Source organism: Peromyscus eremicus, chromosome 8a, assembly GCF_949786415.1.
Source record: "Peromyscus eremicus chromosome 8a, PerEre_H2_v1, whole genome shotgun sequence".
NCBI classification, from domain to species: domain Eukaryota; kingdom Metazoa; phylum Chordata; class Mammalia; order Rodentia; family Cricetidae; genus Peromyscus; species Peromyscus eremicus.
Window position 1 is genome coordinate 82,554,305 of NC_081423.1, and position 66,203 is coordinate 82,620,507.

Below are 66,203 nucleotides of genomic sequence, written 5' to 3' on the forward strand. Positions count from 1 at the left end.
GTTGGGAGTAAAGGCATGGCCTGTTTTTCTGTAATGCTTTAGCTCCTGGCAGAGTCCTGGACGTTGAACTTGACCTGAGCCCCACCTCCTTCTATAGTGGAGAACGGAGTGGGCTCTCCAAGAGTGGAGAATAGATACTGTCTCTGCCTTAGCTAGCCCAGGCCTGCCTGAGTGACCCCTGTGTGCCTAGGCCACCTGCATGTGGCCTGCAAGTGGGAAGAGTCTAAATTACACCAGGGTGGGGTGGGAAACTGCAGAGGAGAGACAGGAGGGGGGGAAGACCAGAGAAAGGGGACAGGTGGCAAGGGTGCCAGAGACCCTCCAACCCTCCAGTTCTGTGACAAAACCCAAATGTCACCTTGGAGGTAGGTCCCCAGTTCATTCCTTCTTCTCTTCTTTCAACAAATACTAGATAAACCCTCTCCAAGATGAAAAGACACAGCCCTACCTCTAGGGCCATACTGTCAAAGTGAGGACAGGTGGGTACAATCCTGGAAGCCCCAGGGGCATGCCACACCATCTGTCTGTCATGGAGAAGCGTCATCCACCTCAATCTGAATTTTAAGAAAAACCTCATAGTCTTGAATAAAACAAAGATGTGCTCTGGAGAGCAAGAGGAGGAGGGTCAGACTGTAGAGGTCTCCTGCAGAACAAGGGCTCTCCAGGTGTCCAACCACATGGCTGCTTCACCAAGAGCATTTTGAGATAGCAGGACCTTGAGGTTCACCAGGGAGGTTCTTGTAGGAGCCAGGCATGGAAAGAGCCGAGAAGAGGTCAGATCATCTGACCTGTGGGCCTACAAAGGATCCTGGCCTTTCCTTGGTGGCCATGGATATCTCCAGAGGCATCTCTAAGCTGTAACACTTTACATTTCAATCCATCACCCCAGCTTGAGTGAAGGACAGAGTCAAATTGGAGGCAGGGAGGCCAGTGAGGATGTTGTAGTGACATGTTAGAAAGTTAGAACCAAGAAAGATATGAGAGTTAAAACACTGTCCATGAGAAGATTTTAAGGAAGATGAGGAGAGAGAGAGAGAGACAGAGAGACAGAGACAGAGAGAGACAGAGACACAGAGACACAGAGAAAGACAGAAAGAGACAGAGACAGAGAGAGGGAGGGAAGGAGGGAGAGAGAGAGACCAAGATGATGCTGTCTTGGATTTCCAGGTCCCTGAGAGTGGAACAGGGATGAAACAGTCTAAGAGGGTGGCCCTGTAGATCTGTAGCATTTGGAAAGGGATGCCCTATGCACAAAAAGACAGGTGAATCTGAAGCTGAAGAGGCAGATGTAGGGGTCATCAAACATGTGAGTAATTAGGCCCACAGACATGTCCAGGATGGTCCAAGGGGAGAGTAAAGGGCAGAGAGAAAACATGTGTGCAGTCAATTTGTGTAGAATAAGCACGGCCAGAGAAGCCTATGACTTTAGGCAGGGTCTGCAGAGAAGCCGGGGAGAGCAGGGAGATCAGAGACTGGGCAGCCAGAGACCAAGGCAGGCTGAGGTGCTGAGTGAGTCATGGGCTAATCCACTGGGTGATTTAGAGTTGTAAGACCTTGGGGTGTGCCAAGGAAAACAGAAAAAGAAGGATTTCTCAGGCCAAAATGGAGTTATCAGACTGGAAGGCAGCCATTTGGGGCTGGGATACCTGTTCTGGGCCTCCATTTTCCCAAGTCCCATCAGTGTCTAAGTTATCTGCTCAGCCCACCTGTACCCACCTCACCCATAACCCAGATCAGGCCTTAGCAGCGGCCACCCTCAGAAACCAGGCCAGAAACAAAAACATTTGCAGAAAAGCAGGAATCTTTATTGAATTATCTCTTCTTTTTAGTAGAGGTGATGAGAAACCAAAGTAGGAAGAAAGAGCAGGGGAGGGAAGAGAAGGCCTCCAATCAGGAGAAAAGGGGGCGGGTCCATCCTCGGAGGTTGTCAGAGCCGTGGGTCCTTCGGACAAACGGAACTGGCTTCACATTCTGAGTCTTCTCATCCTACACCGTCAACTCTCCTCCTGTGGCTGCTGAAGGCCAGGAAAGGGACTCCAGGCTGAGTTAATACTTGCGGAAATCCAGGCGACCGGAAGTGGAGGGGGAGACAGAGGCGTTGGAGGAAGAAGCAGTGACATTTCCTGAGATGGAGAGAAGACCAAGATGCTCAGGCTGGAGAAAACCCACCTCAGGCTGAGCCAAGACCCCAGGAAGGCTCACAAGCTCCTAAGTAGTCAAGGGTATGTGGGTGGGGATTCTATTATTGTTCTCAATGGTCCAAGACAACCCCATGGCTCTGTGGGGCAGAGGCATTTATGTAATTGTTTCCACCCAATTCCCTCCATCTTTGTACTTGGGAACCAGCACTGCCTCCCTCCCAGCCCACCACCACCCAAGTTCAGCAATTCAAACCATTGAGCTGTCTCCTCACCTCCAGCGTTGCTGAAACCGGTCATCCTGGGGGGGGGGGGGGGGGAGGAAACAGCCATGAGCAGAGGGCAACAGAGGACAGGTGTTTCCTGGTCCTCAGATATAGGGACTCTGTCACCTTCCAAGAACCTTGACTTGGAATCTTTCCCAACATTGTCTCCAGCCCGGGACCTTCTTTCCCCCCCAAGGTATCTACGAGGCATGCTTGCCTGTCTACCTGTCTTGCCAATTTGTCTGTGTGAAAGCCCTCAAAAGTAGATACTATTGGTTCCAAGATTTGGGGTATCTGGTTCACGAGTTCTCTGTCCCCCACCTTTCTCCTAAGCCCACAGGGATGGCTTAGTCTCTGCACATGGAATGAAAACAGTTCAGTCAACGCCTTCTCTCTCCTTGGTGCAAAAGCCAAGCAGGCGCTCTGTCATGGAGCTATGTGGCCATCCCAAACCACTACCTCGATAGCTTTGTTTGGCTGAGCCACATCCCAACTAACAGCTGTCCTGGATTAAATCCCTTCCACATCCCTTTTCCGGTCTATCCACAAACAGAGACCCGAATTGGGATGTTCTAAGGTATTAACCCTGCTAGCCTGCCTCAGTTCCTCAGTCTACCTGGAGAGAGGAGGAGGGGCCCTGACCCCAGCTCTTTTGCCAGACTAAGCTCAAACAGAAGCTCTCCCCTCTCTGACAGGAGGAGGCTGATCTCTAAGACCCTGCCTGCTCTGCCAGCCACTGTTCCTGGGACCACCTTCTCAAGACAGCAGGTGCCAGGGACCTACTTGGCATCCTGGCCCTCGAGCAGGCTGCGGTAGGTGGCAATCTCCTGCTCCAGCCTTGTTTTGATGTCCAGCAGCATCTTGTATTCCTGGTTCTGACACTCCATCTCACTGCGGAGGTCACTCAGCTGGGTCTCGATGCTGCTGATGAGCCCCTGGATCTGCTGCAGTTGCAGGGCGTAGCGGCACTCTGTCTCAGCCAAGGTGCTTTCCAAGCCAGCTTTCTGATGGGGTGACAAGGAAGAAGTTATGGGGGGAGCCGGGCCAGAGGGAGACCTAGTAGTGGGGGACACAGGGCACAGGTAGCAGAGGGTACCATGCTCAGCTGGGACTGCAGCTCGATCTCCAGGCCCTGGAGTGTGCGCCTGAGCTCTGTGATCTCTGTCTTGCTGGTCTGGATCATGGCAGCACTGGAGGACACTTCCTTACTCAACTCTGCACTCTGAATGTCAAAGAGAGAGAAGGGGGTGGTGGGGCTTAGCAAGAAGTCCTGACCAAAAGCCATGCCCCGCCCCCCACTCAGCACCACCCAGCTATGTGGGCTAGGTATTTCAGTACCTGCCTCTGGAACCATTCCTCAGCATCCCTCCGATTCTTCTCAGCCAGGGCTTCGTACTGCTCCCTCATCTCAGCCAGCACGCGGGTCAGATCAATGCCAGGGGTGGCATCCATCTCCACGTTGACCTGGCCTACTACCTGGTTGCTGAACTCCTTCATCTCCTGTGGGGTAGGAAAGGAAGATGTGAGAAGCTCCTCCTTCTCCTTGTCTCTGAGTGACAGCAGAAGGTTGTGGTCCTGAACCCAGTCTTCAGGACCCCACAGTGGGTGACAGTGTCAGCTTGCTGCAGAGTGCTCTCCTTGCTCACCAGAGGTAGCTCAGCATGTCATCCCCTCTCACCTCCTCATGGTTCTTCTTCAGGTAGGCCAGCTCCTCATTCAGGCTCTCAATCTGCATCTCCAGGTCAGTCTTAGACAGAGTCAGCTCATCCAGCACCCTGCGCAGGCCATTGATGTCGGCCTCCACACTCTGGCGCAAGGTCAGCTCATTTTCGTACCTGAAATATTTTTAAGAATTAAAGCAAAGCATAAACAGTATTAGACACATCCCACCCCACACACTGAACTCCTCTACGACTCCAAGGCCTTTGCTCCTCCAAGGCCTTTGTCCTCCACCAGATGCACATTCCTCTAATGGAAGAGTCTGCTGGGATAGACCTGAGGAAAACAGACTCACTTGAGTCTGAAGTCATCTGCAGCCAGCCTGGCGTTGTCGATCTCCAGGATGACCCTGTTGTTGTCTGTGGTGGCTTCCAGAATCTACAAAAAACAGGTGGAACACTCTGGAGCTGTGCGTAGAAAGCAAAACTCAGCGTCTTAACTGTGCTTGAGTGGAGACAAAGAAAGCACTCTGTGAAGCGAGAGAGAGGCAAGGCCAGCACCCTCTTCTTTTTCTTGACAATTCCTCATCAAGTCAGGGTGGGAGAGGCCAATGATAGACATTTCAGAGGAAACACCACTCAGGACATCTTCAGGTAGTCACATCTCAGAGCTGCTACCTGTCTAGGCCACTGTCTCCAGAGCCTTCCCCTTAAAGCCAGAAGGGGTTCAGTGTGACTCCAGATATGTTCTGGCCATGTCCCTGGAGCTGGCCTCCCAGACAAGCAAAGAGGAAACACATTCAATTGAATCTCTTGCCCAGACATTTACAGTCTAAGCATGAAAGCCTGTCCTGCCTAACTGGGGCTTGATCCAGGCTGGCAGATTTCTGCTCTAACAAGTTGGTGTCACAGTGTGACAGATGGGCATCACTGAGGGCTTCCAGGCCCTGTACCAGCCTGAGCCACTGCCTCTACACCCGACTGAGTCATCCTCCACTGAGAATAAGTTTATACATGGTTCTTCCAAAATAAACAGTGAATGAAGATGCCTTTTCTCTGTTGGTTTTAGCCATTCACAGTGACTTTTTAAAAATGTCATGTTTCCAAATAACTCAGTAGGTTAGGTTATAGCAACTGAGTCACAAGTAACAGTTCAGGAAGCCATTAAAAAAAATTGGCAGGAATAACGACACCAATAAACAAGAAGTATGAGAGGAAGCGTCTGGGTCACAGCATAAGAAAACTTCAGTAGTAGGGACTCTTGGTAGTGCGGAGTTAGAATTTTCCCCTGCAGGAATATGAACTCCATCCATGCCTGGTCCTCTGCAATATTGCATGTGCTAGCTCTTGAGGCTCTGCCCTGTACTAAGAAAGCCTTCTTAGCATCAGAGGCCTCACCTTATTCCGGAGCTCCTCTATGGTCTTGTAGTAGGCACTGTAGTCCCGCTCTGGACTAGCTGGGCTCTGCTTCAGGTGCCAGTCACGAATCTTCACCTCCAGATCAGCATTGGCTGCCTCCAGAGCGCGTACCTTTTCCAGGTAGTTGGCTAAGCGGTCGTTGAGATTCTGCATGGTGATTTTCTCATTGCCAGAGATGAGGCCACCATCGCCACCTCCAAAGTCACCAAAGCCACCACCAAAACCCCCACAAAAACCTCCGCCATAGCTACCTCCAAAGCCACCCCCAAAACCACTGCCAGCCCCTCCACCAAAGCCACAGCTCATGCCACCTCCGTAGCCTCCAGCTGACCCTCCGGTAACAAACCGGGAAGAACAGGTAGAGATTTTCCGGCCTCCTCCAAGCTGGCAAGAACCGGCCCCGAAACCCCCGCCATAGCTGGTGGAGGAACTCTGAAAGCGACAGCTCATGGTGGGAGCTAGAGTAAGAGCAGGAGCAGACAGGAGCTGAACTTGACCAAGGCCAAGGAGGACTGTGGTTCTTCCTCGCTGGGCATGCCTTTTATGCACCTTCCATGGGGGTGGGACACCCTCTCTCCTCCCTTCCCCACCCTCTGACTGGATGCCAACTGTACCTCAGTTCCCACAAACCCAGTTACCTCTGCTCTCCAGGGTGGGTTGTGTCTTTGGGGGTGGCTTTTCTTTTCCTTTTAATCCTCAACAAAAGGGATGATTCAGAGGGAGCAGTGTTCTGCTTGAGACTATCGTTTTGACAACCCCGAATTCTACTTCACCTTTCCAGTTAGGAACCTCGGTCCCAGCCCTGCCCAGTATTAGAATGGGGACTGAACTGCAATGGTCTGCCAGAGAGCCTCCTCAGGGGAAGGCCAGGCTGTAAAGTGGCCCCATGCTGGGTGGAATCGCCTTAGCCCTCACAACCCTTCTTTCTGCCTCTAAAACATCTGGCTGAAGTGTTCTGGAAACCCTTAGTACTTCATCTATGCCAATGCACCCAACACTTCTGATGACAAACTTTGTTGGTCTTGAAGAATTAACCACCTTGAACATGTTTAGCCTGAGAAAGAAATGGTTCCAGGGACTGGAGAGTTGGCTCCATGGCTAAGAATACTTGCTGTTTTGGGCAAGGGCCTGAGTTCAGTTCCCAACACCTGCATGAGAGCTCACAAACGTCTGTAACTCCAGTTCCAGGGGAATCTCATTCCTTCTTCTGGACTCTGTAGGCACCAGGAACACTCATGATGCATGACATACATGCAATCAAACACTCATGCCCATGAAATAAAAATAAATAAATCTTGAAAGAAAAAAAAGAAAGGAAGGAAGGAAGAAAGAAGGAAGGAAGGAAGGAAGGAAGGAAGGAAGGAAGGAAGGAAGGAAGGAGGAAATGGTTCAAAAAAGAAACACTAACAAGAGACCCTAGGGGACCCCAGAAAGCAAACACAGTTGAGGAAACTGAGGCATGGGAAGAGGAAGTAACCCCACTAATATGCTCAGAGCCTAAGTACTTTACACTCAGTTTCTTTTTTTTTTCCTTTAATTTTTCAGTTACATTTAATTATTTTGTGCACTGGGGGAACACATGTACTGCAGTATGCTGTGGAGGTCAGAGGACAACTGTCAGGAGTCATCTCTCTCCTTCTACCATGTGTGTCCCAGGAATGAAACTCTGCTGAGCATCTCACCAGCCCTGTGCTCAGTTTCACCCATCTTAGCAGCAGCCCCAGGAGGTAGTATTTATAATATCCCCCACTTTATACCCAAAAAACTGAATCTTAGATAGAATCAGAACTAAATCCCAAGGCTAGTTCTACCCTAAGACTCATTTTAGATCTATTTTTCACACAATAAAGTTTATAAAGCCTAAGTGTCTAATTGCTTGTCGCTTATGCACGCTCCTGTACAACCGCTATCCACAACTGAGTACTTGTAAACTCATGGTACCTTTCCTGAGAATCCACCTGCAGCCCACGCCCCTAATAAAATCATTCTTCCAACATCTGTCACCAGAGATGAGTCCATAGGTTCTCCACCAGAGGCTACTTGACTCCCCAGAGGACACTTAACAATATCTAGAGTTGTTTGAGTTGTCACAAACCATTGGATGATGGTCCTGATGTGCAAAGGGTAGAGATAGGGGATGTCGCTAAATATCTTGCAATGCTCAGGAAAGTCTCCGCAGCAATGAATTACCATACCCCAAAGGTCTACAGGGTTGAGGTTCAAAAACTCTGGGTCAGTCCAACACATTAGGTTAATAAGCCATTATTCTGATTGTCTTAGGGCACCTTCCAAATCTGCAAAGGTTCTTGAGTTCCCGAGCAGGGTCCTCGCTCATGATATCTGCTTCAGTTTGTAAGCATTTGACTGAGAGACGCATAGAAGGTAATGTCTTGGGAGCTAGGGTTAGGTTCTCTTCTGAAGACCCCAGAGTGTGGCTAAGAAGCTCGGGGACTGCACAAAGACACTGGTAGAGGAGGCCTTGCTGGTCCCACTGGAAGAAAAGGTCTTGAAGGGCCCCTCTCAGAACCTGGGATAGGAAAGAAGTTTCCAGGGCTGAAAAGGAAGGACCCCAGCCTGGGCCCCCAACCTTCCCACATCAATGGACCACAGCTACTGTGAATGGCCTCTCAGGATCAGGGTTCTGAGCCACAGGAGTATGAGGGCTTGGTAATACCAGGCAGGGCCTGAAGAGAGGTAGCACAGGTGTGAGACCATCCCAGCACGCCCTGTGCTGATTCAGCAAGACTAGAAAAGAGAGCCCTGAGTCGGGACATTGTCACCTTCGTGTTCAGAGGTAAGGAAGTGGACCCGTGTTCACCCAGAAGGCAGGTGGTCTTACCAGAGCAAGACCCAGGGTGTACTAGGGTGTTCAAACACCACGATGAGTCCAGGATTTGGGCTGACCCCTGACCCTGCCCAGCCCTCCCATCCCAAGCTGATGGCTCAGCTCTCTCACTGGAAAGGCATGATTCAGCCCAAAGCAAGAGCCCTGGCTCTCTCCATGAAGGATCAAAACTAACAAAAAGGTGATTAATGAAACCTGCCTGGCCCGAGGTGATGATGCCCCAATCCTCCTGGGTTGACAAGCAGGTTGGGGCCAACGCCTCTAAAGGTAACAATGTCACAGATCCTCCAAAGCCCTGGCAGAGCAAACATGGATGGCCATGACATGCCTCCCCTCACAGGGTCAGGGCACAGCCTCCCCCTCCCAGAAGGGACTCATGGTATCTTGCTACAAGAATGCCCTCCACCTACACATTGTGACCCCCAGGGCCTATGGCACAAACCAGGCCCTTCGAGGGGAAGCTGAGCACAGACTCATCTGGGTTCCCAGTCCCCATCTCAGCACTCACGAAAACTCATGCTCGCTTGTCTGACAGTTTTCTCATTGGCTCTTTGACAAAACAACATGAAATTCCATCCTAAGGCCTCCATCTGTTTCAAGAGGAGGAGAGAGAAAACCACATGCATTCACCACCAAGCTTAACATTAATACGTTGTCATTTAGCCTCATGTTAGGAGAGGGTGATTGGTGTTTATTGTTTTATTTCTTTCATTTTGAGACAGAGTCTTATGTCTGTAGCCAAGGACCTTGAACTTCCGACGCTATGTGTCTACTTCCTGAGTACCAGGATCACAGGCATGATCCACCATACCAGATTTATTCCATGCTAGCAATCAAAACCAGCAGTTCATACATGCAATCCAAGCTCACCACCTACTCAGCTACATCCCCAGCTCAAGAGAGGATTTTTCAGACGAAGCAGGTGAGGTTCAAGAAAGCAAATCACTTGCCCAAGGACATCTTTGAAGCCAAATTTTGAATCTGTCTTCTGGTTCTGTCTATCCATACCCAGGGGTGAAGTGCTCAGGTCTTTAAATAGTTCATTCCAGGATAGTGTGATTTACAGAAAAATATGAACATTTAGGGAGTTTTGTCTTGGGTTCCTGGCACAGAATTAAAACCCTTAATTTTTGATCCATGGGGACACTGGGGACACCTTTTGTCCTCATACCTGGTCTCCAGTGTTAGCCATAGACAGTCTTCAATCTCTCAGCTTTTTCTGATAACAGGAGCATCATGGTAGATGGTGCTGGGTGGGTTCATGGAGGGGGGCTGGTCACCTGAATGACTTTCAGTCTTACCTGCCCAGCCCTCATCCTCCAGGAAGAGGAATGCAGCTGGAGGCTGTGTTCATTAATCATGCCTGTGTGATGAAATCTCCACTCAAATGCTAAAGTATGCAGTTCAGACAGCTCACAGCCGACGAACGAGACCATGCCTATGTGCCAGAAGGGTGATGTCCGTCAACTTGATGAGGACAATAATTCCTGTACTGGGGGCCCAGCTGAACCCTCATCTATGTGTTTCTTCCCCCGACTGCTCATTTGGGGGCCTTTAGCAACCATCACAATGTTTTCCTGGATTCTATGAGCTCCTCTACCAAAGAAGGGAGTCTTGGGGATCCATGACTTATAACCAGGTGTAACAAATGTTGCAGTTAACCTGGGGAATGTGCTGCCTATAATTGTCATCTGAAACAGGGTTTATTCAGTCTTGTGGGCCTGAGCCAGAGCCTTTGGGGTCTGTACTAACTCCAGGGCTGGAGAGACGGCTCAGCCGTTAAAGGCTGGGTCACAGCCTTTGGGGTCTGTGTTAACTCCAGTTGATGTCAGAACTACACTGACTGGTGTGATTTCCAGAGGGCATCACAGAAACTCTTGTTGGGGGGAAAACCCCACACAGCAGGTCACATGCGTGCTCTGAGTTAGTGAGATTAGCGGGAAGAAGGAAGTGAACTCCATGAACATGCAAGGGCCTGAAGCACTAAAGCTAGTCTGAAGTGACTTGGGAATAGTGCGTGCCAAACAGGTATCTCTGAGGAAGGGAGACTGTCCTCTAGGCCTGGATCAAAGGTCTGGAGGGGTCTGCTTCCCTGGTGGGAGCCTTGGGACCCCTTGGGAGGTGGGTCAGCCATTTTCCACTCAGATTTCACTTGTCAAAGTACACACGAGATGTTGAGGGGCTTGGGAGACGACTCGGCAGGTAAAAGCACTTGCTGCCCAAGGCTAAGGACCTGATTTGGGATCGTCAGGACTCATGTACAAGACAGACACATAAAGTTCTATTACCACAGTCCTCCTACAGGAAAATGGGACGTGGGGACAGAGGACTCCCAGGAGGCTCATGGGCCAGCTGGACTTACAGCAGCGGTCACAATCAAAAGGTCCTGCGTTAAACAAAGTAGATAGTGGAGACCAACACCCAAAACTGCCCTCTTGCCTCCGCACAGCACCTCCATTCACACACGTGAATGCTCTCACACATGCGCACCTGCACACAGTCAATAAAATAGATACTACGTTGAACATTCTATCTGCATGATCTTATTTCAGAACAACTCTGCTCTATATACCATACTCTTATTCCGCTGGGGCAACTGAGTTACAGAGAAGCTAACTGCATTGCCCAAATTCAAAATCTCGGCGGTCAGTTAGGATGTAGCTCTGCTGGTACCACGCTCGCCTAGCATGCATGAAGACCAGGATTTAATGGCCAGCACTGTATAAACCAGGTGGTGCATGCCTGTAATCTCAGTGCCCGGGAATTCAGAGTTCAGGGTTATCCTTGGCTACACAGTATACTTGAGATCAATCTGGGATATGTAAGAACCCATTTTAGTACAAACAGTCTTCTCCAGGGTCTGCATGTAAATCACTTGAAGTCTTCAAAGTATTCTTCACAATCGATTGGCAATAATAAGCACATTATTTTCCTGAATTCTGTGAGACTGGTAAGGAGGGAGTCATGGAACCCCACAATTTGTTACAAGTCGGGTAGAAGTTGTGGGCAGCCTGGAGACATGCTGCTTACAGTTGTTATCTGAATCAGGGTTCTGTCTTGTGGGACTGAACCCTAACCTGTGAGGTCTTTCCTTTTTCTTTTTTTTGTTTTTGTTTTTGTTTTTGTTTTGTTTTTTGTTTTTTCGAGACAAGATTTCTCTGTGTAGTTTTGGTGCCTGTCCTGGATCTCACTCTATAGACCAGGCTGGCCTTGAACTCACAGAGATCCGCCTGGCTCTGCCTCCCAAGCGCTGGGATTAAAGGCATGCGCCACCACCGCCCTGCTGTGAGGTCTTTTCTAACTATGGTTGTGTCAGAATTGAGCTTATGTCAGATTTCCAGTAAACATCACAGAATTTCTTGTCATGTGATCTCAAAGAGAAGAGGGTCATTGTTCGCTGCTTTATTATTTTATTTTTGAGACAGAGTGTTTTCAAAGCTCAAGCTGCCCTCAAAAACATCATGTAGTCCTGAATGACCTAAAATAAATTACATAGCCAAGGCTGACCTTGAACTTCTGATCCTCCTACCTTCACATCCCGAGTGCTAGGATACAAGTGAGTGTAATCACACCAAGTTTACTCTGTGCTGGGGATCAAACCTAGGGCTTCATGCATGCTAAACAAGCTCACTACCCACTGAGCTAAATGTCCAGCCCGGGATGTTTTTTTGTTTTGTTTTGTGTTTTTAAGACCTGCTTTTTCAGACGAAGCAGGTGAATTTCAGATAAGCAATTCATTTGTCCTAGGACACCTTGAATTCAAATTTTGAATCTCAGCTCTTGCTCTGTCTACCATACTTAGTGGTGGGGTACTCAGGTTTCTGAGGGTCAGTTCTTATCTCCCATGCAAGCACATCTGTTGGCCTTTCCATGCTCAGCCATCACTAGTATCTGGACAGTGGATGGTCCTGCTTCCCATGGTGGCCTATGACATGAATAGCTTGCAGTATCAGCCTTTCCAATGGCTTTGACTGATCTGAGTTCCTAAGCCCAGGCGTTTATGGGAGTACTCACTCAGTGAAGGACTGCAATAAGAACTGTCCCACCTAATACCCTCTTTTCACATTTAGGACAACTGAGGCCTGGGACAATAAGAAACAAGAAGACATGCAAGCTTCTCATGAACCTCACAGTGAAACCACCTCTAAGTTGGTTTCAGCACATCGTCTTTCCAAGTCTCTGGCCCTCAGCTATTAGCCTTCACTAAATTGCTAATGTGCAGAGCCTTCCCTGGCTTGCACCCAGTCCCCTGGCTTCTACTGCAGTGTCCTGCTTAGACGGGGTCTGTCTTCTCTCTCTTGAGAAGCAGACCTTCCTCCTGACAGTCAACCCAGACCTTAAGGCAGCTCTCCCTCCTCACAGACACCTGCTTCTTACAGAACTACTCGTAAATCACTTCAAACTAGCCTTGGTGCCTCGGGCCCTGGCACGTCCACAGTGCCTAATTCTAACACAGGCTTTATGTCAACACAGGCTTCCCAGGGACTCAGCAGGGTCAGCAAAGACTTTGGATGAGAGGAACCTGAGTTTCAAGCCTCCATTGGTCACCAGCTAGCTGTGTGACCTTAGGAAAGTTGCTCAACCTTCCAAGGCCTGAATGGCCACAACTGAAAAACAGGTATTAGATGAGTGAGCACATACGGCTTATCAAATGCCTGAGATGCAAAGGGCATGGAGCAAGGAGAGAATTGCAGGTGAGGAAATGCAAGCTCATTGTTAGATGGCCGGTCTGAAAATCCTCCTGGGCCTCCACCCTGCACTGACACACAGCTTCGCCTTCCTCTCTGGTCCCTGCATAGCACACATAGCAACCGAGCAGGTGGCAGGTGGCTCTTTTATCACTTCCTCTACCCTATTTGAGGACACAATCCTTGGCCATCTCTCCGAACATGGCTCCTGGTGCAGAGAAGCCTGAGGAGCTGTTTGGGGGAGCCTTTGTCTGTGGGTGCAGGTGATAAGACAAGGCACACAGAAGCAGCATTCAAGGGGCTACCCCAGCTCCCAGTCTCAGGAGCAAAGCTGTCCTGCTGGACCTCTTCCCTCCCATTGCCCTTGCAGGTGACCACCACAGAGACACACTTCCAAGAGACCAGAGGCCATCCAGAGCCATGTATCAGGCAAGGTCAGTGAAGGAGAACCAGCTCCATGTACAAGGTCAGCAAACGCTGATGTTCGACCCACACAGAGGGTTCTGCAGAAGGTCCAGTGCCAGGTTCTTCTCCAAGGTTCCAGGTCACCATGTCCAGCCATACTCTTCGTTACACAGGTTGGGAAACTGAGGCCCAGAGAAGGAAAAAGACCAGCTTCAGTCCTCTGGGAGATTTGGCAGACGTATCTCATGCCTGCTCTGGGAAGGCCAACCTGAGCTGAAGACACACCCAAGACCATAACCTCTCTCTGTAGGGATGGGAGGGGGATCATCTGCTGCCTGCTTCCTCGGGTTGGCTAGAACCCAAGCCTGACCTCAGCCCAGGACAGACAGAAGGTGTACCTCTTCTGCTCAGAAACTATTTAAGGGCTCATAGAACATGAGCCATTTCAGGGTACAGGCATCCCCAGGGACAAGGCAGGAGACAAGTTCCAAGAACATCTTGACAGCCCCACTGGGGATCCCAGGAAAGCAGAAATAGGTACTCCAGACCAGCATGGTGGCTCACACCTATAAACCCAGTCGTCAGGAAGATCAGGAGTTCTAGGTCATCTCTCTCCTCTTCTCTCCCTCCTCTCTCTCACACATGTGCATACACAATATTTTCACGTTTATCTTATTATTTATTTGTGTGTGTATGTGAGCGAGGTTGTCCTCGGTGCACCAATGGAATTCAGAGGACAACCTATGGAGGTTGGCTCTCTCCTACCATGTCGATCCCGGAACTCAAACTTAGGTCATCGGTCTTGGCCACAAGCCCCTTTTCCTCGCTGAGCCGCATCACCTGTCGGAGAGGCAGCTTCTCCTCCCTAGACTCAAGGTCCAGCTGCAGGAGAAAGCTAGCAGATGGCACCCTCAGTCTGTACCCACTCTTGCCTTAATACTGCAGCTTCTGCAGAGGTGGTTGTTGCTTGTTTGTTTGTTTGTTTTGCAAACTGAAGGCAGAAAGATATGGACTTGGTTCAGAAGGTCTGAGGCCTCTCCTTGGGGACCCGAAGGCCGGTGAGGCAGAGCAGGAACAGGGCTACAAGCTTCTGCCACCTGGGCCAAAGGAGGCTTGGTATGGAACTGGCTGTTCTCAGGATGGGGAAAAGCATGGATTGCAGTGAATGTCTTAAGCGTCCTTCCATGTGAGCGCATGAGACAAAGGCCTTGCACCAGGACAGTCTTCCTGACAGTATTTCTTTATGACATTTGAACAGGCTGCCTGGAGGTGCCAGTGAACACGTTTCTTTAAAAAGATGTGTCTCAGCATCTGCTACCTCCTGTCATTGGGGGAAAAGTGAGGATCTAGGATCAGAGGAACTTATCAGGACCCAGTATTCCCATTTCTGGCTTGTGACCTCATTCAAATTAACCTCACATTCCTGGGCCTCCATTTCCTTTTCTGCAACTGGCCCTGGAGGCTGACAGCCCTTCACAGTGCTCTTGGGACACTTAATGAGAGAGTATCGTGGGAAACCCTGCCCGTGGCCAGCATGGTGTAGACACTCCTTAAATCCCATTTCCTTCCTTCAGCCTAAGGAAGTCTGGCCTCCCTGTGCTGTCTGGAGACACACTGTCCCTTCAGACTCCTCAGAAGAGCAAGCACTATCTCCGTCAAGGGTCTGTGGAGACGGGGCTTTGCCCATGGACACAACGCCAACCCTCTCCAGGGGCATGGTGCTTCCCTTAAAGACCAGATAGTGCTTCCCCCAGCCTTCTCCTCCCAGCAGGACTGAAGGCTTCTCCCTCCCACCCCCAGCCCTCACCCAGACCTGACACAGTCCAGCTGAGCCACCCAGCTCTCTCAACTCCCTCTTCTCATACTCTGTTCAAGGCAATGGGATCTGGGCTCGGAGGATGTAGCCCCAGATCAGAGGCAATCAGCAGGTGTGTGTGTGTGTGTGTGTGTGTGTGTGTGTGTGTGTGTGTGTACACTGCTACTGTAATGGGCCCTGGGGGTGCTGAGAATCGGGGAGCAGGCACAGAAGTCTGGATCAAGAAAGGCAGCGAGGGCTAGAGTTGCTTTTGACCTTGGGAAAAATCAAAGGGGGCTTCCTGGAGCCAGTGTCTTTCCCTCTAGGTGACTTATGTGCCCTTTGGAAGGAGATGTCTTCTTCGAAGGGACAAAGTATAGCTTTACAGAGGTACAGAGATGGACTTGGCCGGTCATCCTGAAGGCTAAACATGTCTCACTAAACAGAAAGGGATGTTCAGTGTGTGAGGTCAGGACAGAAGCCAGGAATGGGGTCTGGCAACGAGCTGTGAAGGGCCATGGCCTAGGATTCCAGAACAAGACCTGGTTAATGAATGAGTCATGTAAGTATGAGATGCAGTCCAGCCCTGATGCTTACTGCGCATCCACCAGGCTACCAAGCAAGCCCTTCACCTCTACAGCAGCAGGGTCCTCACTGCTAAGACGAGAAGGACAAACTCTGACCACCTAGCGTGGTGAGTATTGAATCAGACACGGGAATGAATGTGCCTAGCACAGTGATAACCAAATACTTGTGTGCAGCCGTCACTTGAAAAAAATTATTAAACACGTGTCCTATGCTAGGTGTCCCAAAGTACCCCAGGGAACTGTCCCAGCCCCACTTCCACCCCTCCCTGTTCCCCCATCCCATGTGATGCAGTAAAGTGAGCCACCTTTTGGGGCCACAACACTCTGCACACTCAAGAATGAATGAATACACACTTAAGGCAGTGGTGGCACGCGCCTTTAATCTCAGCACTCAGGAGACAGAGGCGGGTGGATCTCTGTGAGTTCAAGGCCAGCCTGGTCTGCAGATCGAGTTCCAAGACAGCCAGAGCTACACAAAGAAACCCTGTCTTGAAAAAAAAAAAAAAGGATTATGTATGATCGTACAAGGAGAAAAAAACAAAACAGAGAGAGGTAAGTGTCAGAATGGTGACCTCCTCGGAACTGGACACCACCAAGAAATGCTGAACACATGACCAAGGGGCATTTGTGAAAAGAAAAGTGGTTCTTTATTGAGGGAACAGACAACCATACAAAGGTCAGCTGCTTCATGCACCTCTACATTCAAAAGGAAGCCGGGGAAACTACAACAGGGAGAGCATGCAGAGCCCGGAACTGGAAAGCAGAGAGACTCTCTTCATCGGGTCACTCTCTGAAAGCATGGACTGGAGTCTGCTTTTCCAACCTCTCTGGCCTGCACCTCTCTCAGCCCAGGGAGAGCGGGGGACATGGGGGGCGTGGCAAGGGTCTTTTCTCCTGCACCAGATACTTAGATGTCTCTCTTACGGGAAGAAACCACCTTTCCATCGACTGACTCCTCCACACTAATGTGGAAGTTGCTGCTGCTGCCGCCACCGCCGCCTCCACCTCCCAGGGAGGCTGCAGAAACAAAAAGCAAGCTTCAGCATGGGGGACTTCCGGAAGCAGGCTTAGGCTCTGGGAAGATGGACAGCACCCCTGCGGAGAGCCACTGGCCAATCCCTGTGGAGCTGCCAGGAGGCCTGATGAATTACTCATCAGAGGTGAGAGCTGGTAACCTCAGGGATGCCCAGCAGTGAATGATACAGGGGATTTCAAGCTGTGCGTGAACAGGAGTTACAGTGAGTATCACACCAGCATGAAGGTGAGATCAGGAAGGAAAGCCCTGATCAAAGCCTGCTCAGCCTGGAATGTTCTTAGGAAACTTCTAATCTCAGTCCCACCTAGAGTCCATGGGAAAGGGGTATATTCGGGAGCAGGAGTACCCTGACTTATTGGGACATCTGTCTCTTCCTCCTTCCTCCCCACTGTAAGTAGAATGGTGCCTCCAATACTCTGCTCCCCACCCCACCGAAGGGCTTTACCCTCTCTTACCTTCCCTGGCACCAATGCCAGCCATCCTGAAAGAGAAGGGACAGTGGGTGTTAGCCAAGGAAGAAAGCTCCAGTCTCCCTAAGGGAACCCCTGGTGGACACTGAGTGGTCCTCTCCAGCCCCCACACCACACATGACTTTTCTAAGGGCTAGGACATCCTGGTGGTCAGTCCCTCGGGTCTGCCATCCCAAACAGACAGAGCAGGAGCTGTAGTCGTGTCCTGTCCATCATTTACAGGAGAAGCACAGGTCCAGGGAACAGACGTGATACACCCAAAATAACAACCAGACACCAGAACAGACTCCAGACTCCTTAGGTCTCATTCCACTCAGCAAAGCAGCTCTCGGGATACCCTGTTTCCCTCTTCTGATGGTCCCGGACACAAGCCCGTCCGCCCGTCTGTCCCCTTCCTTTCTTTCCCTGCACCTGTACACCTACTTAGCATCCTGGCCCTCGAGCAGGTTGCGGTAAGTGGCGATCTCCTGCTCCAGCCGAGTCTTTATGTCCAGCAGCATGTTGTACTCCTGGTTCTGAGCCTCCATCTCACAGCGGAGCTCGCTCAGCTGGGTCTCCAGGCTGCTGATGAGCCCCTGGATCTGCTGCAGTTGTGTGGCATAGCGGCACTCCACCTCTGCCAGAGAGTTCTCCAGCCCAGCTTTCTGATAGGGCAACAGATCCATAAACCCATCAGGCTAGAAGGCAACCCGCTGAAGATAGAGGGGTAGGGAGGATGAGATGGAGTGCCCGGAATGACCACTGTGTGGGATGGGGGTTGAGGCTTTACCAGCCATGGAAGATGGGTACATGCATCACCCAGGAGGGCCAGAGTGGCCGTACCATGCTGAGCTGGGACTGCAGCTCGATCTCCAGCCCCTGCATGGTGCGTCTCAGGTCTGTGATCTCTGTCTTGCTGGTCTGGATCATTTCTGTGTTGGAGGCCACCTCCTTGTTCAGCTCTTCAGTCTGCAAGTCACACGTGAGAAACATGAGCCTCACAGGCCTCCTCAGAGGCCTGTGGAGGGGGGAGGTGGGGGAGAGCAGAGCTGAGGGAGTCAGACCCACCTTACTGAAGAACCAAGCCTCTGCATCCCGACGGTTTTTCTCTGCAATGGCCTCATATTGTTCCCTCATCTCGGCCAGCACATGGGTCAGGTCCACCCCAGGTGCTGCATCCATCTCCACATTGACCTGGCCAGCCAGCTGACTGCTGAACTCCTTCATCTCCTACAAAGGGGAGGCGGGGAGACACCATTTAAAGACAAGGCTATAAAACAGACCTGACACCTGGAGTCTTGGGGGCTAACTGACTCTCGCTAATTTACAGTGTGACCTTAGCACATCACAACACCCTATCTCTGTTCCTCGTTGGATCACATGGACCCCTCAGCTCTGAGGAGCTCTCTTGCTCCGGGTTCCATGAAACAAGGACCTTGAGATACCCACGAAGCAAACCAATCCTGCAGTTCACACCTGACCTGGCCTTGGGTCCAGATTACCAGAGAGTAGTGTCCCTTCTCATCCACGGGGCCCCTGGGGTGCATTTCTGAACCACTAAGCCCTCAGCGGACTGTGACAAAAGAAAGACAATCCTGCCCTTCTGTCTCCCGCCCTGTCCTGCGGTCACCTCCTCGTGATTCTTCTTCAGGTAGGCCAGCTCCTCGTTCAAGTGCTCAATCTGCATCTCCAGGTCGGTCCTAGCCAGGGTCAGCTCATCCAGCACCCGGCGCAGGCCGTTGATGTCAGCCTCCACACTCTGGCGTAGGGCCAGCTCATTCTCATACCTGAGGAGTGGGAAGGAGCCCAAGTCAGAGAAGGTGAGGGGCCCAGGTTTCAGAGAGGAGGAGGGCTGGGTAGCGGGGGTGCTGTAGACAGGGGGGAAGCAGAGGGAACTCACTTGAGCCTGAAATCATCCGCGGCCAGCCTGGCATTGTCAATCTCCAGGATGACACGCGAGTTGTCAATGGTGGCAGCCAGTATCTGCAGGAGACAGAGAGCTGTACTTAAGGGCTGCTGTTTTTATGTTCTATGCCCAAGTTCCCCTTTGCCGACCACTCCCCCAACTTCACTCCCTGTGTGCTTTCGTTGTGCTAACCCACGCTACCTTCCTGTGACACCTTCAAGGCATAGAAAACTAAGGAGGCAGCGTTGCCTGGAATTGCCTGTCGGACATGGCTAGCCAAGGCTGTGCTGCAATGCATGCAATCGGCTCTGGCAGGTAAGGGCTCTCCAGAGACACTAAACCAGCCTACTTGGGCACAGCTCACAGTGGCAGCCTCCTGCATGCCTTGACAGGGCCCTTTGTCTCCGAAACATTGCAGCCATTGGGAACTTGGACAGCCGCTAAGGAAAGCATTTACAACTAAGGAAAACAGATCTAGTTAGTAAAAGGGAAAGTGAGGGGGTGGCCCAGCCTGTGTTGAGTTCCCTGGTCTCCTAAGATCCAACAACAATTTCGGCAATAAAGACATCCTTAAGGGCTGAAGCAAATGGTCCTGGTATTTAGGACTCAGGAGGCTGTGCCTGAACAGCATGCAGGTCAAAAAGTTAAAGCAATCATTTACAAAAATCCCTGCAGCTTTGGTAGGGCAGGGAAAAGGAGTTGCTCTCGTTCGTTGCCCCCCATCTGCAACCCCATGTATCCAAATCAGATTCCCAAGACCACTCCCTCCCCCGGCACTGCCAAGTGGAACAGATGTGTTCCCACATGTGCCTGGAAAGCAAGTGTATCCCAGCCTTGCTGAGGTTACACAGCAGTAAAGGACTTAGTCTCTTAGTCAGCAGTAATGCTGATGTTACAGATGTGTACGGGGCACCAGCCGCCTGTTTCCCTCTGTCTGACATGTAAAGACTTACTTTGTCCCGGATCTCTTCCATGGTCTTAAAGTAATGGCTATAGTCTCGCTCTGGACTGGCTGGGCTCTGCTTCTGGTACCAATCTCGGATTTTCACCTCCAGCTCCGTGTTAGCCTGCTCCAGGGCACGAACTTTGTCCAGGTAGGATGCCAGGCGGTCATTGAGGTTCTGCATGGTGATCTTCTCATTGCCAGAGAGGAGACCTCCATCGCCACCGCCAAAGTCACCAAAGCCACCGCCAAAACCCCCACTGAAGGCTCCACCAAAACCACCACCAGCACCACCACCAAAACCACAACTCATACCACCGCCATATCCCCCTCCTGCCCCCGAGGAGACAAACCTAGCAGAAGAAGCAGAGATACTTCGGCTCCCGCCTCCCCCGTAGAGACTCCCTCCAGCAAAGCTGCCTCCACCAGCACGGAGGGAACCCCCTCGAGTAGAGCCACCTCCAAAGGTGGAAGAAGTTTGCAAGAATGTGGTGGCCATGGTCAGGCAGCCTGTGCCTTCTTGTCCTTTTCAAGCAGGAGAGACTCCAGCAGGAGCTTCTGAGCTGGGCTGAAACCAGACTACAGTGCTGTCGACCCTAGCCTGGGACTCTTTATATACCCTTGGGAGGGGGTGGGGGCCTCGCCTCCTCCCCCTGAGTGGAGCCAACTCCTCTGCCTTCCAGACAAACACAGCTGCCTGCACACCTCCACGGGGCTCACTTGTGGAGAGTTTTTCTTTTCTTTTTTTTTTTTTTTCCTTAATGCAACAAAAGAGATGATTCAGAGTTAATGGGGTTTTGCTCTAGGCCACAGTTTTAACACTTGGATTACAGGTTCCTTTCTCACTCCAGGAAGAAGCAAACCCTGGCCATAGCACAGCTCCTAAGGGTTCTCTCATGCCCCATCCCGTTAGAGCAGCCAAGGCCAGCTCTGCCCACCCCACCCCACCCCACTGCTAGCATGTGAGTCTCACTGAGGTAGATAGCTCCCTGCTCTAGCTCCCTGCTGTTTCTCCTATCCTTGCTCTGTCCTCCCTACTCAAAGGCCCTATGCATGCATGAGGCTTCGAGACATGGAAGTCCCTAGGAATGAGAACACAGGTGACCACAGGGCAGGCTAAGGATAGGATCTTGAGTCACGTTCCATCTGAGGTGACCAGAAAAGCCAGTACGTGTCCCCCTTTCCCATCCCTGATGCCTGGGAATGTTCTCTCCTCTCACCATGCCCTCCACCACTCCAGAAGTCCCTCCTGCCTCTTCAGTCCCGCCCCCCCCCCCACAGCCCCCCAGCTCATGGTCCTGGCTAGGTCACAAAAGCCCAGAAGGCTCAGGCTGACAGGAGTCTGATTGATAGCCCTGTCACCTGCCAACTGCACATGTCACTGAACCTTCGCTTGCTCCTAAGACGCGTTGGGGCAAACCTCTGCAGATAAGACTCGGGCAAGTTCCAGAAAGCCCCCGCCTTCTCCAGCAAGAGACATGTCCCTGCTTAGCAGGGGCAGATTAACCCCCATTTGCCTTGTCAACTGCTGCCAGCTGGGGAGGGGCTGAATTAGAGGCTCTGCGTGCCTAAGTACTATGGGGGGGGGGGGCCGCTGGCAAGCAGGTGGAAAGCATCGGAGCTCAGCGCCCAAGGGATCAGTCCCATGTAATACTGAGGCCAAAAAGGACAGCCGCACATTCAGGAGGGTCCTCTGGCACCAGCTCAACAGTCGGATTTCTCTGAGCTGGTGGCACTTGGGCAGTGCCACCCACACTGGAGAGAGCCCAGGGAGGCTTGGACCTGTGTTTAAACCCCATTTCTATCCATGACTCCTGTGAAACTCCACACACATCGCTTTCTAAGGCTCAGCTTCTTTGTGGTATAGGACATTCACTTTTTAGGACATGCTGAGACTCAGGGTTTCCATCCTGACTCCCCGTCATCCATCTGAGGTGAGTGATGGCTGCAGGTCCGGCATCTGAACCTCCTGAGAGCCCGCCAGGGAAGACTCTGTCCTTGAACTGGGAGCATTCTCAGGCTCGGCAGCTCCAGCTAGCCGTCGGATGACCGACCCTTCTTTCGGCTGTGACAGGATAATGCCCCATACTTTCACGATGGACAAAGTACCTTTGTATCCACACTCCCCTCTAATCCCATGACACAAAGCACAGCTGTGGCCCAAGGTTCAGAAGGAACGAGATTAAGACTCGAAGGGGTGACGCTGCTGTGAACACAGGTCGGCCCACCTGAAAAGGGGATTACCGGGACTATGTCAGTCTTTGGACCCCGCCACCCCCACCCACCCACCCAAGCAAGATAAAGAGAACTTTCCTGTTATCTGAACCGGGTTGAAAGGAGAGGGCCCCTCACCAGCTTCACCGTAAGCCAGGCATCCTGGGGCTGGTTCCAAACAGTGTAGCATTGTCTTACGGGTGGGAGGATATTGTCTTTTCCTTCCAAAGAAAAATAATCAAACCCAGATCAGTCAGAGCTCATTAAAACCTCTGCAGACATGGCGGCCCCAGCAATTAACACAGAGAACAATTAATCTTCCATCACCCCAGGGTGAGGGAGAACTGGACACCAGCCAGCTCCCCTCTGCACCCTAACTCTCCACTAGCAGCTCTTGGGGAGACTTCCCTTCCACTGGCTGATCCAGGCCAGGAGTGACACCTGCCTTCCTCTCTGTCCTGACTCAAAAGAAAGTTTCGAATCTCGAATCTCGGGGCTGAGGAGATGGTTCAGTCAATAGAGTAGTCCCTGCACAAGCATGAGGACCTGGGTTTGCATCCCCAGTACCCCCAGGCACAGTGCTAGAGGCTTATAGTCCCAGCACAGGGTGGGGGTGGGGTAAGGAGTAGATCACTGGGCTCACTGGCCAGCCGAGCTATTTTAACCCAATCAGTGAGCTCCTGGCTCAGAGAACAACCCTTTCTCAGAAACCAAGATGGAAAGAGACTGAACGTGTTTACATGCATGAAAGAAAGGAAGGAAGGAAGGAAGGAAGGAAGGAAGGAAGGAAGGCAGGCAGGAAGAGGGAGGGAGGGAGGGAGAAAGAAAGGAAGGAAGGAAGGAAGGCAGGAAGAGGGAAGGAGGGAGGGAGTGAGGGAGAAAGAAAGGAAGGAAGGAAGGAAGGAAGACAGGGAGGAAAGAGGAGGAAGGAAGGAAGGAAGGAAGGAAGGAAGGAAGGAAGGAAGGAAGGATGGATGGAAGGCCCTGATCTCAGTCCAAACAGTTACTGTGAGCACATATCTGGGTGAGGTTTGGAACATCTTCATCAACAGGCTGGATAGATATGTGCCTGTTTCTGGCCTTTGCCCACGGTAGCCACACAGGTGTCTCTGGAACAGGCCCTCCCTCCTTGAGATGAGGCCATGCTGCCCATTGGGTCTAGCTCAGGTATGACTTGGCCTCTCTGAGCCTGGATCATGGTTCAAAATGGACTGTCGGGACCCAGCCCCAGCACCACAGTGAGCACTCAGATGCATATGAGGAAGGAAGCTGCCTAAGCCTTAGCTCCCGTTCATGGCTCCCCTGCCCCCGAGATCGTGATGTTCCAGGGATAGAGCACACGACTCTGATCTCACGGTCCCACCTTTCCATTTTTCCCAAGTATATGGCTCTGGGTAATGATTTGGTCTCTTTCCGAACTTTAATCTATGTCAGGAAAATGAAAATAACTCCATACATAGACATAACCGCTGCATAGACAGAGCAAGGTGGCTGATGGGAAATGCGTCATAAACTGGAGTGGCCATGATGAGAGCCATGATGGAAAGACCCAGCTCTATGGGTCTATGGTCAACCCCAGATCTCCCCACAAACAGATCCGAAACTGAAACAGCAAAGCCTTTCCACCCCGCGCACACACAAAGAAAGGCTTCATCCCACACCCCAACCTGTGTCCTCCTGTGCTGGTGACCCAGTCACCTGCCACACCTGCGTGGGCCCACACCCCACCCCATAGTCACATTCCAGGGGCCCCTGGGGCAGAGGGAGGGTTTCTGCTGTGACAAGAGAGGCTTTCATAGGCAGGGACAAGGATCTCCAGGCAATCTGAGGCTGGGGTGCGGCCTGGCCTCTGCCACCAGCTCCAAAACCTGAGAATTTAAGTGATGGAAGGAGATTGAGAGTGTTGTAAGGCAGAGGAGGAGGCCACAGAGGTGGGCAGAAAAGGCGCGAGCGGAGCTCTGGGACCACATTCTTATAATCAGCCTTATGATTTGGAGCAAGCTAAGTAAGGTACAGAGACCCACGGGGGAAGGAAGGAAATAGCGCCTTCTTCAAAAGGCCTCAGATGGGGTACTGAGTAAGACAAGGGTCCTTTACCTGTCCCCTCCCCCACGGGCCCCTGCCAGCTGTCGTGAGAGCCCACAGCCACGGCCTTGTTTTATGGGTTCCCTTGTTTACCTTGAATTGGCCGCAGCTCTTGGCAGCTGAACTGTAAACGACAGGGTCACCATATCTACCCAGGGGCAGAGCTGAACCAGGAAGCTGCAATTTTGTTCCTTTGTGAGCTGAGGGCAGGCTCCAGACAAGCCAGGTTGGGGGCCATGGCTGAGAGGGAGATCTAGGTCCCAGCTGAGACTCATTCCAGGCTCTGGGCCCAGGTAGGAGCTGGTGGGTGTTAAGGGGCTTACGCAGGGCTGCTGCGTAATGAATGTGTTGGTGCCTGCACACCGGCATACATCAGCAAGGACACCCTCTCCAGCCTTGCTTTGAACAGAACGTCAAAACCCCAAAGCCCTAGTATGTGTTCAGTAACGTGTCAGGACAAAACATCTCGGGAGATCCCTGTCCTGAGCAGTCGGTCACGTGGAAGAAGGCTAGGAGAAATGATGTGAACTCTAAGAGACCACCTGGGTCACAGTGGCTTTGATGCTGTGGATAGCTGATTGCGTTGTATAGCTGTGTGCGGCTTCTCTGAACTCATTCCCTGCCGTATAACATGCAGCTCATCCTACCTCTGGGGTTGTTTCTATTAATGGCACATAGTCGGTGTTCAATCTGCGTTCATACACACATCTCAACCCAACGGAGTACAGTGGGCAGAAAGGCAACTCTGCGCCTGTTTCAAAGCCCACTTTGAGGCTGCACAAGCATGAGGACCTGGGTTCGGATGCCCAGCGCCCTCATGAAAAGCTGGTGCGGGGCCACAAGACGATTTTGTAAGTAAAGGCAAGTGCCACCGAGCCTGACGACCTGAGTTAGGACCCTAGAACACGTGTGGGTGGGAGGAGAGAACGGACTCCTAAATGGTGTCTTCTCACCTTCACCCCCACACAGTGGCGTGCTTGTGCATACATACCTAGGCACACTAAGTGAATAAATAAACATAAAAAAGAAAAAAAGCCAGGCGTGGCATTGCACATCTGCAATCTCAACACAAGGGAGTGATGACAGAAGACACCTAATGTTAACCTCTGGCCTACACACACACACACACACACACACACACAAACCTCACTCTTGCCATGTATTACAGCAGTTACATATGCAACCAACCACTGGACCTCTCTAAGCCCCACTTTACCTCCTTTCTTACATGGAGACCAGATTGTTGTAAAGAACAAGGTAGATAAACGACCTGTACAAATGTACAAATGGGAACTGCCATCACCATAGCAGTGTGCTCTCTTGTCCCCACTCTCTATCCTGGGACAGGGTAGATGTGGTTCAAATAAAACAAGGGGCTGAGACATGACCCATCACTCCGTGGGCTGAAAAAAGCAAAGCACCCTTCTTCCCCTGGAGGACAGTTTTATTGGCAAGTCAAGGAAAGAGCTGGAGTAAATGTATCACCCCAGTCACGCCCCTCCCCAGGGGAGTCTCAGGATCTGCTCAGATGGCCTTGGGGGTGGGTAGGTTGTTGTAGTGGGCTTCCTGTCCCTCCAGCAGGCTGCGGTAAGTGGCGATCTCCTGCTCCAGCCTCGACTTGATGTCCATGAGCAGCTGATACTCCTGGTTCTGGCGCTCGGTGTCAGCACGCACATCGCTCAGCTGGGCTTCGATGCTGCTGATCACACCCTGGATCTGTGACAGCTGGGCTCCATAGCGGGCCTCTGTCTCTGCCAGCGTGCCTTCCAGCGCGGCTTTCTGAAGGGGAGGGATAGGGGACGTGACTCAGCAGAGGCAGGTTCCTGAACACCAGCACAACCACCAGCCCAGCTACCCGAGGTTGAAAGGGGACAAGTGTGCAGCCCTTGGGGTGGAGATACATACCATGCTGAGCTGGGACTGCAGCTCAATCTCAAGACCCTGGAGGGTACGCCGAAGGTCAGTGACTTCCGTCTTGCTCATCTGGAGCTGTTCAGTGTGGCCAGCCACCTCCCTGTTCAGCTCCTCGGTCTGTAACAAGACAAGTCAAGGAGAAAATAAGCAACAAGGCATATCTTTGTGTGCGGGATTCAGGGCCTCTCTCCTCGCCACCCCAGAAGATACCATCATCCTCTGCATACCCGAGTCGTGAACCAGGCTTCAGCATCCTTCCGGTTCTTCTCAGCCATGACCTCATATTGACTTCTCATGTCACTCAGGATCTTGGCTAGGTCGATGCCTGGAGCAGAATCCACCTCCACGCTGACCTGGCCACCCACCTGGCTTCTCAGGGCACTAATTTCCTGCAAAGACACCACAGAAGTGGGCATGTCAAGACCTAAACATGCTGGATCTGGACCAGGTCACTCCCCCAGGCCCTGAGCCAAAGAGGGCTTGTTTGGAGGAGCAGATCTAGAAGCCAGCACTGGAGGGCAGACGTGATGGTCACCATGCCCTGTTGGGACTGTGAAAGGTATGGTCACAAGCCAGAGCCACACTGATGATGTAAGAAATGAGGTCGTGGTCAGTGAGTCCAAGATAATAATGTCTCTCAGTTCTGGGACATAGTAGACAGGAGGCCCAGCTTGATCTACCTCCTCATGATTCTTCTTCAGGTAGGCCAGCTCCTCCTTCAGGCTCTCAATCTGCATCTCCAGGTCAGTCCTGCCCAGGGTCAGGTCATCCAGCACCCGGCGCAGGCCATTGATGTCGCCTTCCACACTCTGTCTCAAGGCCTGCTCTGTCTCAAACCTTTCCAAGGAAATAGTTACAGTCAGGCTGGTGCTGGCTCTGTGTCTCTGCCAGCTTCCCTGGGGTTTTAGGAGTCTGTGGGGGTTTGCTTCCATACAGCTCAGGGTAAGGGCAGAGTCTAGGCCTCCACCGCATTGATCACGCTAACGGCCTGGGGTTGCTCCTAACCCACTACCCCGGCTTCTGAAGCCCCTAAAGCAGGGATACTTACTTGGTTCGGAAGTCGTCTGCAGCCAGGCGGGCATTGTCAATCTGTAGGACAATCCTGGCGTTTTCAATGGTGGCACCAAGAATCTGGAAGGGAAGCAGCCAGCAGCTGGCACCAGTTTGGCAAACCGGTATGACCTATCGACTCTCTTCCCAGATAAATGAATGAATAATCCCCACTCCCTAGATACTGCCCACCAGCCCCTTCTCTGGGCGGCTTTGGCATGGGTCCACTGCCCCCAGAGGACACACTGTACAAGAGGTTGGGTGAAAAGAGTCAGGGCAAGAGGCACGTCCAGAAGGACATGTCTAAGACCTGTGCAGCCAAAACTGGGTGGTCTGAAAGGGGCCTATAAACCTGAAGCAGAGAAGCATTAAAAATCACTTATCCTGCCGGGCTGTGGTGGCGCACACCTTTAATCCCAGCACTCGGGAGGCAGAGGCAGGCGGATCTCTGTGAGTTCGAGGCCAGCCTGGTCTACAGAGCTAGTTCCAGAACAGCCAGGGCTACACAGAGAAACCCTGACTCGACAAATCAAAAAGAAGAGGAAGAAAAAGAAGAAAAATCGTTTACCCCTGTCTATATCCCACACTCAAAGCACATTCTGCCTTCCAGGGGGTGGGGTGGGGATATCTTTCAGTGATCATCTACAATGTGCCAGGCACCTCGGGCACCTGACCCTTCACAGTCACTCAGTCTGACTCCCACGTCAGTACCACCCCTGCACAGAGTTACATATCCTGAGTTTACCCCGTCTGAAGACTCTCTGATCCGAGGAGTCCATTCAAATCATTCAGCTCACCACTGATCTAAATACCTGGACCCAGTGTTTTCAAAGACTAGGACAGGACCACTCAGCGGCCTGTCCCCGGGTAGTCGTATAGTTTTGTTGTTGTTGTTGTTGTTGTTGTTGTTGTTGTTTCATGTTTTGGTTTGGTTTGGTTTCCTCCGGTTTGACTTTTGCAGACAGAATCTCACTATGTAGCTCAGCTGGCATTAACTTCATCATCCTCCTGCCTCAGTTTCCTACCTAATGCTGGGATTATAGGTGTCAGCCACCACACACAACTACATAGATATTGGGGGGAGAGGGTTGAAGAAAACAGAGGAGAATATAAAGATCAGAGGAGACCATTCACAGCAGAGTGAGAATTGCTTCTAGACATGTCTGCTGTGGGTGTGTGGGTGGGCAAAGGGATAAGGCAGGAGAAAGAGGGTTCGAGCTGTCTAGGATTCTAGCCATCCATTACAGTGTTAAAAAGCACTACTCTCGAAAAGAATAAATAAAAAAAAGAAAGTTTTTAAAAAAAAAAAAAAACTAAAAAAAAAAATCACTCCCTTCGCTGTTTGATTGGCACCTCTAGCGCCTGTGCCCAACTCCATGCTGGGTTCACACAGCGCTGGAAAAAGCTCTGGAGGAGTACATGTTGGGAGAACTAGTGGGGAGGGAGCTGTTAAATGCCTCCCAGGTCTCTGGTATATTTCTTCAGGACACGACTCTTCACTAGAAGGGAAGACCACACCCCATCCAACAGGCCTGTGGTTCAGACCTTCAGGTTTGCCTTCTCTGTACCTGGTACTCCAGGAGACAGGTCCACATAAGCAGGGGAGTCATCACCTCTCCCTCCCTCTCATCGGCTAAAATAATTTTTTTTTCTTTTCTCTTGTTGTTTCATGTTAGGGTTTTTTGTTTGTTTGGGGCTTTTGCGGGGCGGGTTGTGGAGAGAGACTCATGCAGACACGACTAGCCTCACTTTAATGAGGTAGCTGAGCATGGCATGACCTCAGCCTCTAGCACAGTAGCTCTCAACCTGTGGGTCAAGACCAAGCATCGTCCAAGACAATCGGAAAACACCGATATTTATAATACGACTCATAACAGTAGTAAAATTACAGTTATGAAGTAGCAACAAAAATAATTGGGGGTCACCACAACATGAGGAATTGTATTAAAGGGTCGCAGCATTAGGAAGGTTGAGAACCACTGCTATAGCATCGACTTTCCTGGTGCTTGGATTACAGGCCTGAGCTACCACGCCTGACTAGAATTTTTTTTCTTTTTTGAGAAGGGGTTTGCTATGCAGCCCCCATCTCTTACAGTCTTCCAATAGCTCCTTGTGAGCCTGGGTGGTCCCCCGGACTGGAGAGGAGTGGGAGGAGGACCTATGTGAAGACAACCAGACAAGCACTACCGGAGAAAAGAACACTGAAAACTCCCCAAGAGGGTCGCTGGCTCAGGTAAAACCAAGAGTCCCGCGGACTCATACCCTGCAGGCCACAGTTGAGGCTACAGCTCAGGGTCTCCCTCTCTGGGCAACCCACAGCTGTGTGGCATTGCTCTCCCTTTGGATATTCCTGACCCTCTCTCTCCAAGCAGGTCCCCACCACCTCTAAAGGTCCCACCCACTTACCTGTCCGTCTCGGTTTCTTCCACCCCGCCTCCACTCCCGTTCCAGGGTCCAGCCCAGCCTTTCTGCCCCACCCTGCGGGCTGTCCCACAAAGTTGTAACGGGTTTGGCCGCCTGCGGGCTGCGTTTCCACCGCCTCCCCTCCCTGCCGCCCAGCCCCAGCAAGTGCACCTCCCGGGGCCCCGCCGCTGCCCACCTTGTCGCGCAAGTCCTCGATGGTCTTGTAGTAGTGGCTATAATCGCGGGAGGGCCCGGGCCCTTGCTTCTGATACCAGTCGCGGATCTTCACCTCCAGCTCGCCGTTGGCCTGCTCCAGGGCGCGCACTTTGTCCAAGTAGGAGGCCAGGCGGTCATTGAGGTTCTGCATGGTGATCTTCTCGTTGCCAGCCAGCAGCCCATCGGACACAGCCAGAGTCCCACCAAAACTTCCGCCGTAGCCTCCGCCATAGCTCCCGGAGGACGAGGACACGATGCGGGCGGAGGACACGGACACACCGCGGCCGCCTGAACCCCCGTGGATGCTGGGGGCACGGAAAGCACCCCCTGACCCGAAGCGCACCGAGCCGCCGCCCAGGCCCCCGAAGGACGAGATGGCTGAGGACTGGCGATAGCTGTAGGAAGTCATGGTGAGGAGGAAGACTGGAGCGAAGCGACAAGGGACACGGGCCTGAGAGCAACTGACCGCAGGAGGAGTGGCCAGGCCCTCACCTGGGGCTTTTTATGCCCCAGGCGTGAGGGGGATGGAGATGTTGCAGGGGCGGGAATCAGGAACGTCCAAGCTCCTGAGGACAAACATGGGCACTCTCCCCATTGGTCAATTCCTGGCGACTCTGCTCCTGCCCTCCCCTCCCAGGAGCCAGAGGCCCCAGTCCTCCCTAGAGCTGCCCCACCCCAGCCCACTCCAAAGCTACTGCCAAGACAGCACGTCCCTATTCTGGCTCTTCAGCCCCCACTACACAGGCTTCGACAACACTGACTTCCGGAATGACAGTATCACCTTGGCCCTTTAAGACCTACAAGAATTTGACACCCTCAGGAATCATACCCCTTCGAACCCCCACCTCAGTGACCACTCTGTTCTAGGAGGTTTCTGAGACCTTTGGAATTATGTCAATAAATCCCTCCCCCCCACCTTGTGATCTCACACACACACACACACACACACACACACACACACACACACCAGATTTCTACACACCACTGGAAATAACAGTCTCTTGGAGTCCCCCTGGTGGCAGAGACCACCGCCCCCAATTCCCCATTAGTTCCCTCTCGCAGAACAGAGTCCTGTTCCTTGACTGTCTGAGACAAAGTTGCCCCACCCTGCTGCAGCCACACAATGCCCTAGGTGACAATAACTACAGCTGTGGGAAACAGCAGGCCGCCATAGTGGCTTCTCCACAGTACTGTAGGCGCTTAAACCTAACCTCCAGCATGGTTGACCCAGCTCAGAAACAACACTCACCCCCACTGGGACATCTCCACCCCTCCCTCCCCCAGTCTCAAGATGCACTTAACAAAAAGACCTCTATTGAGTTTCTTTAATATTCCCATGATGAGGACTCTGAGTCTGGCAGAGGCTGATCACTTGCCCATAAGGCATTTGGCACCTGCCACCCAGAGACAGAAATGGAATGGGACCTACCCTCCTTGAGCACTTTCTGAAGTGTGCTAAGAGTGTGTTAAAACGGTGCAGGCTGAAGGCAGTGGACCTCGGAAACCTCCTCGAACAGAGGTGAAGGAGTGAGTAGACTTAAAATCAGCAACACGGAGGGGAGCGTTTCCAGAATGAAAGGAGCCCTTTTCCACACCCAGCCCCCAGTGCAAGAATTCCAGATCTTTCTGAATCTCTTCCTGGGGCCAGGCTCCCTGATACATACTGTGGGGCACTTCAACAGCATCACTCCCCAAGTTCCTGCCCGCTCCAGCTCACTAGTCCTTAGTAGTGTCCCCATGGTACCTTCTAGTTTTGTCAGAGCCGTCTCTGGCTCAGGACAGAAATCCTGTGCCTCCTGAAAGGGAGGTTAGGAAGACCGGAAGATGGGCCAGCCACTCCCTCTCTCCAGCCTCAGTTAACCCCTGTGAAGTGAAATGTTCAAAGTCAGTCTTCTTTTCTTCTTCATAGTATCAACTGATCTTCTAAATGAAGAATTGTTCAGCTAAAACCAAGCAGTCTTCTAGTCATCGTCTTCTCCAGGAAGGAGGCAGCCACAGTACCTACACACACACACACACACACACACACACACACACACACACACACATGCACGCAGAGGACCCTTTCATGACCATGAGTGACTGTAAATTAGGGAATTGGTTGCAGAAGGACTCTATGGAGCCCAAGGCCACTCAGGAAACAGGGTGTGACTGAATCTTCATAAAGGTTTTAGTGGCAGGGTTAGCTGGCCACTGTGAGTCATTCCTTATCTGGCCCTGAGGAGGAGGCCTGATTTCTGGGGGAGGTGAAGGAAGAGATTGGCCAGATAGTTGCTATGCTCTATGCTCCAGCAGCCCCTCTGGTATTCCGGCCTGACCGAGGGGTCTTGGAAAGGGACTTTGTATCCAGAAACAAAGACTAAGATGCACAACAGTGCCAGGACTTGCTGTGTTCTGAGCTCCCTCGGCTTCTTAGGAGGTTTCTGACCACTCCTGCCGGAGTGACATTACCCTGGGCGCAACCTTACAAAGCCTTTTCAGACCTCTTGGGAGCCTACAACAGCCCAAAGAAAACAAGGTTCTCTGCCTATCTTAAAGATAAGAAAACCACTCCAAGAGAGGCAGAAGCTTTGCCAGAGATCCACAGCCAAGATGTCCAGATCCCGACCTCTTGACCCCAGCCCCACACAACCTGGGATTCTGAGTGTGGCAGAGGCTCTGCTCACCCTTCCAAGAATGTGCAGCCCCCAAAGACAGTCAGTCCCAGACTGGCCTAGGATCCTGATCACTGAGGGCCCAGACAGAGAGAAGACACTGCCTCCTCTGTCTAATCTCAGCAAGTGTCTCACCCAGAGCTAAGAGGCTTGTGAAAGGCTTCATCGGAGAGCCTGGAAAATAGTAAACACTCAAATAGCCTCAGTATTATTATTTTATCATACAATGTTATTAGTATTAAATAGCATGTGGTTATCATAATCATAATTACTAGTATTATCGTCCAACTGTTTAATAAGACTTTTTTGTCCAGTGACTCTTAGCAATAGCCCCCAAATGACATGAAAGGCTGATCCAATCCGAGAAAGCTCAGAGAGGTAAGAGAAGGTGTCTTAGGTCACGTGCCTACTGAAGAGAGCTGAGATCAACCCCCCAAGTCCTGACTGTCAGGTAGAGACGTTACATCTCCATACGGACGTATTCTAGAAGTTTCTTCCACTTAGCAAAGACTTCATTGTCTCCCAGGAAAGCCGCTAAAGATAGGGAAATTTCTCAATCCCTGAGAAAATGGGGAAAGATTTGGAGGTTGCTGGGAATGAGAGCACCCAAGTAGAATGGAAGTGTGGGATGATGGAAGTGACAGCCTGGTGACGGTAATAATGGTGACAGCCGGTGATCATTGCCAACCTCTACTGTCCAGGGCCATTCTGCAAGACCCTGCATACATTATCTCACGTAATTTGGGAAATTTTGTATTACTGACCTTATTTTACAGTCAAGAAAACTGGGCCTCAAAAGGCTAGCAACTGCACAAAGTCACATGACTAATCAGTAAACCGAGGCTCCAAGCACAGATCTCTAACCCCTAGAGCCACAGTCCCAGCCATTATGGCTGTTTCTGACTTTGCTGCACAGAGGTCCAGGTGCATTCCTGGAGAAAGACTTGTCCAGTTGAAGAAGTCACAGTATCCCCACCAAGGTCCTTCCTCATCCTTTCTGCTCCTGTACAGTCATTTGCTAAGTCACTGGACCATTGAAGCGCAGCTCCTCCTCAAAGCTCAGCCTGGCGGAAGGGATAGACTCATGCTGGAGAAGAAAAGGGTGGACATGAGGAAAATTTCATGAACTCAGCCGTAGAATAAGTTAGCAGCCCCTTACCTAGGAGACAATCCTCTTCCCCAGAGACACTGAGCACTCAAGGTACCTCTCACCCTGTCACTCACTAGACATGCACCAAGCCCCTCATCCACACAAGGCATGTTGCTAGGTTCTGAGATACAGGTGTAAACACAAGCTTTTCCTGTCACTAAGAGTCTGACGTACATAAGGGGTTATAGATAGAGACAGAGGAGCTTGGATGAAATGGAGGCGGGCACCTGTGATACTAGCACTCGAGAGATTGAGGCAGGAAGGTTGCTGTTTCTGAAGTCAGCCTGGGTTATAATGAGATCTGTCTCAAAAAAAAAAGGAAGGAAGGAAAGAAGGGAGGGAGGGAGGGAAGGAGGGAGGAAGGAAGGAAGGAAGAAAGGAAGGAAGGAGAAAAAAAGAAAAAGGGAAAGAGCAGATTGGATGTACCCATCTAACTTTACCCCTTCCTAAAGGCCTGAAGAGACAAGGGGGATGCCTAAAGAGAGTAAAAGGCTGCAGTAGATGAGAAATCTTCTCAATTCCAGGAAAGGCGCAAATCTACACAGAGAAACCCTGTCTCAAAAAACCAAACAGAGAGAGAGAGAGAGAGAGAGAGAGAGAGAGAGAGAGAGAGAGAGAGAGAATGAGAAATCTTCTCAAAAACAGGACGTATAGTAGTAGGAGAGACTCCAAGACCTAAGGTGTAGGAAGAGAAAAGAGAAGGAAACCCAGAGGAGGTGGGGAATCCAGGGGACCAAATCTCTGGAAGTTTCTATAAGCAGCACCAGGCCCCCCGTTTAAACCCTAGCCCCAATGAAAGAAGCTGAGTGACCCCCACCTCTCTCCATCCCAGGAAAAGGTTCACTTTTCCCCAGTCAGTGATGAATGCAAAGGGGTGGTTGGTTGGTTGGTTGGTTGGTTGGTTGGTTGGTTGTTTTGTTCTGTTTTGAAGACAGGATCTCACGTAGCTCAGGCTGGCCTCTACCTCACTGTGTAGCCCCAGATGTTCTTGAACTTCTGAGCCTGTTGCGCTTTCCAGGTACTGAGATTTCAGGCAGGCTGAAGAGATGGTTCGGCCATTCAAGGCTAGGCTCACAACCAAAAGTGTAGCAGAGTATAGGCATACGCCATTACACTTGGTTTTATCCGGTGCTGGAAATCTAACCCAGGGCCTGGTACACCTTAAGCAATCATTCTAGCTACTGAGCCACATGCCCGGAAATTCCAGAATTGCAGAATTCCATCTCATCAGCGTCGGGAAAGCAAGCTGAGGGAGGTGAGTGGCACCAGCCATTTGACAGGTAACGTCCAGGGCACAAGCCCCCTGGTTGGCTCTTCTTATTTGCCCCCAGAGAATGTCTTGCAATGTCTTCGGGAAGACACACAAAAGGGAGGGTCTTTGAAGCCTTGTGGCAATAATGAAAAAACAGAAACAATTAGAAGTGAGCAGACAGCTAAGTACATAACGTCTAGGGAGGGACAGGGGCGGAAATCAAATTGAATGAGTAATGTCAACACACAGCGACTCAGAAAACCCTAAGAACAAGCGGCTGGGTATAATAAAAGCAGTGGGAGGCCATGACACATAATATGATAAATGCATCTTGGCATATGGTTGAAAGATGACTGTTTTCTGCAGGTGCATATGAATACAGATGTAAGCATGTTGATAAGACAATGCACAGACTGGCTGGAAAGGTTTCTTCGGGGAGACGCTGATTAGAGAGCAGAAGCTGAAATTGATCCATGTGGTTTTCATTTTTGCAAGAATGTGTTTGTGCATTGTTAGTTTATTTAAATTAAATGCTGTCTTAGGAACGCTGTAGAACTGATTTTTAGAGCTGGCTGCATTCAGGGCTGAGGAGATGGTTCTGTTGGTAAAGCGTTTGCCATGCAAGCATGAGAACCTGAGTTAGAGCCTGTGGTGGTTGGAATGAGATGTCTTGTATAGTCTTGGGCATTGGAAGATTGGCCCCCAGTTCATGGTGCTGTTGGGGAGGGGAGCTTAGGAGGTATGGTCTTGTCAGAGGAAGTACTTCACTGGGGGATGGGGGCAGAGCTTTGAGGTCTGGAAGCCTTGTGCTGTTCCCAGTTTGCTCTCTCTGCTTCACACTCACACTCAAGATGTGAGCCCTCGGCTTCTGCTCCAGATGTCACATCTGCAGCTTTCTGCTCTGCTTTCCCATCACAAGTGACACTTATCCCTCTGGAACCACAAGCCAAATAAACCCTCCTTATTTTTTTTTCCAGTCAGGGTTTCTCTGTGTAGTTTTGGTGCCTGTCCTGATCTCACTCTGTAGACCAGGCTGACCTCGAACTCACAGAGATCTGCCTGCCTCTGCCTCCCAAGTGCTGGGATTAAAGGCATGCACCACCACCGCCTGGCCTAAACTCTCCTTATTATAGGTTTCCTTGACTGTGGTGTTTTAGCACAGAAATAAAAAAGGAACTAACAGATCCAAAGAAGTCACCTTAATCAGCAAATAAAGAAAGACATGGTTGTACAGACTTGTAATCTCCATGCTCGAAGGTAGAGCCAGGTGGATCTCTGGGGTTTGCTGACCAGCCAGTCTAGTCTACTCCATTCTAATGAAGGACCCTGTCTCATAAATAGATAGATGATAGATACATACATACATATGAATACATGCATATGTTCTTCAGCTCCTGAAGAACTGGAGAATGAATGATACCACAGTTGGCTCTGGCTTCTGTACCCATAAGCGCATGTGCACTTGCACACACATACACACATACACAGAAACACTAGAATCGGCTTCATTCAATACAGTACCACCCTGTTCCCTCACCATGTGCACCCCTGCATCCCACTGACACGTGCGTCTTGATTTAGAAAGAAAGCAGGGCATTTTAGAAGGGGGAGCAGGGTGTTCTATAAAGGGGAGTAGGCATGGGAAAGAGAGGACCCCTGGCCAGCCCTGGGTTTTTGGAGCTGGTTTTACAGGGCAGGGAACATCTAGATAAAGTCAGGAGGGGTTTGGAAACATCTGATACTAGGTAGGCTCTTCAGCCGCACCCCCCTCCCAGGGACTTTGACCCAGAGGAAGACACTTCCTCCTGCTCTGATTCTCCAAAAGTCAGAAGCAATGGTTGCATTGTCGGGCCCCTCCAGCATTCCCACACTGGGCAGGAAGGCCTCCAGATAGTGCGTCTGAAGCCCACAGGAGTGGAGCTGGCACCGGTCACAGTGTACCCTGCGTGGACCTGCAGCCAACAGCCATGATGTTGGCACCTGAAAGGCGTCCCCCTCAGAGCCTGGACTAAAAAAATGAGGGATCTTGGGAGGCACTGGAGTGGTCAGTCACCACATGGGCCATCCTGTAGAGCTCTTTAGTCAATAGTATTTAGACCCCAAAGCATCAACTCTGTGAGGATGTGAGAGTTAGCTCAGCCCCCTCCAGCGTGGGAGCTTGGAGTGCTGCCCAAGAGGGCACAACCCTTGAGCGACGCAGCAGGAACAAGAAACCCGAGGTGCGTGCGGGGGAAACTTACTGACCAGACCAGAATTGACACAGAAGCCTTCATAACGAAAAACACTGTGAGGGCTGGGGCGAGGGCTTAGCAGTTAGGAGCACCTGTTCTTGTGGAAGACCTGAGCTTGGTTCCCAGCACCCACATGGTGGCTCACAACCATCTGTAACTCCAGCTATGAGGGGATCTGGTGCCCTCCGTCTTCCGACTCCAAGGGCACCAGGCACACATGTGATACACATACATTACAGGCAAACACACATATAAATTAAAAAAAAAAAATTAAAGAATAAAGCACTGTGGACAGAAACGCCTCACCCTGCAGGAGAATGAGGTCCTTCCTCATCAGGAAGAGAAGTTAATCTAACTTGGCCTACTGGGTTGCTTGTGTGGGGTGATATTTTCTGGAATAAGGTTCAAAAGAGCAGCTTTTATCTTGAGGCAGTAAATTTGATAATGCCACTCATCCTCTCCAGAGCAGCCCTTTGAAGGTGAGGCACTGGGTGCCATTAGGGGTTAAATTCTAATTGTTAGCATAAGGCACCAGAAGCCACTGGATCCGACTCTAAAACAGGTCTGGAGAACAGGTAATTTCGTTTCCCAGCTTGTCTGCCAGGCTCAAGGATCTACCCAGACTGGGTGAGTAGTGCCTGGGAACTCAGGTACTTCCTGCAAGAGAGAACTGGAAAAGGGGGTAGGGCAGGCGCTCTGAGTCAGAAGGGCCCTGTGGTGATCCTTTATGAGCCCTGGGGAGAAAAAAGCAGCCTGACCAGAACCAGAGCAAAGGTGGGGGAGGGAGGGAGGGAGAGAGAGACAGGGAGTCCCATGAGTAGCAGTCCCTACCCCAGCAAAAGTGAAGGGAGGGAGGGAGAACCATGGGGTGCCACATTCTACATCCTGGAAAGGCTAAAGATGACTTAGCTGAGTGAATGTGGACCTGAGGAGGCACAGGCTTCTCTCCACACAAGGTGGGGCCCAGCTCTCCTTGGCTAGGGGTAGCTCAGCCTCCCCCTCCCCTGTTCTATGTGGGCCCTATTTGGAGCCCCTGCCCTGGCCCAGGCCAAGGCCTCTGTGATCTGGAAGGAGGCATGGGGTGTGCCAGACTCACTCAGAAAGAAGGGTATCCCAGAGCTGCTCTCTTTGCCTGGAGGTTCTTCTCCCTCCCTGGCCAGCCATCTTCCCTCCCACCAGGGTCTGTCTTGGTGAGGGTGGGGTAGGGGGCTGCAGGGGTAGGTGGCATGCTGCCTTGCTAAGGACAAAGGCTCTAGGTCTCTCATTCAAGAGTTTTTGCATTTCAAGATCCTGTGATGCCCCGGAAGTGGATGCTTGGGGCTCTCACTAAGCTCACCTAAAAGGGTGATAGTCCTAACCAGGAACTTCAGTGGACTCCCTTCTCTACAACAAAAGAAATTCAAGGCCACTGGGTGCCTTAGTGAGCCTCCAGGGAGCTCTATGTGTGTGGAGACCCCGGGCTGAGGGAACCACGTACCCAGCTTTCAGGAGAGACCAGGCCTGCAGCCTGCGGCATTCTCCCTGTCCCCCTGCCTCCTCCATTACCTGGGCCACCAGTTCCCTGCGGTTCTGCTCCACCCAGAGGCGGCACTTCTGCTGAGATCCTTGGGCTGGCTTCCTCCAGTCCCCATGGCCCCCTGAAAACACCCTGGCCTGTCACAGGCCTCTGGCTCAGATAGAGTGTATCCCCAGGCTAACCTCAGTGCTTAGCATAGTCAACGGTCATTTGCTGGGGCAGAGGAAGAAAGAGGCCTTTGGAAATTAATATATCGAGTAGCTGTAGACTACCTTCTAGGTGACAGGCACCTTCTAGACCCAGCCAAAGCTTCCTGTCCTGCTGGAACTCGTTCCCATGGTGGAATGCAGGGGGGGGGGGGTGAGGGCAGAGGTAGAAGAGGTACTGAGGGTGAAGCCATTGAGAGAGGTCAGGGAGAGCTAGGAATAGAGCCTTGTTCTCTCCTCAGGGGAGCCTTGCCTCGAGAGGAACCTTGCAGACTGAGGGTATAGGCAGAGTCCCCATGTGGGAGAGAAGCCAGGTGTGTTAGAGAAACATCTCCCAGACCATGAGTGGGGAGTCTGGGAGGTGAGCCAGGACAGGGTTCAAGAGGTGAAGCCGGAGGAGGTCTGGTCTGAGCCCTGCGGCTCTGCAGTCTAATTTAGGAGCTGAATGTTCTTCTTCAGGGAAAGGAATTTTGAGCAGGGGAGCACCAGGGAGCCCTCAGCTACTCTGTGTGGCATTGACTTTGGAGCAGGGGGCAAAAATGAAACCTGGAAACCATGATGTATATATAAAAAGGACTGGAGCTGGTTGTGGGAGACAGCCAAGACCTGGAGGGGCACTGGCCTGCAGCGGTGATACCATGGGGACATTGACCTGACATTTGCACTGATTGGAGTGTGTGAATTATCCAATTACCACCACCACCCCAAGGAAGACAGTTGTGCCCCTGGGGTTCTCCTGGATCTGCTTTGGCAGGGGCTCAGGCAGAGCTAGGTTCCCTTCTCCAGGGACAATGTGCTCTATCTGCCAGTGCTGATGCCCACCTCGTCTGTCCAACAGGTATTCATGGGAGGAAAACCCAGTCTGGCTGCAAGCTCACAAGTTGGGCCATGAAGGAGGTGGTCAGCTTCCCTGAGTCTTTGGGCCAGAGTGACAGAGGGTGTGGAGGAGAAGAGACACTCCTAAGGACAGCTGGAAGACACTTCAGTGGCTGTAAAGACAGAATGCTGAGCCCCAGGCCTAGCTGCTCCTGGCTGAAGTGAGCTTCAGTATAACTCATCACACAGGAACCTGGCCTGCCAGAGCTAGAAACATCAGACTGCTGGGGGCTGGGACCTGAAGACAAAGGTGTCTCCACCCAGTAAAAGAGCAGCTGGTGCTCTACCCCATGCTGGGCTTGATGCCAGAGAAGCAGTCTGAACAGGGCACACACAGTACCTTGGAAGGAAACACACACATCCGTAGACATAGGCACACAGAAAATGAACAGACATCAAAATCTCATGGATTCCCAGGAGCATCTCCCACCCATCCCAGGCAGAGTCTTCCCATAGCAGCCTCAACCCTCACCAGGACAAGGACTAGCTGGGTCAGCACCAAAGACAACAGGGATCCTTCAAGGACCCACATTTCAGGAAGCGTCATCTGGTCTCTGCTGGTTCGGTCCTGCCTAGATGCCGTATCCTCCAGGGGGATGCCCCGGGGTCAGGTATGGGTGTTCTGCTCCTGGAATTTAGGCAAAGGTTTAGGGGTATGAACCTTCACCAGAGATACTCATCCTGAATCAGTCAGCCACCTCAGTGAATGCACAACCTCCCTGCACTTGGGTCCTGGAATACATAAGCCAAAGACGCTTCCCACAGTCCGACCTGTACCTGCCGGGCTCAGGAGGCTGGATCTGAGCCGGGGTGTGTGTGCGTGAGCGTGTGTATATGTGTGCATACATGTGTGTGTGTGAGAGAGAGAGAGAGACAGAGAGAGAGAGAGAGAGAGAGAGAGAGAGAGAGAGAGAGACAGAGAGACAGAGAGACAGAGAGACAGAGAGACAGAGAGAGAGACAGAGACAGAGACAGAGAGAGAGAGAGAGAGAGAAGTGAGAATACATGAGGAAAGGGAGGAAGGGAAGGGAGAGGATCCTGACGGTACCATGCCTGCCAAGCCAGGCTTCCTTATCCTCATCCTCACCTTGATGTTAAGAAATCATTGTGTTAAGCATAATGATAAGCAAAGTAATCCAGATCCAAAAGGACAAACACAACGTTTTCTCTCATATGTGGATCCTAGATGTTCATTTCATACATGTGAGCATATGTGGGGAGGTGTGGGTCATGAAACTACAAAGTGACCATGAGAGGGAAAAGGAGGTGGCGGGGAGTGGGGAGAGATGGGCCTGGAGTGTGTGTAACACGGAAGCAAAAGTGGAGCTACACACTGACACACACTCACTCATGCTGACACACACATGCACACTGACACACTAGACTTACTCATGCTGACACACATGTACATACTGTCACACACTCACTCATGCTGACACACACTCACTCATGCTGACACACATGTGCACACTGACACACACAGTCATGATACGCTGACACGTGATCACACTGACAGACACACTGACTTGCTCATATCACACAACAACACATTCAGACCTCACTGTGATGTGTTCAGACACACATATGACACCTGTTTGCACACACTGACACACATACTCAGAATATACTAATATTCTGACACTCACATACTCACACATGAGCACATATTCACACTCACTGACACATTCATACACATGCTCAAATGCTGACATGCTCACACACTTGCTGACATACTTGCTAAAATTAACACTTGGACACATACTGTCACACACACTGGAGCACATGTTCACACCCACTCACCCACTGACAAACAGTAAAAAATCACATGCTCACACACTCATACATTGCCTCACTCGTACACCGCCACATGCTCAGAATCAGACACTGAAACTTGTTCTCTTCTCTCTTTCTCTCTCTCTCTCTCTCTCTCTCTCTCTCTCTCTCTCTCTCTCTCTCTCTCTCACACACACACACACACACACACACACATGAAAACTGACATGTGCATGCACATAACACATACAATTACACTCTAACATGATAAAAGACACATATGCACATGTCAGCATACATTCTGACTCACACACACTGACACACATTAGCATGCTCATACTTGCACAATGACACACATATTCACATACACCAAGACACATGCTTACATTACACACTTATATTTACACAAACACACTCATGAACACCAGCACATAGTCACACACACTCATACAAACTGATATTCTCTTCCACACTGACACACACTCACATATATAAACAGAATCACCAACATACACACACACATTGACCAGCATGCTCACACACTGGCATGCTCATACAAACACTGACATGTTCACTCACTACCTTGGGTTCCCACTCACACACTGACTCAAGAACACACCTACACCATCACATCTTCACATGGACACACACTCAAACTCATACACTGATGAGAACATCCTCACATCCCCATGCTGGCACACATATATGGATTTACATTTGCACACATGTCACACTCTTGTACACACTCCCATGTTTATACGCATGCTAACATACACACAAATATATCCATGTACACATACACACAGGCATACACACATACAAGGACACACAAACATGAACATATACATACATAAAGGCACATGTACACACTTATAAATACAAACACATGCACTCATACACATTTACACATGCATGTGAGTGGGCACTTATTTGAACACACATACATACCAATAAACACACATGCATACACAAACACATGTATTCATGCAATATATGCCCACACATGTATTCACACATATATTCACATGCACACATGCTAATATACATAAAAATGCACAAACACATGTACACACAGACATATACACAGGCCTGTACATATAGACACAGATACACACACATACATATGCATATATATATATAACCAAGACACTTGCACATGTCTGTATCCACTAACACACAGTTGGATACACATATTCTCACACATAAACACACGTATGTACAAAAGTACGCATGTACAGATACACATGCACACTTACACAAGCATATACACACATATACATGCATACATACACATATACACTCCCCTTACACACAAACAAGCACACACAAAAAACATCTCTTGTTCATTTTTGCACATCCGGTTTCTGTAACATTTTGCTCCGGTCCACTGCATCAGCACAACCTTGGGTTTATAGGTCAGAAAACTGTGTGGGAGGGAGCAGGGATGTGGCCTCCCCAAGGGTCCTCAGCTGCTTTCTCTGCATCCAAGCTGCTGCCCACAGGGGATAAGTTCCCATCATGGATACCGGAAACTCAGTGAGGAGAAAGGCCAGAGCTGGAAGCTCCTGACAGAAGCTGGTGACAGGGACAGAGGAGGGAATCTGAGCTGGGAGCCAGGCCTGGATCAGCAGGAAGGGCATGCTGGGTGGAGGAGGACACCCTGAGCACAGAGGGGAGCTTCGGTCGGTCGGTGATTCAGGGGGTGACAGCACAGGAGACAGATGACCTGGAGACACGGGCTTGATATGGTGCTCCCTCTCCGTGTACCAACTCCATTTGTGGCTGACACACACAAGCTTGCTGAAATCATCCCGGATCCCCCACCACCACCACCGTGGGGACTGAGAAACCAAAGACCTTTGCGAGCTGAGTGAGGAATAGACGTGGAATTTAAGCTCAGGAGATCTGGCCCTGCACCCCAAGGCCTAACCACTGTGCCAGAAAAGAATGAGGGGTAGCAGAGGCTCCGGACATTGAAGTTCAGGCCGCTGGATTTTATTCCTCTCCTGGAAGGCAGCACATACAGAGCTTTAGGTGCATCAGCCAGCAAGGCGCAAGCACCCTGAAGCTGGGAACATAAAATCTCTGCCTGACCTGAGTGCTGTCTGTCCCTTTATCTGTGTCCGTGTGAGCCTAACGAAGACTTTTGCTCTGTGTTTTGGTGAACCCACTGAAATCACACAGGGAAGGAACGAGGGACATTTTACAGAAATCTTTAACAGTTTTACAAGGGATCAAGTCACCGACTCCAACTGACCCAGACACAACTGTTCTATACCATCGCTGCAAACAGATGTGTCAACCTCCAGCCATGTCGTCTCTGACGTTTATGTTGGGATTCACTTTGTAAGATTGCTTTCGACCTATTTGCTGTTTCTAGCATTTATTTACCATGACACACATCCGCATGTAAGTTACTCTAGGTCAGGGACATGGAGGAGTGAATAGCTTAAGGTTACAACTATGCATTAACTTAGATCGTAAAAGTTTATTGCTGGAAAATCCAAGGCAAGTAAGATGGGTTGTTACAGGGTTCTCTTAAAGATGAGTTAAACAAATAGGCTGAGTACACAGTAGGATGGCAGTCTTGAGTCTTCAGTGACCTCAAGGTGTATCATTAACTTAGCTGTGAGCTCCAGCAAAAGCTCCGGTCTCTTTGAATGTAAGAGATATTTTCATAATACGCGCTGTCACAAGTTACGTTTTTTGGTAAATGAGGTTACATATTTAATGATGCTAATTGTATTTGGTTTTTATTTGTTGCTTGGTTTGAGACGGGGTTTCCACTCTGTCACCCAAGTTGATCTCATCCTCCTGCCTCAGCCTCCCAAGTGGTGGGATTGCAGGTGTGCAGCACTACACCTGGCCAACAACTCTGAATTTCTAATAAACTCTGAAAGCCACGCAGAGATACCTATGAAGCTGAGGGGAAGCACAGGAAAGATCAGCAATCAAGCAATCAGAGGTCACGTGACTGTGAGCAGAGGAAAGCCACATTAGCAGAGCAAAGCTGGGGGTGTGAACTAAGAGACCTAGCTGCAGACCCAGTTCCCCAGCCCAGCCCCGACCTTCAGCTCCCTTTGACCAGCTACTGAATCATCACAAGCCGAAAAGACATGATTTCTTTTTTTGGAAGCTAACAAGCTGTTTTGCTACAGCATCACAGATGCTCACTGAAGACACAAACCTCCTCAATTTCCAAGTATGGTGGCTCACCTGTAATTCCAGCACTTGGGAAACTGAGGCAGGAGGATTGCCATGAGTTCAAGACTAGCCTAAGCTAGCTAGTGAGTTCCAAGCAAACCTGGACAATAGAATGAGACCCCGTCAAGGCCTCAAGGTGCCTGAGCTTCGTGTTTGCATCAAGCCCTCTTGTCCATCGAGTACTATGGAGACAATGCAAAGTTTGCCCCTGAGGAACGAGACGTAAGCCATGGGTTTTGCAAAACAAAACGAAACAAAACTACACTTTAGGAAATCAAGCCTTTTGAAATGAGCCTCAGGCAAAGCTGTCTGCTATTTACTCCAGGGAGACAAACAATCACTCAACAAAACAAATCGTTCAACAAAACAAGCAACTTGCTGCTAACCCACGTCTTCTTCTTCTTCGGTGCCTCTGATTGCAAGATGTACAGATATGCAAGGAGGCATGGGTAGAGAGCTGCCTCCCTGGTGGTGTCACCTCTCATCTGGCAAGGAAGTTATAAGCCATAAACCAGATAACACTGGTGAGAGTCCTCGGGATAAGACAAGGAGGTAAATAACTAGAAGCAAAAATGGAAAGTGAAGAATGTGGAGCCTCTGTTAACATTAATGTGGAGGGGACAACACAGGAAAATACTCACAACCTTTATCATGGACTGAAGGCTGAAATCCTTAAGCCCAATGAGGTGCCTGCGGACAAGAAAGACACCAGAGACCATGGAGGGAAAGGGACAAAGAATATGAAGACAGCTCCCACCAAAGGATATGCAAACCGCACTTAAATATATGGAAATACCCCGATTCACTGACGAGAAGAAAAATGCAAATTCAGATTGCCAGGAGATCTCACTTCTCACTCAGACATGGAAAGGATTGTATTGTGCAGGCAGGGGGTGCATGCTTGTTATGTTTAAGGGCAGTCTGGGCTACATAACAAGACTCAGTTTCAAAACCTTTTAAATAAATAAATAGGTAAAGAAAGCAAAATGTTGATAGCTTATTATTTATTAGGGGTTTGGGGGACTGAACACACATTCCTTGATCATGACAAAAATCAGTATAATTACATAAATAATAATACCCAGTATGTATCAAAAAACAGTCTTGAGAGAAGCGCTCTCTCTCTCTCTCTCTCTCTCTCTCTCTCTCTCTCTCTCTCTCTTCCTTTTTTTTTTTTCTTTTCTGAGACAGGGTTTCTCTGTGTAGCCTTGCCTGTCCTGGGACTCACTCTGTAAACCAAACTGGCCTTGAGCTTGTAGAGATCCGCCTGCCTCTGCCTCTGGAGTGCTGGGATTAAAGGCGTGCGCCACCACTGCCCAGCTGTGTATCAAAATCTTAGATGTTGTGTAGAGAGATGGCTCGGCAGTCAAGAACACGTGCCGCTCTTGCAGAGGATCCAAGTTCAGTTCCCGGTAACCACATCAAGAAGTTCACAAGCATGTTAACTTCAGCTCCAGGGGATTTGACACTCTCTTCTGACTTCCAAGAGCAGAGAGAGAGAGAGGGAGGGAGAGAGAGAGAGAGAGAGAGAGAGAGAGAGAGAGAGAGAGAGAGAGAGAGGACAACTCTTTCAAGTTAAGTTTTAAATGTAATGCTTTACATTTATTTGTTGTGGGGATTAGCACGGCACATGTATGCAGATGAGGGGACAGTTTACTGGAGTGGGTTCCCTCCTTCCTTCATGTGGGCCCTAGGGATGGAACTCAGCTTGCTGGACTTAGCGGCAAGCACCTTTGCAAACTGAGACATAGCCCCTCCCTAAAGGTAGTTTTTGAACCATCCAGATGTGCCTTTGCAAAATGATGCATGTCCAAGACTATCACTGCAGTGTTGCTCATATCAGAAAAGACTGAGACTGCCTGACCACCACCCACCGTGTGCTGCCCTGTGCCCTGGTGTGCACCACCCACCCACCGTGTGCCGTCCTGTGCCCTGGTGTGCACCACCCACCCACCATGTGCTGCCCTGTGCACTGGTGTGCACCACCCACCCACTGTGTGCTGCCCTGTGCGCTGGTGTGCATCACCGATCATGTTCCGCCCCTGATCACTGGTGCACACCACCCACCGTGTGCCGCCCTGTGCACTGGTGTGCACCACCCACTGTGCACCACCCCGTGCACTGGTGTGCTAGGCGATCACCAAAGAGCAGTGACAGCTCTATGTGGTGCCAGTGGCAAAGCTGTTCAACGTGTTCTCTGAAATGAGAAAGTAATGCGGCGAGCAGCATGGTGTCTGTTACGGTTCGTGATGTTTTTAGCGTATTTATTTATTGTGGGGGGTGGAGGTGTGGGAACACAAGCCACATCACACATGTGAAGTCCAGAGAGCGAGCGACTTACAGGAGCTGGTCCTCTCCTTCCACCATGTGGGTCCTGGGAATCGAGCCTGGGTGGTCAGGCCTAGCGACAAGTGCCTTTACCCCCGAGTCGTCTTGCTGGCCCTGGAGTTGACTGTCATGTCCGGGTGCTCTAGGGAAGCACAAATGTGCATCTACATCTGTAAATACGCAAGTCTCTTCAGAGGGCTACTAAAGAAATTGATAGCCCAGGAATGCTTCAGGGAGGGGCGCTGGGAGACTGGATTCAAGAGACTACTATTCTACTCTATATCCTTTATAGTTTAAGTTTCTGAACTATATTATACGTGTATGATCACTTCCATATTTGTAATATGTTTGGAAGAACAATATCAATCAAATCAGATTCGATTTGATCACTACACACACACACACACACACACACACACACACACACACACACACACCCCACAGGCTCTCACTCTGCAGCCCAGGCTAGACTTGAACTCTTGATTCTCCTGTCTCCGTCCCCTGGCTTCTGGGATTATTGGCATGTACCACTACACCAGGCTCAAATGCTCCTATGGGATGTGAAGCTGGAGCAGAGCTGGAGGAGTGCACAGTCTCGGCCCCTCTGGATGTAGCGGCTGCAGGGGGCCCCCCTGAGCTGTTCCCTGCTTTTCTCAAAGCCAAGTACAGGCAGCATCGCTCATTTCCACCGTGGGCTCCTGTGCCACATAGGCATGCACTCTGAGCCAGTCTCTGCACCAGGCACAGAACACACAGGTGAACGGGATGCAGGTCCAGGCCCCAGAGCAGGACAGGCAGAGGTGGGAGAAAGCTGTACAGAGCTGTAAAAGCGAGGCCACGCCGCACAGCAGTTAAGGTTAATAAGTGAGCGTGTGGGAAGGCAGGGACAAGCTTGACCTTTGGAGTGCACCACGCCTGGTTTGAGTGCCACTCATTAGCCACCCCAGTTGTATAATCTCCCCCAAGCTTTGGTTTCCTCCCCTCCCTGCAACATGTGGGCAGTGATAAACTCAACACGGCCACAGCCCAGGTTGAGCACACAGACCTCAGAATCAAATGGTCCTGGTGTGAGATAGAGTCACTGTTGACTTAAGACTGTGTCCTGTGAAGCCAGTACACACACACACACACACACACACACACACACACACACACACACACACACACGCAGTCCTTGGAGAAATCCTGACAATGGGTTCTGCCTTCAGATCATGTCCATAATCTAACCACCCTCAGCCATCTATCTCCACTCTGATCGCCAGGGACTCTCTCTCTCTCTGTCTCTGTCTCTGTCTCTGTCTCTCTCTCTCAGCTCATCTCTGCCCCAGCCTCTTCTCAAATGGCATGTCACTCCTCTGCCCGGAGCCCTGTGTGTTGGTAATGCTCATCTAAAATGGGGCTAACAGGTCCCGACCGTGCAGTGTTGCTGAGCCAACAATCATGGGTAAAGCAACCAGCACAGTCAGCCTCGGTGTTTGAGAGGTGCTTCTCACCATCACCCATTCAGGGACTGGGTGTCGTGTGCCCATCAGGCTAGAATAGAGACAAACCAAACAGCAAGGATGGATGTTTCCACAAAGTCTGGTGGGAACCTACTCTCTCTGCCCCCTGCGCAGCGGGAGGGAGGGCGCTGGGATGGGTTTGAGGAAGGTGTTTCCCACACAAAGAAAGCTACCCGGAGGAGCTTGGTGCAGGGAAGAAGCCAAGCCCTCAGTGAATGGGCAAGGAGCAGACGGAGTCCTGAGCGAATGTGTATTATTGACGAGACCTGCAATTCCTCAGACCCGTGGGAGTTTGCAAAGCCTTCCTCGGGTCCACGCGTGAATTTTGACAGGGTGTAGGGAAAGCATCTGCCTCCCCCACACGTTTGCCTGACTCTGCTCACCTACAGACACTGCTGCAGGGACTAGCTAACTCCTCCTCCTTGTCCTATACACAATAACCGCCCCTCCTCCCCCCCACCCCTCACCCTCCTCCCCCCACCCCACACCCGAAGTTCCAGGTCACTTTGTGGTCGGTGACTTTCATCGGAGGAGCACAGTGCTGCAGGACCCCGGCTTTTCTGTACGTGTGTCTGTCCTTCATTCTCTCATCATCCCTGTCTGTTCAACCCCTGAGCTGTGCAGGGCGGAGCAGCCTGGCATGGAAAAAAGAATGTGGGGTGTTCGGATGCCACTGGGGATCAGAACACAGAACGAGGAGATCAGTAGAAGCCTGAGACCGGGAAGGCTGGAGAAAGGAACGGTACCGCCTCTGAGCCTGTCAGCAGCGGTGACACTGGGAGACATTTTGGGGTAGACAGTGACAGCATCAGAGAGGGATCAGCACTGAATAATGACACTCTGAACACCCAGCACACCAACCCCAGTCAGTCTTGATTTTATGGCTAAAATCACAGCATCTTCAGAAGGTGCCCTTCAGGAGGCTGTGGGCAGGGGAGACCCCACAGGATTCCTTTCTAGCTTCAGAGCCCCCTGAATTGTCTGTGGCTTGTGTCCCCTTCCTCCTTCAAAGTGCCCTACCTCCACCTGTTTCCATGGCCACAGTTCCTCTCTCAAGCAGGACATGGCGGCTCATGCCTGTAATCTCAGCACTCCGAAGGCTGAGGCAGAAGAATCATGTGTTCCAGGCCAGCCTGTCTGCAGATTAAGACCCCGTCTCAAAAACAAAATGAAACCAACTTCCCTGACCTCAGATGTGTGCTTCCCCTAGCCCTTCCCCTAACCCTCAGGACACACTTGACTCGGTCAAGGTACTGGCCATGTCAAGTAGGGTTTCTAGCCCTGTTCCCCAAAGCCACGCCTTCCTGCAATCACCCACAGGAGCTGGCATGGGCCGCCGATGTCCCTGCACCCTATCTTTGCTCAGCTGGCCTTCCCACCTACAGTGCCCTTCCCCCAGGCATCCACATGTCACCTGTGCCCACCTCCGATGCCATCCGCAGACAAGCAGCCTTCCAAAGATGCACATGTCCTGTGAGCATGCGCCTTCCATGGCTGTTTGAGAAGTCAGCATTATACCTTCATCATCCTGCGTGGGACAGAAAAGCCCAGAGATTCAGCCAAAGGAGACTTGGAAGAAGGTGATTAAGTTGAACATCCTGAGAAAGGAGGTGGATTGTCTGGTTGGGTGCAATGTAGGGACAAGGTCTTATGAGAGTGAGACAGGACTATCAAAGTTAGAGAGAAGAGATGTGATCGTGGAAACAGAGGCAAGGTGATGCACTGTGAAGAATGACCCTCCAGCCAAGGGAAGAATCCAAACAGCTCTAGAAACTGGACAAACAAGGAAGTGGTGTGTTAGCTATTTTCCCGGTTGCTATGGCAAAATCCCCAACAGAAGCACTCTAGCCAAGAAAACGTTTATTTCCGCTCCAGGTTGGAGGGGACAGTCCACCGGAGCAGGGAAGGAGTGAGCATTAGGCGGATAGTCACATTGTATCCACAGTCAGGAAGCAGAGAGCCAGCTAGCACTTAGCTCGATTGTTGTGGGGTGTCCACAAGACAAGACTACTCAGACACAGGTTTAAACCAATAGAAAGCCTTTATTAGCTGGCTGGGGTGACACTAGGTGTCGCAATCCCAGTGGAGTCCTGAGCCTTCTCGGGATGAGCTTTTATACTCAAAAACTATATTCTAGGTTGGTATAACTCAGTTAACAAGAGCAGTGGTTAGTCAGAAGCGGAACTACAGAAGCCAAAAAGCAAGGTTAGAAATTTAGAGACTTTCCCAGAACTATGGACATTGATGAATTAGGTCTTTGTTTTCGTTTTGGCTGGTGGTGCTGTCTATGTGCCGAGTTTTATGGCCTAAATGGTGCTTTCATCATGGAGTTAATTGTGCTAAGATCTGGGGGCCTACTGAGGTCTGAGGCCTGTTACACGATGCCTTTTTGTTTCTTTCAGTCCTGGACCCCACCCTACCAGATGTTACTGCCCATGTTTAGCATGGGTCCTCTCAACTTCCATTAAACCTCTCTGGAAACAAGATCCCAGACACACCACACACCTTGCCTCCTGGTTGATCCTAAAACCAGTCAAGCGGACAGTTAACCATCGAGATGGATTCTCAGCCCGCCCTCCCTCCCTCCCCACCCCAGCCTCTAGCCATGCAACCCATTTCAGACTTGTAAACGACCACCCACCCACCCCCAGAACTGTGAGACAGCAAGTTTGAAGCAGGCATGGTGGCAGACCTGCAGTCCTAGCACTCAGAAGGTTGGTCTGAGGCAGGGGGATCCTGAATTTGATGGCAATCCGGGATACTAGAGAGACCCACCTCAAAGACAAAGAGATAGTGCATTTGTACGGGTTTGAGGTAACTTGTTAAAGCAGCGGCCTGTTACCCAGAGCCTCTTGTCCCAGGTAGGCCCCCCCTGTCCAGGCCCCAGGCTCCCTCCCTCCTCTGAACCCCTACTGTACTCTACCTGAGCGTGCCTTGGGTGCTGCCCTCTGCTGGCCCTGGCCCTGTCTATGTCTCTGGACAAGATGTGTTCCGTTCACAGCCCACTCAGGTACCCCTAAGCATCCATCTAGTGCCCATGGGACCAAGTGTGTCTACATGAAGCCTGGTACGCATGCGGCCTGTATCTTAACAGGGGTAGGGAGCAGCTGTGAGCATCCTCCTCCATCTCCTGCTCACAGGAAGGAGGGAAGCCTTGAGGACCAGGGTTCAGGAAATACAGGAAGAAGAAAGTCGCCAGCCCTCATCTCAGAGCCCCACACAGCCTCACACGCTGAGATTTCAGGCCACATTTCTTTTTCACCCCACCCCCACCCTATGGGTTAAACAGGGTAGGGCAAGGCCCGGCCAGTGGGTGTGGCTGGCAGAGTGCCATGTCCTTCCCCAAGGCTGCCTCCCCACCTGGTTTTCTGTACCCGGTGCTGCCAGGCAGCGGAGTCTCCTCACTCCTTCCGCATCCCACCAAGCTGAACTGGGGGAGTGAGTGACTCATCCCACACCCCACCTGCCCGCCCTATCCCTCACCCTGCCAGGCCTCAGTCCCTCTTAGCTCCATCCCTGCACTGCCATCTGAGGAATGTTTTAGTGAGGCCCAGCCCCACTCCGGTCCAGGACACGGCCTCTCCTAACCTCTCTGCCTGCCTCAGGGAGTAACAATAGGTTCTGACTGTCCCAGCCCAATCTCCAGGGATGAGCCCACATGTAAAAACCTGGCTACTCTGCCCCCCCCACACACACACATCGCTGTCTCTTTACGGCCACTATGTACTTGCCCTACAACAGCCTTGCAAGGGAAATGATTACTACCCATTTTACAGATGAGGAAACAGAGGCTTATGTGTTTGTAGCGCTAACTCTTTAGAGCCCTTGCCTTCCACTACCTTCACATACTCCGTAAGAAACTCAGGAGAATCGTAAGAGGAAAGACAGCATTTAGAGTCCAAAGCCCTACAGTATAATCCGTGTCACTTACCGGTGGCCTGGTCTTGGGACCTGTGTATGGTAGTGATATGCACTTTGGAGGCCAACCTCTGCTCCAGATAGAGGCAGCTGCTGGGCTGTCCACAAGCTAACTGAGGTGACCTACCCGGCAAGTGCTTGGGCCAAGCTACACTTCTCTCTGGGCCTCCAATACCAGCTAAGGGGAACAGGTCTGGGTTCTTGTCCCTGTGCAGACTGAGAAACGTTTGCAGAGAGGGTGTGAGCCTGGTGCAAGGGCAGCCAGCTGATAAAACACAGGCCCTTTTTGTCCTCAGGCTGCAAAGCTTTCTGGTCTTCCCAGATGCGGCCAGCGCTGGAACAACTCAGCTCCACAGCACCCCCTGGAGGTCACAGGAGACTTGACACTCAGCGGCCGTCAAACCTGGTCCTCCTCCAGCTTCTTCTGCCCTGCTGACCCAGACTTATGCTGACCAGAGGACTCATGAGAGCAAGTCTGTCTGGGCACAGCAGAACCCACACTCCAGACTGCTCCCTGGCCTCCCCACAGCAGCAAAGAGGATTGAACTGATAGTATTACGAGAGGAAGAACCCAGAAGGGCCGGAAGTCCAAAGTTCCACCTGTGCAGCCCTGGGCTTATGTCTCTTCTTCTCCAGTCAACAGAAGTATGGGGGGGGGGGGGGTTGCTGTCTTCCAAGAAAGAGCACTTCCCTCCCCGCTGTAAAACTAGTTTACCTGACAGTGTCCTGGTGTGTAATATATCCACAAGGGGGCGCTGCAGCCATAGCTGTGAGGCAGCCAATGCAGGAGCATGTTCACGCCAGCCTCTGGCCTGCCCCAGGTTGCCTCCAGGACAGCCAGGCCTCCTGCCTAGGAGTAGCTACCCCTGCTAGAGACATCATACAGTCAACAGTATATTCAAAACTACAGTGCTGTCACGTCTCGTTTCTACTGGGAGTGGAGTTCAGTGCCACCCTTGGGTAGCAAAACGGCAGCCACCTTGGACAGACTAGGCACACATCTCCAGCGAGACCCAGAAGCACGTCTAAGCCCCTCCACATAAGGTTTGAAACAGGTACCTAAAGCAAATCCCGCGGGGACTCAAATCCAGGGTCTGCCTGTCCCAACTAGCTGTTAACCCTTCAACAACTAGCTGTTAACCCTTCAACAAGTGGCTGAAACTCTCCAAGCCTCAGCTTCTCCCTGGAGCACCCGACAGGAGGGGCATTCTGGGACAGGGGTTAACTCTAGTTTAGGGGCCTCCATCCAGCACAACGCTTTTCTGGTGTCACCCTACACAGACAGGAAACGTGGGCACGGGCAGGAAGGCCTCAGGACGCTGAGACGTGAAAGTTGATGTTGGCATCCACAGCTCGAAGGCGGAAGCCCCTGGGTCCACAGCTCCACTCTGACTTTTAGTGGCCGTTCACCCTCTTGTCTCTGGGCCTGTGTACCCTCACCTCCTCTCCCACGTCCCCCAGCTCCTTCACTTTTCTCCCGTCTTACCAGCCTTCCTTAGCCCCCTCCCCTGGCCATCCCCCCAAGTCTAGATTAGTGGCCCTGTTCCACGCTCCTTACCTTGGTTATCTTCCCCCATCACAGCCTATGCTCACTGGACATGGCTTCTGTGTCACCAGCAGGTGGCATGAGGTGCCCGTGGGGACAGGATCTGTGTGCTGAGTAGTTGTTGACTATGTGAGTCACCTGGAAGGGCACTGTAGTGTAGCCTTCCGAGAACAGTGGCTCTAAGCCAATCTCTCTTCCCTGTCCTCTTAGCTCTGTCAACCTGACTGCGCCTCCTGCATTTAATGGGCTTTGTTTCTTGTTCCCAGAATCCTCCTGAGTTTGCCAAACTTTTCCTCTGGAAATTCCAGAATAGCAACCAATTTCCTCCGGAAGTTCCAGAGTAGCAACTGGGTCCTTGCTGCGCTTGTTGCAAATGGGAATGCTCCAGCTCTGGGGTGCAACATGCATGACTGGGAGGACATCAGAGAAAACCAAGGCTGATGGTCTGGCCTGGGCACATGGGACAATAACACAGTTCTTGTCTGATCATTTGCTGGAAGGAAAGAGATGCTGAGGATTTGGGGGTGCAGAGAGAGGCCTCCTGCAACCCCATTCCTCATAATGAGTTTCTAGGACAAGTCAAGACACAGTGTCTTCCCTTGTTGCACACTGCCATGGGTAAGAGCTTCTCGGGAACTGTGAGTGATCTTGTGACCTTATTTTTGGGGGACCCTGAGCATCCTAAAAATTCCCCACTCAGCTAAGCAAAGTGAGTCAAGACACCCTGGTTGCCCCAACAGCATCTTTCGGAGGCCATCATTCCCCAGATGGATGCAGTAGTACACCCTCTGTTCAGATAAGACTGGGAACCTCTGGGAACCTCTGGGAACCTCTGGGTACTGTTTCCTCCTCTTGGAATCTCAAAAGGCACTGTAAGAAACTGAAGCCTTTTGAGAGTCCTATAAACAAGAAAAGAATTGTTCATTTACTTCATATTTCCTACTAGATGTGCTCAAGAATGCTGGTGTGTGTGTGTGTGTGTGTGTGTGTGTGTGTGTGTGTGGTGCATATGTCTGCAAGTGTGCTCACTTGCGCATGAGCATGTGGAGACCAAAAGTCAATACAAAGTGTCTTCCTCGGCTGTTCCTCGCTTTCTTTTTTCTTTTTTTTTTTCTTTTTTTCCTTTTTTAATATTTTTATTGATTCTTTGGGAATTTCATATCATGCACCCCAATCACACTCATTTCCGAGTCCTTGATGTCTACCCCCCATCCTTGTGACTTCCCCCCCAAAAAAAACTAAAACATTGAAATTTAAATTTTAAAAAAAATAGAAAAAGCAAGTCCAATTTGTGTTTTCTACATACTCACTGGAGCATGGTCAAACTCCCAGTGGCCTGCCCCTTAAATAGAACTGAATCATTCCCCTCCCGCACCCCCACCGGAAGCTATCAACTGTGCAGAGCTAACCTCAGTACCTTTAGCACACGTCTGAAGAGTCCTCTTCAACGGCTTCCCGCTTTGGCTGCTACTCTGGGGGCGGTAAGGGTTGTCACAGGAGCCGTCCATGTCCCTCTTTTCGGAACTGTGCATCTGCAATTACAGATATCACTGCAAAAGTAGCTTCCAGCTATTTACAGTCAGCGGGAGCGCGGATCACGGGCTTCCACATGTTTTCGGGTGACAACACAGACCATGAGCAGGGCCCCCAGCTGCAGTAGTACCACAGACCCACACAAGGCCCTTGGAGGCAACAGGGACCGTGGACATGAACTTGGCCTCAGGTGGCAGTGCAGGCCACTCACATCAATATGATCTCCAGAGGCAAAACGGCCTCCAGACGTCAGCATGGCTGCAGGCGGCAGCCCAGACCACAGACATCCAAACAGCCTTCGATGGTAACACAGGCCATGGACATCAGTGCAGACCCCGGCTGCAGTAGGACCACCAGGGACCCAGACATGGCCCTCAGCGGCAGCATAGGCCGGGACATGTATTCTACCCTCTTTTTTTGAGTCAGGGGTTCTCACTAAACCTGGAGCTCACTGATTGGGATACACTGTCACTTTACTCACTGAGACATCTCCTCAGCCCCTGCTTATTTTATTTTTTAGATGAGAAATGCTTTTACATTTATAATCTAAGTATCCCTTAAAATATTTACATTTCACAGTAAGAAGGATAGCAAAACACAAGACCGTATGCAAGTTTAAGCATTCAAGTTTCTGAGGAACCAAAAATAAAGAAGAGGAAAATGATGGCCAGCCACGAAGCTCAAGTGTATGGTAACTGATGCCTCAATGAGCTGGGCCTGGTGGAGCACACCTTTAGTCCCAGCACTCAGGGGGCCAGCCTAGTCTACATAGCAAGTTCTAGACCAAAGCCACATAGTGAGATCTTGTCTCAAAAAGAAAAAGAAGCAGTTGTTAAGTAAATGCCTCGATGAATTCAAATAGAAACAATAATTATACTCCTCCCTGGACTTCTAATTCCAAAAGATTTCACTTGGTTCAGTTGTTTTAAGATTTTTTTTTAATTGCGGGAGTGTGTGTGTGTGTGTGTGTGTGTGTGTGTGTGTGTGTGTATGTTTATGTACACCACCTGCATGCAGGACCCATGGAGGCCAGACAAGGGCCTCGGATCCCCTGGAACAGGAGTTACAACCAAGTGAGTGCTGGGAACTGAACCTGGGTCTTCTTCAGGAGAAGGGAGTGTTCTTATCCATCTCACCAGCCCTCAGAGCTATTTCTTCATTAACACCCCAAGGAACGTACACCAAAAAATCCACAGGCCCAAGAAATTCAGGAAGGGACTCAGACCATCATGAAAGGGAATCTTCAGTCGTCTCCCTCCGCCACCCATTGTTTACACATGAAAACATAGCTATTTGCTACGGGTTTTAAATTTCCTTTGTTTTCTTGGTATTTACCCAAGATTTCTATTAGAACTGATGGAAGCACCTTTGGGAAATTCCAGTGCATGTTAAGTCATGTGGGGAGGGAGAGCGAAGGGGGGTGGCAGGAAAGAACTTGGTTTTATTCATACTTGTGTCTGAGAAAAGAGAGAAAAGCCCCAAGGGTGATGGGGGCTTGTGACAGCCGAGCTGGAAGAGATAATTCCAGGATGCTGTGTGTCTAGACTGGAGGGAGAGCTCAGTTGGTCAAGTCTTGTTTTGCATATACAGGGACCAGAGCTCAACGCTCAGAACCCACATTTTAAAAGGATGTGGGAGAGAAGAAGAGGAGGAGGAAGAGAATGGGAAAGAAGAAGGAGGAGGAAGAGAGGAGGAAGAGGATGAGAAAGAAGGAGGTGGAGGAGGAGGAGGAGGAGGAGGAGGAGGAGGAGGAGGAGGAGGAGGAGAGGAGGAAGCGTGGCCAGGTGTAGTGGCTCACGACCTAGTAAACTTGGCGAATCCCAGGCCAGTAAGAGACCCTGTCTCCAAAGAGTTGGGCAGCACCATGGATTTCCCGTGGCTCAGAAGTCAGTGAGGACAGCAAACCCCAGCACCCTCATTTCATCTGTCTCCTTTCTGCTCCATAAACAATTAGAATCTCTGGCAAGGAAACCAAAGCGCAGAGATGAGAAATAACTGGGATGAGGACTCCCCATTCCCACAGAGGCTGCCTACTTCCCAAGAAGGGAGTTTCCAACTCACTCCTGTTCAGGGGGAGATATCTACCTGTGTCCAGTAGGTGTTCTGTGGTTGTCTTAGAATGAGTAAAATAAGGGTGGGCCCGGGAGGCAGATCAAACCAGATCTTTTGCTGGCTGTGAAGTCGGTTGTTGTGACAGCAATGAACTTTCTGTCCTAGACAGAAGAGGTGCCACTGCAGTGGTGAGGAGGCTGGGGTGAAGGCAAAGAACATTGGCGACAGTGATAACCACAGTTGGCATCCATGTACCATACTCCGTGGTGGAGAAGGGAACCCAGTTGAGGCACAGTGCTTAGCTGCAGGGGGGTTCCCAAAGATGGGGTGGGATCAGCATAGGCACACAAGGCACTTGACACCCGCAGCCCTGGGGTTCCTCAGAGAAAACAGCGCTGGAAGTGTGACAGGCCATGCTCCCAGCCCTGGCGCTAATTCCCTACATCAGAACAGAGACACTCGTGTGCTTACCAGAGCCATCCTCCACTAGGGTGGTCCACAGCAAAGATGGCTGGTAGTTACACAGACAGTATCTTAGCTAGGGTTTCTATCGCTGTGAAGAGACATCACGACCACGGCAACTCTTATAAAGGAAAACATTTAGTTGAGGTGACTTGCTTACGGTTTAGAGGTTTAGTCCATTATCATCATGGCGGGAACCAAGGCAGCAGCTTACAGGCAGACATGGGGCTAGAGAAGGAGCTGAGAGTTCTTAACATCTTGACTGATAGGCAACAGGAGGAAATGGTCTATGTCACTGGGTGTGGCTTGAGCATATGAGACCGCAAAGCCCACCTCTACAGTGACACACCTACTCCAGCAAAGCCACACCTCCTAACAGTGCCACTCCCTTTGGGGGGCATTTTCTTTCAAACCACCACAGACAGCAAGCAATGTTTAACCAATGGGGTCTTGCCTTCCACCACATACAAAGAAAAGGGGGGTGTAGAGATGGCATAGGCTTGTCTATGGCCTTCAGGATGTTCAGGCTCTCTGCCTGTCCTCTGCCCTCTCCAGACCACCCCTTGTCTCTCACTAGCTGCTCCCTACTCTCTACTCAATTAGCACTAAGAAGCAGGTTCCGGTTCCTCATCGGCCCTCCAGGCCTGTTTACCACTGATACCAGAAATCTGATCTTAGGAAGAGTGAAAAGTTGTTAAAAGACCAAAGAATCCATGCTAAGAGGGTGAACTTGGAGCCATGTCAACCTGACTGAGGGGTTACTTGGGTAAAACACATTCTGCCTCCTCTGAGCCTAATCAGTAAATGACAGCATTGCGCACCTGACGTGGTTTGCAGGAAGCCTTCCTGACCACTATGGCTGAGTCAGGAGAGCCTGTCCCATCTCACAGCCCATCCCCTCCATCTCTAAAGGCACCTGCTATGAGACTCAGCACCCACTAACCACACAGCTGCCTCCAGCGCTGGGCTGTGAGTTTATGAGAGTGAAGAAGAACCCACCTCTTCAAGTCATAATTCTCTGTCCAAGCTCTGATGGAGGAGGCACCCCACAAGAGTTTTGTTACTGTTATCGTTGTCATTGTCATTGTTTTATTTCATTTTGAGACAGGGTCTCGGGTATCCCAGGCTGGACATAAACTCACTATGTAGAAGAAGACATCCTTGAACTTCTGATTCTTCAGTCTCCGGCTTTTGGGTGCTGGGATCTCAGGCATGCACTATCATTCTTGTTTGGGCATGAGGTTCGGAGAGAGCAGCAGAGCCCAAGGCTATGAGAGCTCGCCGAGCCAGGCAGAGCCATAACAAGTAGGAGAGTCCAAAGGGAGGAGACTCGAAGATCAAAGCCCCGGAGATTTATGGGTGTCAGAATAACAGGAGCGGGGAGTCCTGAGAGTTTTCAGCAATCTAGCTGTTACCTTCATTCCTCTGCTGTTCAAGCAGTCACCCACTCTCCCTCCGGCACTGACAGACCCAGGGCCTAACACATCCATCTGTGCAAGGTCATATACACATACACAAGAGAAGAATAATTTTAAAAGAAACTATGAACAGTATCATGAGGTTTCTATGAGAACACAATGTGTGCAGTACTTAGCAGAGTACCCAGTACATCATGCACATGGTAGGTACTCAATAAATGTCAGTCCCTGCCCCTTCCTCTTATACATAGTTGATCTTAACCTTGGTCACACAGCTTGTCCAAAGGAACCTTCACCTAAAGTCTGCACCTCCCCCAAGATGGAAGCCATCCATGAGCCTTCTAGACGGAGCGCAGGCTTGTGGCCAGACTCTCCAAGCCCAGCACATTGCATAAGCCAGCAAGCCAGGTACTAATGTCCTGGAGAAGGAGGTCCCCAGCGAAATCTGTTCTGGCGAGAGTGACTGCGAGACAGACACACAGCTTCCACAGAGGCAGTGCCAGGGCTTCAGTGGTGGCATGCAGTGGGACACGCTATCGAATCCACGCCTGCAGCTGGTGCCAAAAATTGGCTTCCTCAGGACTGTTGCCTTCCGGCCCTGTTCTCTGAGAATCCTTCCAGAAGGCTCTAGGACTCGCCTAATGTCACTTAGTGACCTCAATTGAGGGTGTGGCTCCTGACCTTGCAAGGGAAAATGTTGATGGGTACAGAACTCAGGGATGGGTGTGGCTGATGATGAAAGAGACTTTGGGATCCGGGCTTGGGTGTCTAACAGACTATGTTCCTCACATCCAAAGCTGGCTCCCCATTTTCCATACCAGTGTCTCCCACCCTAATCTTCCTTCCCGGAAGACCACAGCTACTCTGAGACTCCTGGATATCCTTGGTCCCCTCCTTCTTTTTGGTGCCTTGCAATTCTTCAAAAAATCCTGACAATGAGTTTTGCCTTCAGATCATGTCCATAATCTAACCAAGCCCAGCCATCTCCACTCTGATCACCAGGGACTCTCTCTCTCTCTCTCTCTCTCTCTCTCTCTCTCTCTCTCTCTCTCAGCTCATCTCTGCCCCAGCCTCTTCTCAAATGGCACGTCACTCTTCTGCTCGGAGCCTTGTGTGTTAGTCACGCTCATCAACAGCAGCTGCCATAAAGACCTCAACATCCCTTTGTTTTCCCATGGTGAGCATCTGCTTCCTGATCACGTAGATGCTGATGTGGCTGTTCCTGGCTGGGCAGCTCTCCTGAAGGTTCCTGTCCAAGCAGCACACTCGCAGGCAGGCTCCTCTCCTCACATCTCAGAGCTGTCTGCCTTCGTCTGTCTGTTCTGAGCTTCCCTGAGAGCCAAGTTCAAGTTCCCTAGACAGCTCTCCAAGGTGATCTCTCCCACTCTGACCTCATCAGCTCCCTTCCACTGCTCTGGCTACCGGGACAGTGCTAGTCTCCCTTGAATACATCAAGTACACCCTCACCTTAGGGCTTTCTACCCCTGAGATGTGTGCCGGTAGTAATCCCTGACCACGTACCTGCCCACTCAACTCTAATCTCACTTAGACTTCATCTTCGAAATGAGCCTGACCTTGGCCACTTATTCACCACCGCACTCCTCCATCCTCCTTCCACAGCACACCTGTCCCCTTCCCACTGCCCACTTCTATATGCACCTATCACTTCAAATACATACATTCATGTATGTGTGTATGTCTGTACGTGTGTGTATAGATATAGATGATATTGGTATAGATAGAGGATCCACCTTCTTACTGTACTGGTTTGCTATTTCCAGGACACAAGCAATGGTTTAAAAAATAAACACAGCTGGGTGGTGGTGGTGGTGGTGGTGGTGGCGGCGGCGGCGGCGGCGGCGGCACATGCCTTTAATCCCAGCACTCAGGAGGCAGAAGCGGGCGGATTTCTGAGTTTGAAGCCAGCCTAGGCTACAGAGTGAGTTTCAGGACAGCCGAGGTTACAAAGAGAAACCTTGCCTCAAAAAAAAATAAATAAATAAATAGCACAACTATTGGATTGGTACTGAAAAAAATCACATTTTTGCTTTTCTGAATATTAAATGAGAATAACATTGCTTAAAACAAAGGCATTACCAACATTTGTGGATTCTTATACTGAATGACTTGGCCAAATAGAAAGTGACAGATATACTCACATGTAACTATTTTATACCGATTGTAAATTATCTCACAAAATAATTGTATTATTTTTATTTCCTGCAAGTTTCCCCTCCCTTACCTATAGTATAATTTTCAAAATGGCAGCCTATTTGCCTCTTTCGGTCAGTTGGTGATGTCTTCCCAGCACTGAGAATGGAAGCCAGCATGGAAAGAGCTTAGTGAGTATTTATCTGCTAAGAGTTGCTGAAGGAGGGTTGGGTATACAGTTCAGTTAGTGGAGTGTTTGCCTAGCAGGCATGAGACCCTGGGTTTGATCCTCTCAACACCATATAAGCTATTATGTTGATGCACACCCACAATCTCAAATGCTTGGGAGGTGGTGGCAGGAGGATCAGAAGTTCAAGGTCACACTTATCTACCTGGGGAAATTGAGGTCAACCTCAGCTACATGAGACCTTGCGCAACCGCCCCAACACACAAAAAGAATTGAATGAATAACATGAGAATCAGATTAGTCTCGATGTCTCTTAAAGCGGCGAAAATGCAGCTGTGATTGAGTAGGGGTCGGCTGGTTCCTCCTGACTACATCTGCAGACCTAGAGAAGAAGCCGTGCACTCAAAGACCCGAGCTACCGACTTTACGGGCAGGGGAACACATACTTTCCACAATTAGTCCAGAATTTTTTAAATTTCTTGAGGTGGTTCATCAGGTAAAGACATCTGCAGCCAAACACAATGACCTAAGTTCCCCCCCTGGGACTTACATGGTAGAAGGGGAGGATCAACTCCCACAGGTTACCACACGTGTGCCATGGCAACACACACACACACACACACACACTAAATAAACAAATAAATAAATATGTAACTTGTGTTTATTTCTTGTAGTTACAAAGCTGAAGTAGCTAATAAACTCAAATTTGAATTTCCTAAGTCACATCAGTTAATGTTTGAGCCACAACATCCTCTTACAGAAAACATAAACCAAGCCAGGCGCGGTTGGCACAAGCCTGTAAGCTCGGCTACTCAGGAAGCTGAGGCAGGGGAATTGCAAACTCAAGGCCACCTGCGAAAATTAGCAAAATCTTGCCTCAAATTTTAAAAAGTAAAACGAGGGAAGACAGCTCAGTGGTGGAGTGCTTACCGGGCACTTTTGAGGTCCTGAATTCAATCCCTAGTACAGGAAGGAAAAAAAGTTAGACCACAGATTGGGAAGGATGAGGCCACAAATGGAGAATACTGTCTGGAACATTTCCCATATCTTAGGGAAATTAATTGACTCACAGTACCCCAAGCTCCAAATTATTCCCAAGATCCACCCTGAAATTGTCTGGAAAAGTATAACTAAGCCAGATCCTACATGCCTGGAGGAGGAGGCCGATTTCAAAGTCCAAGTATGGAGAGGAAGGTTTGCACAACATGGGAACTTCAAGACACCCAGCAGAGTGTGAAGGCTGGCTTTGGCGATGGATTTTTGACTGAGCTGAATTAATCAGTACAGAGACATGGAGACCAGATGATCAGCTTCCAACCTGGGAGTGGAAGTGAAGGTCTAAACAGTTGCTCAGCTGAGTGACAGGAATCCAAAGAACCCTTGTGATCATGAAGAGGCAGGGTTCTGCGTACTTGGGAAGCTGGGACACTGAGTGAAATTTTCATACAGAACCCTGCTCTCTCATTCCCTAACAGTGAAAGCCCAGAAGACACCATCCAGAACAGTGGTTCTCAACCTTGCTAACTCTGTGACCCTTTCACACAGCTCCTCTTGGTGTGGTAACCCCCAACCATAAAATCGTTCTCATTGCTGCTTCATAACTGTAATGTTGCTACTGTTATGAATCATAATGTAAACATCGTACATGCAGGATATCTGATGTTTGACCCCTGTGAAAGGATTGTTCTACCCTCCACAAAGGGGTCGAGACCCATAGGTTGAGAACTGCTGATCCAGACTCTGGCTGTGAAAAATACACAGGCAGCTGGGTGTGACAGTGCATGCCTGTAATCCCAGCATTTTGGAGGCAGCAGGATCTGGAGTTCAAGGTCACCCTCAGCTCAGAGCATGTTGAAGGCCAGCCTGGGCTACATGAGACCCTATGGGGAAAAAAAGGAAGGAAAAGAAATACACAGAAAAGGGCTTGGGACATCTTCAGAAAGCTGAGGTGGAGCACTGGGGGGGGGGGAACCTCACTGGGGGGGACCCCAAGCTCCCTGCTCAAGCTTGCTAGGTGTCACCTTGTGCAAAAGATACCACTCTCCTCCCGAGTGCGGAGGTCCTGAGGTCTTGTCTATGTCTGAGCTTCTGTATCCATGAGTGCCCTGTCTCCCTCACTAGCCCCTCCCCCAGGGACCTGACCCAGCCTGTGACAAGTTGCATATGCTCTCCTTCCACGGGACAAAGGCATGTCTTGGTCCGTCTGTGTCTTCGTATATTTCCTACACAGGATAGGGTCTGGGTAGGAAAGAAATGGGCTGTCTTCAATTCTTCTCCTCTTCTTCCAATAAAAGATTCTGACAAAGGCATGACATGACATGACAACTCTCACAAAAGAAAGCATTTAATTGGGGCTTGCTTACAGTTTCAGAGGTTTAGTCCACTGTCATCATGGTGGGGAGCATGGCCTCATGCCAGCAGGCACTGGAGCAGTAGCTGAGAGCTACATCCTCATCCATAGGCAGAGAGAGAGAGAGAGAGAGAGAGAGAGAGAGAGAGAGAGAGAGAGGAAGGAAGGAGGAAGACTGGACCTGGCATGGGCTTTTGAAACATCAAAGCCCACCCCCAGTGACACACTTCCTCCAACAAGGCCACACCTACTCCAATAAGATCACATCTAATCCTCTTCAAGTAGTGCCACTTGAAGAGGTGGCACTTGGTCATTTGAATGACCAAGCATTCAAATATATGAGCCTATGGGGGCCGTTCTTACTCAAACCTCCACAGTTCTCTTTTCACACGGCCCAGGATTCCCTGACCATGGAATAACACCGCCCACAGTGGGTGAGTCTTCCATCTGCATTAGTTACTTTCTGTTGCTGTGATAAAACACACCATGACCAAATGCAGCCTGTGGAAGAAAGCGTTTATCTGGGCTTAAAGTACCGGAGGGAGAGTCCATAGGGCAAAGGGAGGCTGGATCAGAAAGCTAACTGAGAGATCACATCTTCAATGGCAGAGTGGAAGCAGAGAGAACAAACTAGAAGCTGGGTCAGGCTATGAACGCTCATACTCCATCCAGGCCCCATCCCCTGGCGGTTCCCTAACCTCCCTAGAGAGCACCATCAACTGGGGTGTTCAAGCACCCAACCTATGGGGGCCATTCTCATTCAAACCATTGCACTACCTCAGTTAACACAGTCAAGACACTCCGCCAAAGGAATCCCCAGAGGCCCATCTCCAGATGGTTCTGTCATGTCTGTTAGCACCAACCATCACAGAGTCTGTATTTGTATTTCTTCCTAGCAAATCCTGCAAACTCGGGGGCTTAAGGAAAGTCTTTAATTATTACTCAGCAGAACCACAGTTCTACTAGAGTCTCTGCAGGGTAGCAAAAGGCCAAAGTCAAGGTGAGTTCCCACCTAGGGACTGAGGTCAAATGTGCTTCCAAATGCTTTCTTGTTTTCGGAAGATGTCAGTTCTTTACAGCTGGGGGGGGGGGGGCCTAAAAGTCCCTTCCTGATGAAGGCCTTCAGCAGGAGCTCCTCTGTATTTCTCACCAGACAGGCCCTTCGATCTTCAACCATCATTGAAATCTCATGATTCAGGGCCGACAAGATGGCTCAGTGGGTAAAGATGCTTGCCTCCAGCCCTGACCATCTGAGTTTGGTGCCTGGGACCCACATGGTGGACAGAATCAACTCTTCCAAGTTCTTCCCTCACACACACACACACACACACACACACACACACACACACACACACACAATAAGTTAGTAAATGTCATAAAGAGTTTTTTAAAGTTTCATTCTTCAAATTATGACTTCTATGACTATTTGTTTACTCTTTATTATTGGTGTGTGTGTGTGTGTGTGTGTGTGTGTGTGTGTGTGTGTGTGTACATGGGCACATGTGTCCAGTGCATGTGTGGAGGTCAGAAGACAACTGGATTGGTTCTCTCCTTCTACCATGTGAGTTTCAGGAATTGAACTCAGGTCACCATGCTTCCATGCAAAAGCCTTTACTCACTGAACCATCTCTCCAGGACCGCCTTGTTTGTGTTCAGTCAGACCCATTTAAAAAAAAAAATCTCTGTTTCAAAAGATCTGCATGTTTGACATCTTAATTAACACAATCCATTTGGAGCTGTACAGAGGCTCATGTTTAAATAGGAGGAAGTACGGGTACACTAAAGCTATGGATCATGGGGAGATCATTTTAGGATTACACCTAATATAAGAATTATTCAAGGACCAGGTGGTGGTGGTGGTGGTGGTGGCGGCGGCG

At 50.5% G+C, this 66,203-nt stretch overlaps 3 protein-coding genes across 3 annotated transcripts; all 3 read right to left on the reverse strand.

Annotated features, from left to right (window-relative positions):
* Positions 1-2,046: 2,046 nt before the first annotated feature.
* Positions 2,047-5,931, reverse strand: Krt13 (keratin 13). Its single transcript, XM_059269724.1, has 8 exons — positions 5,461-5,931; positions 4,419-4,501; positions 4,083-4,239; positions 3,743-3,904; positions 3,501-3,626; positions 3,188-3,408; positions 2,414-2,439; positions 2,047-2,123 (listed from the first exon to the last, which is right to left on the reverse strand). The coding sequence occupies exons 1-8, from the start codon at positions 5,929-5,931 to the stop codon at positions 2,047-2,049; spliced, it is 1,323 nt and encodes a 440-aa protein (XP_059125707.1).
* A 10,494-nt stretch (positions 5,932-16,425) lies between these two features.
* On the reverse strand, positions 16,426-20,731 carry Krt15 (keratin 15). The gene is made up of 8 exons (XM_059271773.1): positions 20,146-20,731; positions 19,187-19,269; positions 18,917-19,073; positions 18,355-18,516; positions 18,130-18,255; positions 17,731-17,951; positions 17,293-17,318; positions 16,426-16,818 (listed from the first exon to the last, which is right to left on the reverse strand). The coding sequence occupies exons 1-8, from the start codon at positions 20,632-20,634 to the stop codon at positions 16,709-16,711; spliced, it is 1,374 nt and encodes a 457-aa protein (XP_059127756.1). The 5' UTR covers positions 20,635-20,731; the 3' UTR covers positions 16,426-16,708.
* A 5,125-nt stretch (positions 20,732-25,856) lies between these two features.
* On the reverse strand, positions 25,857-30,514 carry Krt19 (keratin 19). The gene is made up of 6 exons (XM_059271771.1): positions 29,998-30,514; positions 27,397-27,479; positions 27,029-27,185; positions 26,576-26,737; positions 26,340-26,465; positions 25,857-26,213 (listed from the first exon to the last, which is right to left on the reverse strand). Exons 1-6 carry the CDS (start codon positions 30,424-30,426, stop codon positions 25,959-25,961), a joined length of 1,212 nt encoding a protein of 403 aa, XP_059127754.1. The 5' UTR covers positions 30,427-30,514; the 3' UTR covers positions 25,857-25,958.
* Positions 30,515-66,203: the final 35,689 nt, after the last annotated feature.

Excerpts from the sequence above, each read along its gene's own strand:
- Krt19 (XM_059271771.1), bottom strand. The coding sequence starts at position 30,426 with ATGACTTCCTACAGCTATCGCCAGTCCTCAGCCATCTCGTCCTTCGGG. Across the intron at positions 26,466-26,575 it reads AAGCCTGGTTCACGACTCGG|ACCGAGGAGCTGAACAGGGA; the intron begins GTATGCAGAGGA and ends GTCTTGTTACAG. Across the intron at positions 26,214-26,339 it reads TGCAGTCCCAGCTCAGCATG|AAAGCCGCGCTGGAAGGCAC; the intron begins GTATGTATCTCC and ends CCTCCCCTTCAG.
- Krt15 (XM_059271773.1), bottom strand. The coding sequence starts at position 20,634 with ATGGCCACCACATTCTTGCAAACTTCTTCCACCTTTGGAGGTGGCTCT. Across the intron at positions 18,517-18,916 it reads TGAAGAAGAATCACGAGGAG|GAGATGAAGGAGTTCAGCAG; the intron begins GTGACCGCAGGA and ends TCCCCTTTGTAG. Across the intron at positions 16,819-17,292 it reads TGGCATTGGTGCCAGGGAAG|CCTCCCTGGGAGGTGGAGGC; the intron begins GTAAGAGAGGGT and ends TTGTTTCTGCAG.
- Krt13 (XM_059269724.1), bottom strand. The coding sequence starts at position 5,931 with ATGAGCTGTCGCTTTCAGAGTTCCTCCACCAGCTATGGCGGGGGTTTC. Across the intron at positions 4,240-4,418 it reads GCAGATGACTTCAGACTCAA|GTACGAAAATGAGCTGACCT; the intron begins GTGAGTCTGTTT and ends AAAATATTTCAG. Across the intron at positions 3,627-3,742 it reads AGGAATGGTTCCAGAGGCAG|AGTGCAGAGTTGAGTAAGGA; the intron begins GTACTGAAATAC and ends TTTGACATTCAG.